The sequence below is a fragment of the Phasianus colchicus genome, chromosome 1 (assembly GCF_987193195.1).
Source record: "Phasianus colchicus chromosome 1, bPhaCol1.hap1.1, whole genome shotgun sequence".
In the NCBI taxonomy this organism is placed as follows: domain Eukaryota; kingdom Metazoa; phylum Chordata; class Aves; order Galliformes; family Phasianidae; genus Phasianus; species Phasianus colchicus.
The window spans coordinates 135,103,615-135,168,193 of NC_143436.1; the positions used below are offsets into that span (position 1 = coordinate 135,103,615).

Below are 64,579 nucleotides of genomic sequence, written 5' to 3' on the forward strand. Positions count from 1 at the left end.
TTTGGGAATTGTTCAGACCCCAAAGGGAAGCTTCTTCTTACATTGTCTGTTTATAATTCATATTAAAAAGTATGCTTAAATCATCTAGAATGTAAATGTAGTTAATGCCTATGGATCTTCAGAAGGTTTGAATAAAAGCAGAGGTGGGAATAGTCAACCACTTCAAGTACCCACCAGACATGTCTTTGAGGAGTGACCAAGAGTTAGAATCAAAATGAAGGAGGCAAAAGCAAATTCAGGGAGGAGACGGCACTGAATTGAAGAGTATGGGCAAGGAAGAAATTGCAGAGAAACTTCTCCTTCTCTGGAAAAATTTACATTTTTTTAAATGTTTGAATATGCTTAATGTCATCATCAAACCAACGAATGAGAACAGTGTGAAGTTACCAGCTAAATCCAGAAGGAAGAAACTATTGTTTGAACTGGAGAAGCTGACACCCCAATACAGTGGTAGAGACAGGTGGTCAAATGAGACAACTTATCAGACAGAAAGCAAACAAAGCTCTGAATAGCAAAGCTGAGCTACATCAGGTCACCACGTTTTAAGACAGTGGTTGCACAGAACACTCGTTCCCCGAGGAATCCCAAGCAGAAGTCCGTGTACTCAGGTGTGTTGTGCCCTTTTCACCGTGGACGCGATGCAGCTGGGTAGCTGGACCGGTGACCGGAGCAGGTCAGAAGCCTTAGCGAGATCTTCGCGGTCACGGCTTGCCAGAAGCCCTGAGGGCAGCCCGAAGGAAAACACTCAGAGCTGAAGCCAACCCCTCCAAGCCTGACGGTGTCGCGCCGGCAAAGCCACTCAGCTCCGCAGCCCGCCGCTCCCGCACCCGCCGCGGGGCTCCGCCGGCCGAGAGGCGGCCTCTGGGCGGGGCGAAGCTCCGGTGCGCAGCCGGGCGGGGCGGGGGCTGCTGCCCGCTCGCGGTGCGGCAGGGGCCGGGGCGACCGCTGGGGCTCGGGGCACGGACGGAGGTGAGGAAGGGCTGCGGCGTAGGGGGGGAGGATGCGGTGCCGCGGGCTCCACGGGGCTACGGCTGTTTGCCGCGCCGCCACGGAGGGCTGCGTGGGCAGGGAAGGCCTTTCTTTCCCGAGGGTCTCCCGTGTGCCCCGCGTTGTGCGGCGTGGGCTGGAGGCGGGGCGGGCTGATCCCGAGGCTCCTCGGTAGATAGGCTGAACGCTGGGTGCCCTTCAGGAGAGCTTTCTGCTGCTTTCAGGAGTGCTTTGGGCTGTGTTTGCCCAGTCCCACAAAATCTCTGCGCGTCCGCTGGTTTTCTAGGTTTTGTGACGCTTTCTTACGAGTTATTTTCCTTTGGCTTCTTCACTATGTATGGGAATATACAAAAGCGGGTAGAAAGTGCGGTGTATAGGGGAAAAGTGTGGGAACTCACAGCTCAGCCACGCTTCTTTTAGAAGTTCTTAGAGCAGGAAGCAGGACAAAGCTTGGTGCAAATCTTGATGTGGTAAAACACTGCAGAAACGGCTTATTGCATAACTGTGATCAAGCAAAGGCTTTTATAATTTGTTATTACTGTTAAATCGAGAGCTTCTTGCCTCCTTCACGCTTTGGTGGGTGAAAGCGGTGCCCTGGCAGAGCAGCCTGCAGAACTCTGCAGCAGAGCCCGAGAGCTGCTGCTTCACAGCCCAGACCGTTCTGTCTACAGTCACAGCTCGGTAGGACTGAGTTAGCAGTTGTCAGCTCTTGAGTTGAAGAAATGCTTATGGTTCTTTCCAGAAACAGCTCTTTAAGTTTGGGGAATTTCATCAGGGACTTCTGGAAAATGCTGTTTGTTGGCTTTGTTCTTCCTGAGCTCGGTAACTTCGGGCTTGTTTGACTTGGACCGCTTGTACGTGCTTAGACTCTCAAAAGAGACTTAGAGTTGCTAAATGAACACTCTTCTTTCATAGCAATTGTGAAATCAGAATGCATTAAAAACTGCAAAATTGACATAAGGCTTTGCACAAAAATTGTTTTATCATGTGATTCCTAATTTAGATAATTTTAAGTCAATCCCTGAAAATTACTTAAATTACTTTTTAAATAAACTTTATTTTTTTTTCCCCCTGAGAATAACGCATTAATTTTTATATTATCCTGCATCCCTTATCTTCTATATTTGTATTTTTTATCTCTATGAGCCCTTCTGGACCATTGAAATAGCTCTTAACTGTTCTCTGAAAGCGACAGTGAAAAAGTCGTAATTTACTCTGGATTTAAATATTTTCACATTGCTTTATATTGACAGGAGCTGAAATGATACAGAATACTGTTAGAAGCTTTGACTGCAAAATGAGCTCCTTCTACTTGATGCTGAAAGGAGGTACCGTTTTCAATTTCTTTGAATACTGATATAGATCGCTTCATTCAAGGTGATTTAGATGCTCTCATTGACTCTATCTTAATGTGCAGTGGAAATCTGTGCACAAGCATCTTTTGGTTGTGCTCAGATTCACTGATGGCTGGTTCCATACATCTACAGATATCCATCTTTTCTTTTTTCCCTCATTCTCTCCCCCGCATGTCGTGGTGAAAGGTGAGGCAGTATGCGCAATGGACATCTTGTTTAGAATCTAGATGTACAGTAGCTAGTGCTTTTCTCAGAGCTGAACAGGAAGTTGGCTTACAGGGATGTAACAGCTGCAAACCGCTTTGTGGGCATTCTTTGATTGGGGTGACTTCACTTGAATTAAACAAAATCTGCTGAGTACTGGTCTTATACTTACAAGCATGGGTTTTCTGTAGTACTGTAACTTGCAGAATTGTCTGAAAAGGAGGCAGTGAAGGGCTAACATTTGTGGTCATCACTATAAAGAACCAGACCACCACAGTGGCCATCCAGGTCCTCTTTCAGAGGGTGCTTGTGCATCTTTCTGAGTGAGTGTTCAGGACAAGGGAAGATTTAGGTTGGATGTCAGCTTTAATAAAAGCTTTATTTAAAAAGTTCACTCACTTAGATATGGTGCAAAATTGAGGCATTTTACACCTTCAGGCTGTTATGCTGTCTGCTGAGATGCTGATCAATTGCTGTAAATTACAATTCCAGTCTTTTTTCTTCATGACTTATTGACTGAGAGTCCCCCTGGCAGTAACAGGGTTAAGGCTACAGCCCTTCACCTAGTGTCCAAATCCATGTGTAGCTACAGTGTTTCCTCTTCTTCAAGGTGCAGCCATCCACTTTAAACTCAGAAGCACAGAAATAGCCATAAACACACCTTGCTTCTGGTCTGTGAGCCACTTATATTTTAAACTATAAGGAATGTAGGTAGTGATCAATATTGAAAGCCACTTAAAATAATAGCAAAGTGCTAATAACTGTAGGGGCTAGATGCTTCCTAAGCTGTCTTGAATGTTTTGTCATTGTATTGGCCTTTGGAAGAAAATCTTAAAATGTGGAAAATAAAGATACAGTTATGTCTTTTAAAAAGCTTCCTGCAGGACAATTTTACTAATCTTGCTACATGCAGACTTAAGAGCCCAATGTCTTTAAGAACTGTTCTTACAGCATTTAGAGTAAGGCAAGTAAAAGGGAGGCTCTGTGAAGAGAGATGTCCTGTAAAAAAAACAGTAAGTCAGTATCCTAAGCTAGGTCCACATATTTTCTGTTTTCAAGATGCTAATTTTAGAAAATTGAAAGAGAAGTAATAAGTTATATTTCAACTATGAGAAGATAGAAAAGTAACTCGGAAATCAAAACTTATCTTTTTTAGTAGATCAAACCACAAATGTGATTGGTGGGTGAGTGGGTGTTGTTTTTTCTCCTTTTTTCTTAAAGACTATGTGTACATGTTTCCTTTGAGCTCAGCAGATCTTGAACTGAAAGAGTACTTCAAACTAAGTACGCAGGCAGTAAAGCTGGTGCTCTCTCTACGTAAGTGAGACTGAGTCTCTGCAGCCCTATCACAGCAGCTTATTGCTGAGACAGTTAGAAGACAGTACAGGGTTAATCAATAGGTATGTGAACTAATGACTGTTTTCTTTAAACAAAGTTTGCTATTTCGCATGAGTGGTTTTAGATAATGTTTCACTGTATGTTCTGCTTGAGAAGGAATGTTTGTAAGAACCTTGTGTGAACCATGGTTCACTTGAAACCATGCTAGCCAGAATAGAATAGCTCTGCATATTTTCTGGTATTTCAACTACAAAAACTGTAGTTGTCTTTGCTTCTTTTCAGGATTTCAAAGATTCACTTTTGCTGTATTTGAACTGGTGGGGAGGGAGTTTGTAAAGAATAGAGCTACTTTAAAGACTTGATCTCTAGCATAGAGTAATAGTAACTTGGTTATTCTTACCCTAAATTTAGGCATCATTTCCTTTTAGTGGTCAAATTAATCTTAAATAGTGGCTGGTTATGTCTGGCTTTGCTGCTCGTGTTGACTTATGTGTAATGTCATCTTCATTTTTTGGTGTAAAAAATATTCTCCAGACGTCCTTTATAGAATTTTTGGTCAATCTTTACTGCAGGTTTTGTTGGTGCTCTTTTGTGTCTCCACTACAGATACAATGAAGTAGTTGCTTTTATATTTAGGATGTCTGTAGAAAAAGACTGGCTCTGCATGTTCATACTGTTGTCCAAATCGTGTGTTTCATACAATCCTTTTTTTCCCTTCTCATTTTTACAGGTAAACCAAAGCTGCAAGAATTATGATCAGCTCTTTGACAAGTTACAGGAAAACCACATACAAGGCAACTAAATAAAGGCTATGGTATGAGTGCTTTTTCAGATATACTGTCCAAAACAAGTAAATACTTGGAAACAGTTATATTCCAATGTTGCACTCTGCTCCATGTGTCCTATCCTACTGCCCCAGCACCTCTGTATGTGAAATGTTCTGAAAGAAGTAGCTAGCGTGGCTTATTTGCTGCTATGATGAACTACAGTGGGTATAAAAGTAATTCAGAGCAGTGTGTATTTTTCAGAGAATGTCTTCTCTTCTTCCAAGCCAGTTCTAGCTGAGTAGAAGACTGGCACCTGTGTTCATTACAGTTTGCAATATCTGTTACATGGGAAACCAGATTATTTTAATACTAGAGGGAACAGTGTGCAGTGTAGTCATGTAGGAAAGGCACGACAGCTATAAGCAGATCTTAACCTGCAGAAAGCTATGTCAGAAATGAAAGGGGTTAAATGTTTTCAAGCTGTCTGTCAGTAGATGTTTTGGGAAGGTCTCTGATGACATTTGCCAAGAAAAAAGCAAAGAGAGAACTTGGTTAAGATACAAAGGTTTCGTGGAAACCAGTTCTAGGATACAAGGGCAGTGGTTTCTATTCAGTCTTGCCACTGTTAGGGGAAGCTGCAGAGACCTGAGATGTCTTGAAAGTTTTGCTGTTTTTAGTAACCACAGCAATTCATGTTAGCCACAGTTTACACATTTGGTAACGTTGTCACCCTTAGACACAAATTTAAATTTTTGCTTGCCTTGGAGTTACAGTGTGTTCGTTCTCCAGCAAAAGACTACAAGTTCACCTACTGTCAAAAGTAGTGCTGTCTCAACTGCACAAGCACAGTTTGAAGAATGAAACCTTATGTATCTGCAGTTGTGTGTTTTGTAAATGTGTGGAGAGAGGAAGAGCTTAGTTAATCTTGTTATCTAAATTATACGTTAATATTGCTGTATGCAAGCATAATTTCATTTATGTGAAATGTTTTTGGGGGGCTTTAACCTGCTGGCAATGAAAAATACACTTTTATACAAGAGTTTTTCCAGTAGAAAATTGGAAGCTGTAGTGTAAAGCTGGAAACTCAGCAGCCTTTTGCAGGCACCGACTATTCCAGCAGCTGAAATTTTCCAAGGCTGGGGTTAAATGGCCAAACCCATTTTACCCTCTCCAAGATGACTAATGCTTGTCCTCAATTTTTAAGGAGTAATGTGGGGGGCAGATGACAGTGCAGCTTGGAACGCTCTCACCGTACTAACGGAAAATAATTTTGCCTTACAGCATAAGATGACATCTACATTTTTGCTTATTGGTCATCTAATTCTAGTCATACCTTTGTTCAGTGCTGGTAAGTCAGATGTGTTTTTGAAATTACTATTTTAAAAAGAAAGCCTAAAAGACACAAGTTGACTATGTGTAGTAGAGAAGAGTTACTGAGGGAAAATACTGTATTTAGTATTTGTTTTTGTTTTAGCATACTGAAAATATTCCAAATGTTTCTTCTTGGATTGAAGTTGTGCTGGGGGTGGTTAGAACAGGCTGGCATAAATTCAGAGTACTGAGGCTTTGAGTAGCTTCTCCCTAATTCCTTTAAAGAAAGTGTGAAGAAACTAGCTTCCTTGAATTCGCATTAGCTTTTAAATGCCTTCTTTAAGAGTTGTGTTGTATCTCTTGCCCTGAGAATAGACTGGTGGAGGTCAATTAATTGGTAATTTGCAATTACTATTATAATATTTTAATGGTAGTTTTAAGTTCTCAGTAGGGTTTAGACTACATAAATGAATGGTGTTTATCTTGCTGTTCTTGGCATAAGCAGGCTAATATTAAGGGAAACAGCTCTCTAGGAAACTATTTGAATTAGGTGGCAAGATGTTGTTAAGGTAGGAAAATTACTGAAGACTTTTTTTAAAAAAAAATCATTAGATGAGCTTTGGATTTACATCATCATTCAGCAAGATTTGCAAAATAAATTGCAAATTTATTGAAATCCCCCCAGTGGGTTTTTGTATTGTTATTGTTATTGTTTTTTTTTCTTCCACCCCCTCCCCCTAGGAATTCAGTGTTGCATATATATGCAGATATTCAGAAGCTTTTAAAATGTGCTTCATGGCCAACTGGCTGACTCTGAGAAATGGGTATTTTCTAAAAAAAAAAAAAAAAATTAAGCATATAGACTTCTTGATGACTTCTTGCAGTATTTGTCGTTCTTTCCTCCTGTATTGTATTTTTAAACTGATGTTTAGAAACTCCTTATTAAGACACACAATTGTGTAATGTCAACTTGTTACACAGCCATAATTATAAAGGATGGTGCTCTGGACAGAGATGAGAGAAATTGCAAATACAGTAAGGAAATAATGTATCACAGTCAAGATTTCCTAATCTAAAAACCTCATCTCTTCAAATTTAGTTTGTATTACGTGTTGGTTCACAGACTTAATTTTATTTATGTGGAGATCTTGACCTAATTCCATATAGTCTTGTGCTTGTGCTTCAGGTCAGACTCTTTTCTTTTTTTTTCTCCTTCCCCCCCCCCCCTCCCCTTCCCCCTTATTTGTTTTTGGCTTTACAGTCGTAATGGCCAGAGTAGTGTGTAGAGTTCCATGCTGCTACCATTTGCACTGTCTTTTGTAGGCAGTATCTATAAGAGTCTGGTAATTCTACACAAGTGCTATCATGCTGAAATAGGAAGGATGTGGAGGATGTGAAGCTTGTATTGCCTGGCAAATTCCACGTATCTTCATATATCATAGTTTGCTTTGTGACTATTGCTGACTATGGTAACTAAGAGAAGTTTTGACCTAAGCTTTGTAAAGTATGTGCTTGTTCAACCAGAAGGTACTGAGGAGATAAAAACAGTAGCCTTCCAACATTTTAATGGTAAATAATTATGGAAAATTTAATTATTTTAAATTGAAATGGGTGTATGGATATTAATACTTCTTAAAAATATAAGATTAAAGGCATTAGTAAGTTTTCTTTCTTTCTCTCTCTCTCTCTCTCTTTTTTTTTTTTTTTTTTTTTTTTTTTAATAGAAGAATGTGTTATTTGTAATTACTTTGTTCTTGTTGGAGAACCTACAGCTATCAGTTGCCCAGTAATTACATTACCAATGCTTCACTCTGATTACAATCTGACCTGGTATAAAAATGGTAGTAATACACCGATAACCACGGAGAGACATGCCAGGATCCATCAGAGGAAAGGCTTGCTTTGGTTTATTCCTGCAACACTTGAAGATTCTGGACTTTATGAATGTGAAGTAAGGTAAGGAGTGAAACAAATGGATTACTAATGCTTACAGTGTAGTAATATCAGTGGGACTTCAAAGTACAGATGATGATTCTTTTTTTTTTTTTAGGAAAGTGATCTTAGATTAGTTAAAAGCAATGTCTTGACCACGCTTTTTGGTGTGCTGTCTTTTTTCTTCCAAATGTGTTGAATTTGGCATTGCAGAAGTGTTTTGTACAGGAAACTTCTGATGTTAAAGGACAATAATATTGACCATGGTGTGGATTTTTTTTTTTCCCTATTTGTTTTCATTGTTTGTCTTGGCAGAAGTGTAAGGTCACTGTAAAAAGTCTTAACTCCTTCAGCTCTTCCTGTGTTCATATGGCTGTTTGATAGAGGCAGATCAGAATAACATTTTAATTTTGTCATTGAACGTGATTAAACGGAAGAAGGAGCTATGAATAGCAAACTCTGTATGTTACAGACTATCAACGCATACAGACTACCTGGATAGCTTTGCAATTCTGGGGACATCCTTTGGGGAATTTACAAATTGAGAAGCAGAAAACCATCCTTACGTCTTATTATAAAAAATTACAAACGCTATTTGTCAAAAATGAGAATGCATATGAAGAGCAAAGCAGTGTACTAGACATCTTTAAAGATAGTGAGAATATTGTGTCCCCAGCATTGTTAAAAAAGATTTAAGTGCATAGAGAAGAAAGAAAAGAAATAGATTCCTTTCAATTAGCGCACTGGAAATTTCCGCTTCAGGTGGTCAAATCTTACGGGGGCTGAAATCCACTGTGTGCTGAACAGGAAATTAATGCCAACAAGGCACACAGAAATTGGATTTTTTTTGTTCATGGTCTTGCCACATCACACCAAGAACAACAAATGCAAATCTTTTCAGGTGACCCAAATCTTGTCTTACTAGTTTGTTGTTACATGTACTGCTGTGCATACAGCACACCAGTTATGTTGAAGGGATTTAGGATGTCAGTGTAGTAACGCTGATAAAGAAGAACTTTCAGTGTAGGCACAGGTCACAGGCTATTGCAACTTCTTGCTTTAGATTCAGAAATGAATCCAAAATTGAAATAGGGAAGAAATCAACCATTTCAAAGCTAACTAGATATATGATAAACATAGATTTAATTTAGCCATGCTTGCTTTGTGTTTTCTTGGGCATTTTACCTCCTAAGTTTGGCTTGTGTAATAGCAGCATGCCAAAAAACATATAGTAAAGCTCACTTGTATTAACTGTAGGCTATGTTTTGTGCATCATGCATTTAAGATTTAATCTTAAAACTCATCAAGGTGCAGCATACCAAAGTTGTAGCCAAGTCTGTGAAAATATGTATGTTTCTTCTGAAAACATCTCACTTAGCATGCCATGAAGAAATGAAAAATGAGCAGAAATTAATAATGGCTATTTCTTTATTTCTGTCTCAGATTCCTGTCTTGTAGTACCACATCTTCTGCAGAGCTTTGATACCACAAATTCCTGTCAGTGTTCTGTGAGCTCTCAGTCAGAAGTGGTTTCATGTTGGTATTGTACCTTGGTGTACGTCGTATTCAAATGCTTTGTCTCTCTTGTGCTGGAAGTTATCCTTTGCCCCTTCAAAGATTATCATCAGTGAGATCAACCCATTTTCTTCTTCTGTTTGCTTTGAGTTCAGCTGAGACTGAAAGTGTTCCAGAGCAGTTATGGTTTGGGTGACCCTGCATTAATGTGTATGGGCAAAGATAGAGCTGAAAACAAAAATGCTAGGTTGCTGCTCGGGGCTCCACAGTGTCAGCTGTGAGAAGTTCTGAATTCTCTTCTGGTGAAACTTCTAGAGCAGATTTCACTTCAGTTCACTACACAGCATAAGAGGTTATTCCCATCTCTCTTGACCTGGAACAGAAAGTGAGGGAGGAACTGAGGGTAATGTCCAAGAGCTGGAGAGACTGTAGCAATAGTGATAGAGGCAAAGCTGGTGAAGACACTTAAGTCCCTTTAAGTCCTAAAATCTCTTCTCTATAAATTTCTTGACTTGCTGGAAACAGAAGCTGTGCTGTTAATGACCTGACTTGTTTGCTCTTCTCATTACAGGAGTCTTAACCGCTCTAAACAAAAAATTATAAATTTAAAAGTCTTTAAGAATGATAATGGTTTGTGTTTTAATGGAGAAATGAAGTATGACCAAATAGTGAAGAGTGCAAATGCTGGAAAGATTATATGTCCTGATCTAGAAAACTTTAAAGATGAAGACAATATTAATCCTGAAATACACTGGTATAAGGTATTGTACATATCTATTTAAGATATAGAAGGAAATATTCTTTTTAGAGTGTGCTATGAAGTAACTGTGAATTGAAGCTTTAGAAAGAAAAAGTTTACAGTTTCAATATGGCATCTATTTTGCCACAGTTAAAAAGAGATACATATTTAAAAAGACAATATATCAACATTTAGGCTGTAAGTTCTATCAGAGTCCCATATGTGTGTTGCTTTTGTTTGTTGATTTGTGAAATTTGCAGTTGATGTAACTAATAAGTTGGTAGGTAAGGTATGGAGGTGATGAGTTTAAAAACTTGTGTTTCTTTAAATACTGGGCTTTGCATAGCTATTTCAGTTTCTCTGAATATTAGGCTACTATCATAGGCCACTATCATAGAATCATAGAATGGCCTAGGTTGAAAAGGACCATAATGATGATCTAGTTTCAACCCCCCCTGTTATGTGCAGGGTCATCAATATATTGATTATGGCATAGTATTCTTATGCCTCTTGCTCTAAATCCAGCAAAATATTCTGTAGACTATGCAGACTCGGAAAGGTGTAGCTTTTTTTCATGTTGAGGTAAATTTCTAGAGCAGTTCAACTCTTAATTTTGATGCTGGCTTTCAAGTATGTATATGGGCCTGTGTATTATATTTGAAATAAAATGAACACGTGCAGCATCAAGGCTTTTTTGAGATGAAGCGATTCTAAAGTGTTTATAGGTCGTGGAAAAGAAAGGAATTTCTCACCGCATTTGCCATTGCCACAGAAGTAACAATACACCCAACATCATGAGTCATTGCTACAAAAGCTCAATTTCATCTCAGTGAAGTAGAAATGTAGGCACGCATTCTCTAAATTCTGCTACAAATGTAATGACTTTTAGTCCATTTGCGTGATAAGTCCTCCTAAATCACAGGTATTTTTGATACTTTTAGGAGTGTAAGTCTGGATTTCTTGAAGACAAGCGACTTGTTTTGGCAGAGCGTGAAAATGCCATATTGATCCTCAATGTTACTCTACAAGACAAAGGAAACTACACATGTCGTATGGTATATACATTCATGGGAAAACAATATAATGTTTCACGCACCATGAATCTGGAGGTTAAAGGTAACTACACAGAAGTTTTATTCTCTCTTTTTTTTTTTTTTTCTATTTATTTGTAAGTTATTTGTATACAGGCATAAGCAATTTGGCATGACTTTTCAGCTCTGTGGGATTAGGGCTGCAAATTTTCTTTAAATCAGTTTTTCCTTGAATGCAGCGATTAAAGTGCAATAATGCATATTGCTACCCTTGAAACATGGCTTTTGAGAAAGAATTGTCATAGGGAAATGAGAAATCGGGGGTTAGGAATAGAAAGAAACAGTGGTTACTGGGATGGTGGTTTTGTTCTGCAAAAAAAAAAAAACACAAAACAAACAAACAAACAAAAAAAAAACCAACCATGTAAACAACCATTAAACCAAAACCAAACGAGTAATTTTTATTGAGATCAGGACAGCAGAACTGACCTGCTGGTCCGTTTGTTTTTGTAGACAGCTTTAATGGTGACATGATCTCTACCATGACAGTCCTTTCAGAAAAGTTGGCTAGAGCTATATTGTCCATCTTCTAAGAGTACTGACTCAATGTAAGGTTAGATAGAGAATACAAGAGCAGTAGCTTGATAACAATGAGTCTCTGTATTATTGCAAAACAATACAATTCTATCCCAGTTTAAGTGTGTGCTTGTTAACTCTTACTTAAACAAATACTCATCCAACCTAGAAGATTGAGTCATTGTGATAATTCCTCTTTCTCTTCCTTATCTATCTCTCTAACAAAGTTCATTGCATTATTTTTGATCTTGTTTCTGTTATGTGATTTTGTATTACATCTATATAAATTTCCACTGAATTTAAGGCTTAAAAAAAAAAATTGTAAGGTAAACTGAAATATTCTGTCTTGGAAGCTAAAAGAATAATATAGTTGGAGTGTAGCAAATCTCATTAGAGATTTTCTACTGGAAATTTGAAACTGGCAGTAGATATGGTGCTACAATAGAACCACACAATAAAACAAAAACATTGCAAAACTTTCAGTTAGAGTAAGTTGTGAAACTTGTATTACCCAGAGATTTTATTTATTTATTTATTTTCTTTCAGAAAGTCCACTGAAAATGAGACCAGAGTTTATTTATCCAAACAACAATACAATTGAAGTGGAACTTGGTAAGTAGTAAATATTTAAGAAATCGTTAAAACTTAGTTAACAGATAAACTCCCTACCTTTCTGAAATAATATATTAATAGTTCAGCTGATTTCTGCAAGACTGGTATGTAGACATGTGCATTGAGGAGGGTAGATGACTGAATGTGATTTCCTGCAAGTAGTTTGCAGATAGAATAACAGAGTGCACTTAAGATTGGAGTCTCTTGACCAGCAATGTCAGGTTGGATGTGTCTACATTTGATTATGGCAATCTATCCTTTGTACTGCTTCTCACTGCCTCTGTCTTGGCATATCTTCAATATCATTGAAAATATGGTGATGTGTGTGCAACATGTTAGGATATTTACCAGTTGACCATTTTCAGTAGCTTTTCTCATCCTGTATGTTTCCTATCTCTCTACTCTCTCTGGAAAATAGATTTTCCAGATGATTTTCCTGATGCCCATCTAGGGAATTAAAAGATTTTGGATACTGATCTTTTGTGAAGTATTGAAATCTTAGTTCATGGACATCCCAGATACTGTTAATCTTAGAAATTTCTTAAACAAAAGAGATTCTGACTGGATACAAGGGCTAACTTTTTCCCAATGAAGACAGCCAGGCAGTGGATTTGCCCAGAGAAGCTGTGCATTCTCTGTCCTTGGAGATTTCAAAACCTGTTTGGATAAAGCACTCGAGTAGCCTGGGCTGATTTCATAGCTGCCCCTGCTTTGAACAGGAAACTAGACTAGAAACATACTGAGGTCCTGCCCAACATCAGTTACTCTGTGAGTCAATGAGCTAAGAGTGTAGTAGGCGAGTCTTTTCCTAAGAAGACCTATACATGTTTAGATTGCACCATATATAATAAATGTGTTGTACTGGTCTAGCCTAGAAGAATGAGTTTTGAAACTGTATGAACTGTGAATTTTTTAAAAATCATTTTGTACCAAGAAGAACTGTTTCCAATAAAAATCTTTGATTAAAAAGGGCTTTAACTGATCTTGGAGAAATGTGAGTGGCTGTTGCAATTTCCTAGTGCAGAGGTCTAACGTGTCTGGCACTGTTTTGAGGAAGCAATTATAACTGCTAATAAAAATATTAGCAGTTAGTTCATTAAAGGAGCCCAGAGGAAAGGTGGTGCTGGGGCTCTAGCACCATGTGGGAACCAAGGCCAGAGAATTATGGATTAATCTTAGATACATCACACTGATGGCAGTCAAACCACTATTAGGGATCTGATCAGCACAGGCCCTTAAAAGGCATTTTAGTTTACTGAATGCACAAAGGATTTTTTTAATCCTTTGATAGTACTGAGAAAATGGAAGATCAAGTAACTGTCATTCCAGGGGCTGCCTGTTATTCTTGGCTTATATTAAGATTCGTTATGGGTCACCTGTGACTTTTTGTTTAGACGACTACGTTTCAGATGAGCATTTGGGTCCAAATTTGGCAAAGCTTGAACATTGTTGATTAAAACTTGCTGTTACATTATTGTTCATCTGAACTGATCTAAGGCATCCAGACCCAGCTTTAATTACTTCATAGACACTGAGAAAGCAGCCATGCATGGGACTAAAGGGAAACACAAGGCCTTCACCCACAAAGTGGGTTTATTGTGGCTGAAGAATTAACACAAAATAAATGTTTCTTGATGACAGGAGACCTTTAAAGGAAGGGGTTTCTTTGGGCAAACTCTATTCTGGAGGGAGATGATTGAAGAGAATCTGTGAATTTTATGTAAACCCTGTTCTAGTAATTACTTTGGAATAAACCTTTAGTTCACATGCATGCTTTCGATAGAGGCTGTCCTTTGATGGAAGCGTCTAGATCTGTGGTTCTAGGAAATGAAACCCTGAGATCATTACGTAACTTCTGTTGGTAAAATAAAGAAGGAAAGGACTCCATGAGAGATGCTTCCGTTCTTGTAAATGGAACTGTTTGAGGTACATTGGCAATATATACATTCTGCAACTTGACTTGCTTTCTTAATGTTACTGTATGATACTCATATTGTAAGATCTGGATTCTTGATGGCAAAGGAACTTACAGATGGGTGAACTCTGCTCTGAAAGCAGAGTGTGAGTGTAATCAGAAACTGTTCCAGTGGACAGTGTTGGCCAAAATACTCTGATCTGATGTAGATATGCATGGTCACTAAGAATAGGATGCAGCTCCAGGTCATAGGTACCTACCCATGGGTACCACATACGACTTAAGGACTTCAGCTTGTGCTGTTATTAATAAGGACTTAATTCAGTTGCCTATACATAGATGTCTAGTGCTGTTTTGGATGAACTGACTACTCCAGCTGTGCACGTTTCCTGAAGATCTGGAGTATTATCTACCAGCACTGTAAAGATGCTCTTGAAATGTTATCACACTGTATACAGGCAACTGATTTGAGCCTGAGAGATCTTTGAGTGTAGTCAGAGGAGTCTGGAGAGCCATTCAGATGGAAAGGCTCAGGTATCCATTCCAATAGCAGACTCCAGTGGAGGTGAACTCCTTTACTAGATTAGATATTTAGTTCACATGTAGACATGAACATTCAGATACCTACATTTAGGGTGGAATTCACATCCAGATTGGAGACACTCAACAGTGGAGTAGAAATGGATGAGTTTTATGGACTCTGCTTTTTGTAAGGTAAGTGGGTTTTTCCTTACCCCTCTTTTTCCAGCTGTTCCCTTAACACTTGAATCTGCTTTTGTTACAAGACTTTCAATTGCTGTATTTAATTTTTTGTTTTGCTTTGTAGGCTCTCATGTAGTCATGGAATGCAATGTGTCAAGTGGTGTGTATGGCTTGCTTCCATACTGGCAAGTTAATGATGAAGATGTTGATAGCTTTGACAGCACCTACAGGGAACAGTTTTATGAGTAAGTTCTTATACATTGAACTTAAGTGTATTTCTGGGTGATGCAATTGGTAATAATTTGTGGTAAGTTCGCTGTAAAGTTGACTAGTAGTTAATGGCAGTAGTCATTCAAAGAATGATTAGAAAACTGCATCAGGTACATTATATCCTTAATGCTTGATTTGAAAAATATAAGCAATTTCTTAAAAACACAAATGGAATGAAGCAACTATATGCAGGTCTTTAGAAAGTTGTTATGAAATATATCATTTTGTAAGGCTTATTTATGTATTTGTTTTTATGCAGCCCTTCTACTAATAGATTACATCTTGTCCTCTATCATTAATGTGAGAATGAAAGATATTTTAAGGCCAAAAAAATAAATCACTCTGTTTATTTTTATTTGTTAAGTTGATCTGTTTTCAAGTACAGATATAGCTGTTGATTTTGAAATGCACAGAGAAGACCTTGTTGGAGAATATTTAGGGTTATATATTTTTTTTCATTTAAGTAAATTAAGAACAAATTAAACCAGAAAAACATAGTGATTTCTTCCAAAAGAGAAGGATCTTTGTTTCTGAGTGACTAATCTATACTGTAGCAAATTGTGGGTATGCTGTGTGTCTTATCATCACATCAACCACTGCCACTAACCATAATTCTTATAACTAAGTGTAGAGAAGGATGGAGGGGTTTTTTCTACTGTCCATTTCAGACTCATGCAGAAGCCCTGCTGTCTCCATCATCAGTGCAAAAACTGGATAGTGTCATGTTGAATACTGTTTTTAAAATGTTTTTTTTATTTGATTCCAGTTTCTGTTGATGCTTCTTTTCTAATTCTTATTTTTTTTCCCCCCAACAAAAGAGAGGGAATGCCTCATGGGATTGCTGTGTCTGGAACAAAATTTAACATTTCAGAAGTGAAATTAAAGGATTATACTTATAAATTTTTCTGCCACTTCTTTTATGATTCTCAAGAATTTACATCATACATCAAATTGGAACACCCAGGTAAGCTGCCCCATCTTGATAAAATTATCGTCATTGATGATTACTTCCCAATTAGTTTGACACCACATTACTTGTAGCTAAAACTGTACCTTTGTGCTAAGCAAGCAGTACAATTCAGTATCTTTCTTTGTGGCATCTTTCTCTCATATTCCTTTTCACAATAAGTTTAAAGAAATATCACTTGGAATGTGCTTTGCTTTCTCTTGTTTGGTGTTTGGGAAAAATCACTGAAATATTTAAATTACATTGAAGCAAATGTGAGTCCTTGGCAGAATATTGTGCTTCATTTTGCACACTGGCACGTGGATCAGAGGAGATAGTGTGTGCAGAAGAGCAGTGAAAATGGCCAATTCTCTTAGAGAACCAAGAGGAGACATAAATAAGAATGGAACTATGCCTTAAAATAAAACAAATACATCTGTGGATCTGGTTGTTCTAACTTTCTCTAACAACGAATGGGCTCAGATTGCCAGGATAAGAAAAAGTTGTTTAGATAATAGGAAAAAATCTTAATGATGATAGTGGAGCTATGAAATAGTTTGTTTGGAAAGATTATGGGGTTACTGATGCATGTGCTTTGTTACCACCTTCTAGACTCATGCATGTTGACTGGGAGCATCCAGCTGTTTGTTGGATAAGTTGTAGTCGGCTCAGAGACAGGATACGATTGATCTGTTGCTGACTAGTCTGAAATCTTTCTTTTTAGTATATAAACCTTATGCTAAAGATTAAATGAGCTTGTAAAACCACAGATTCAACGCTCAAGAATTTTATTCTTTGTAGTTGAGAACAGATGCACAGAAAAGCAAACTACCAGATTTAATAAGCGACCACTTATTTTTTGATTTAGCTATGGAAAATTATCTGGTCTGCTGAGTGGCAAAGCTGACTTGGTCAACTGTGAGCCAATCCTTTGACAGAGGTTATTTTCAAACTGGCAACACTGTAAACAATAGTTGACTGATAATGGATCAGAGCACTAGCTTGCTACAGAAGTATAAACAAATTATTTGCTTACTGTAAACTAAGATTGTCAGGGTAGCAATTAACCTCAGAATTTTTCAAATGTGCATCAACTAGAAATTGTAGTTTGTGGAATTGTTTGTGGGTGTGATTTTTTTTTTTCTTACTTCTTGTTTTTTGATCTATTGAAGACGGCAAAGTAGGATGCTCAGTGGTGGATCTTTGGGTGCTCAGTCTGGAGAAAGCAGCATAGTCAGGAAGCCATCTCTGACTTCCTTGCTTTCTGACTGATCAAATTTTGTACTAGAACTCTCACTGTAGTATAACACTGAGATATACATTAGTATTTTGGTGTATTGGCTGAGAGAAGCTTCTTTTGTCCCACTCTTAATGTACCTTTTCTCTGAAAGATAAAATCTGACACATCAAATGACAGTATTTGTAAAAAGCATGCATGAAAATATTTCAGTTTTGTCATTCATTGTATTTTCTACTTTTTCAGTCCCTTATTGACTAAACAATATTTGAAAAAAGACAGTTTTTAATATTTCTTTTCTTTTTCTGTTTCTCATCTATAACTCTATTTTCTTTCTTTTTTTTTTTTTCTCCTTTTATTCCATGTTTTACTGCAGTTCAGAACATTCGGGGTTACTTGATTGGAGGAGGAATTTCTTCGGTATTTTTATTATTTCTTATACTCATTATCTACAAGATCTTTAAAATCGATATTGTGCTTTGGTATCGGAGCTCCTGCCATCCTTTTCTGGGTAAAAAAGGTATGTTTATGTAGCAGTCCAGGTGTACTTTTAGAGTGCTGTGTGTTGCATGGAGCAGATTGTGTCCGTGGAGTGTGACTGGTAATTTCTCATGATTTTGCTCTCTGTCGTGTCTTAGCATTCAGAATAACATTGAATGGTGTGCTGTCTGTAAGAGCAGTGTGCTGAAATATGGGCCATTTCCAAACACCTGAGAACAACTACATCAGTAGGGAAACAGAAAATACTACTAGATATATTGATGTTCATTGGGACTTCTGTGAAGTCTTTTATGTCTGGTCTTTATGAAGTTGCATTTTCTGACATACTAAATGTGCTTCTGCTCTTGAAATTTGCCCAGTATTTTGTTTTTGCATCTATGTGGTTGTGTTTTGGTTACAAGAATGATCTAATACTTATATGGCTGCTGGAATTCTAAAGCACTCAATTGTCCGATTGCAACAGCTATTTTCTAGATAATTCAGTGGTAATGATTTTTTTTTTTTTAATTTAGGGTTGAATAAGAATACTCAAATATATTTAATTTACAGATCTCTTGCCTGTTTAGATCCAGCATAGTGAATTCTTGAGTCCCATTTCTACAAATGTATCAGGCTCAATATAATTATGCATGCTTAGATAATAGTAAGATTAGAACCCAGAGTAATGTGTCAAGTGGGGGAGGAAACAGAACTTAGCAATATTTTTTTTGTTTATGTCTTTGGAATCCTTTTTTAAAAGTATATTATTCTTATTGCTCATTCTCTAGTTTCAGATGGAAAGATCTATGATGCTTATGTTCTATATCCAAAGAACAGAGAGAGCTGCTTGTACTCATCAGATATTTTTGCTCTGAAGATACTGCCAGAAGTCTTAGAAAGACAGTGTGGATATAACCTCTTTATATTTGGGAGGAATGATTTAGCAGGAGAAGGTGAGCTGTCTGAAAACAAATAATACTGAAGTTTTCTCATAGGTGGCTGAAGTAAGCTGCAAATATAACTCAGGAACAGGGGTCTTTCAACGTCTTTCCGTGGACCATTATCTTCTTTGTCTTCCATTTGCATGTAACAAAAATTTGCATATCAGAACAAGCTATTAATGTGAAAAGGTCATAGCTTTATCTAGGTCTATGGTTTTGGTTGCTCTTTTTATGCAGAACTTCTGAACATCTATTCTCATGTGGTCAGATTGTGTTGTTTTGGCCAAATCTACTCTTGACAGCTAATGCACCTTGCACACACTTATCCTGTCCCTATTTATGATTTAAAGTGTTTTGGCTCAAATATCAAACAGTAAACAAAGCAGTTGGAATGTATGGGCACCATCTTAATAGCTGGAGCTTCTATGAAAAAAGATTGAGGGAACTGGGCTTGTTTAGCTTGGAAAAGAGAAGGCTCCGAGAAGACCTCATTGTGGCCTTCCACTATATGAAGAGAGCAATATGAACAGGAGGGGCAACAGCTGTTTTTACGGATGGATAGTGATAGGACAATGGGGAATGGTTTTAAACTGAGACAGGGGAGGTTTAGGTTAGTTATTAGAAGGTAGCTTTTCACACAGAGGGTAGTGTCACAGTGGGACAGGTTGCCCAAGGAGGTTGTGGATGCCCCATCCCTGGAGGCATTCAAGGCCAGGCTGGATGTGGCTCTGGGCAGCCTGGTCTGGTGGTTGGTGACCCTGCACATAGCAGGGGGGTTGAAACTAGATGGGTTGAAACAGGCCATTCTATGATTCAATTCTATAATTAATTTTGCTCAACTTTTTTTCTCTCTGCAGCTGTGATCAGTATTACTGATGAAAAAATCCATCAAAGTAGAAGAGTAATAATTATCTTAGTACCAGAACCATCATGTTATGGTATTCTAGAAGATGCATCTGAAAAACATCTTGCTGTGTATAATGCTCTTATCCAGGATGGCATAAAAATAATTCTGATTGAACTTGAAAAAATAGAAGATTATGCAAACATGCCAGAATCCATCAAATATGTTAAGCAAAAGTATGGAGCTATCCGATGGAACGGGGACTTCTCGGAAAGGTCACACTCAGCAAGTACAAGGTTCTGGAAAAAAGTGCGTTACCACATGCCCTCCAGAAAACATGGATCTTCATCAGGATTTCATTTGTCACCATAAGACTTGAATTCTTCCCAAGCAACAACAGAAAAATGACAGTGACTGACAAAGTTTATGTAATTGGTGATGGACTGATAGAAGGTCATATTTATCTGTTTTGCACAAACAATTTCACCCAAACTTTCTGGATTGAAGGTACTACAACTTTATCTACAGACGTGAATCATATTTTCTTCTGACCACAACATTAGAATGTCTTGAAGTGTCATCAACAGCACAGTGATGGCATGGAAACCTTTAGGAAGTACTTAAGAACTCTTCCAAGAATTGCACTGTGATTTTCTAAAACATTTTAACATTTTCTTAAACATTAAGAAAACCCCAGAAAAATACTTTCTACAATTAAAGGATGAGTATGAAGGAAACTGTATAAATTAATTGTAATTGTGATGTTATATAATGGACTTGGTTGATGCTGGTAAGTGATTTTTATTTTTGTTGTTTTATGAAATGACATGAATTTTAAAACATGAAGTTTATTTGCTACTTTGTTCATTTTGCTCAAAGATAATTCCATCATTGTTAGTGCATCTGTGTGCTGTCACCCAAGAGAAAAGGTAAGAGACAATCCCAACTTCCCCAGAATGCTATTCAACTTGACAAAGAGTAAATTCTCTTTCCTGATCTATCTTACATTTAAAGAACTGCATGGTTTTCGGCCCCTTATGCTATTCAGACATCATTAAAATTATCACTGTATTGTTGTTCCTAATCTTAAAATGTTTAATGTCCAGAGGACTTTTATCTTGTTAAGTGCCTTAGTATATTTGTCCTTTATTACCATGTGGAGCTACAAGCTCATGACAGATTCTCTCATGCAGACTAGAGAATTGTTGGCTTTGTCCCTGACATCTCAGGGACCAAAGGTGCTTCAGGACACAGACTACAAAGCTGGGTTGTCCCCATGTGTTGCTGATGCTGGAAGTGAGCATGTTTCCCCTCCAGTTCCCAGCCAGGGCGCTGGCTCCAGCATTTGTCAGCTCTGAAAGCTTAAGCTACCTGAACAGACTAATGTGGCAGAGATGCTTTTCTGTTCTCCCACATCAGTGAGTTTATAATTCCTGGAAGGGTCACTGTGCAGTGGAAAAGGAAAAACGATAGAGTGGTCATGCTTGGTAGCTCTATGTGCATTTAGAAAATAGAGCTGAAATAACACTGTTGCCCAGAGAGAGAAGGCTGGAGTCCAGTGGTTTTACACTGGAGTCACAGCTTTCAGACGGTTGTTTGGGAATGGAAGTTGTTAAAACTTATTGTGGATGCTGAATGCTTTTTCTTTCCCTATTTCTTACTTCTGCATTTTTTGGCAACTTTATGTACAACATGGATTTATTAACTTCGAAGCTGACACTTGTGTGGACGGTGATGCAGTTTTTAATGATAGATTCTCTTGAAGGGGGATTGTTTGTTTTTAGAGAAATCATCAAATCTCTTTAGTGTCATGTTTGTAGAAAGAAGATTTACAGGAATAAGAGATGTGAGAGTTAAACTACCTGTGCTTTTCATTTTCTGCTCAAGTTTCCACTTTTAAGTTAGAGATTTAGTTTTGTATGGAAGCTTCAGTGTTTATCTCTTACAAGTGAACTGTGTAGTCTAAGTATAAGCATAGCTGGTCCTTGTGAACAAACTTAGAAAATTTCAGAGTTTGAACTGTATGCTATCTGGAAACTAACCTGTGGTTCAAGTTATCATACACAGGCATTGCTTCATTTTGCTGCTAGTGGCTTTCAACTATTAGTTCCTTTTTAAAAACAAACAAACAAAAATGTTCTGGGAAGATAAGTATTGAACTGTTCTTGTGATTTTTAAAATGTAGGTATAATGACCAATTGCCAGTGTTCTTGAGGAAACAATATGACAGATCTGCTAATGGTGTGTGGGTATGGAAAAGGCACAAAGCTGGTTAATAAACTTAAAGTGAAGTTCTGGCTTATGTAACAGTTGCAAAATAGGTAGGTAGTTATACCTAAGGCAGAGAGATTGAGAGAGAATGGAAAGAATGAAGGAAGCAAAAAAAAAAAAAAAAAAAGAAAGCTCTGCAGTTGTGTACACTAACTCCTTTGTGATTGTTTGCTCTAGTGTTAATAATTGTCCTAGTACAGAATTGCAAGAGAAGGCATCTGATCAGACAGTGATGATTGATTTCCAACATGACTTTCAGATCTGACTTTAATTTCTGCTTGTGATTCTGAATTTCTATTTGTGTTCATGTCCTATTAACTTCTGTTTTGCAGAACCTTTTTCTCCCCAACTCAAATTTCAGTAAATCTTATTGCATACTGCAGAACAATCAGCTTACTACTGTGTAAAATTCCTTTGCTTTCCAAGCTGTTCTCAAAGGCTGCTGCTAATATGGTATTAGGCAAAAATTTTCCTTTTAATTCATCCTTTGATATCTCTGATACCACTTTATCTGAAAAACTTATGTTCTGCTTCCCTCAGAATTATTTTGGTCTTTGAATACTGCTTCCTTCGTTTTGACACTGTAGTGTTATTTTTTGTTTGTTTGTTTTTCTGTCATGGCTCTTTTCTTCCTTCTGTCCTCAATCAAAAGAAACTGAATGATCTGAGGTGCCATCCCTCAGAACTGCCCAGTGGCCATAGGATGGTGTGACCTTTCTGTTGTGCCTCACAGGTGACAAAGCCAATGGAAATAATTTCCTTTCCCACTTTAATTTATTTGATTACCTTGGTATATACTGGAAATTTGATACTCTCTGCCTTCTTAGCTTTGTGAGCTGAGTGTGTATCTGACCAGAATGAAATGAGATTCTATTTCAGGACAAGGGGGGGGGGGGGGAAGTACATGGGAAATGTCAGGGTATTTCCAACTGTTTTGGTACTGGAATATTTTATCAAATAATGTCATGTATGTATAAACCAATTCACGTGCTTATCTTCTGTTCTCATTCTATGTTTTATTCAAGACAGAATTGTCTTGGGAGAAAAGCTTCTAGTCATGAGGTGTGACATTCACTTAGCTGTTGGACTAGATCTGCTTTTCAATATAGTGTTTGTTTGGTGATAGTCCATCATGGTAAAAGAGCATTGAGATCCATCTCAAGTTACTGAAATTCATCTGGACAAGGTGAATGTGCTAATTGGTGTGGTTCACATTGATAAAAGAATTTAGTGGGACAGAAGCTGTATGGTTTGGTCTTTTGTCAGAATATCCCAATATCAAATGTGAAGACTAGACACTGGAAGTATCATATTTTTACTTGGAGGACTAATATTGACTTTGCATTTCCACCTTGACAGTTTGCAAGCCAGCCAACAGAGTTCCACCAACTTCTGGCCTCTTCAGTTTTCTTGTTTATGAAAAACTGCTACTTGTTATGCCTTCCTTTGGTGGAAAGTTATTTTACTGAGCCAAAATACTGTTGTTTGTTCTGATATATTTGTATGACTGAAGTTTTCATGTGTGTTATGTAAAGACACTTTGAAGAAAGGTTGTTTTTAATTCAATAAAACACTACCTAATTTTTTCTTACAGCGTTGCTTTTTTCTCCTCATTTCTCCACTAAAGCACGCTGAAAAAGAACAATAGCAAACAGCTGTCTTAATTTGAAGTGACTTGGACGTACTGCTTTATTTGTATCACATGATCATAGAATCATAGAATGGCCTGGGTTGAAAAGGACCACAATGATCATCCAGTTTCAACCCCCTGCTATGTGCAGGGTCGCCAGCCACCAGACCAGGCTGCCCAGAGCCACATCCAGCCTGGCCTTGAATACCTCCAGGGATGGGGCATCCACAGCCTCCTTGGGCAACCTGTTCCAGTGTGACACCACCCTCTGTGTGAAAAACTTCCTCATAATATCTAACCTAAACTTCCCCTGTCTCAGTTTAACCATTCCCCTCTTCCCTTCCCATTTGCACTGCATTCAATCTGCTATTCTCAGAACTGGGCAATGGGGGGAGAGAGAGAGTCTCAGTAACCACGGGGCTAATCTAGGTTGTCTCAGTACAACATATTAGCACTAACCACTTCACTCTGTTTGGGTAGCCAGGAGCTGAGAGCTTGGCTTTGCCCTGTCCTGTGCTTTCCTTGCAGGGAATTGAGGCTAGATCAACTCCAAGCCTGCAGCATCACACACTGGGAGCAGCGCAGTGATTTAACATGTTGAATCCTGATTGGAACAGTTAAGTTTCTCATTCTGTTTAGGAATCTCTTATTATTATTATTATTATTATTTTTAACTCAGAAATTTCTAGCATTAACATATTAATTGCTTGCTGAGACTTTTCATTTTCCCTAGTATGCTAGTAGTCCTCTTCCCATGCAAAGTCTTCTCAAAGTGGTTTTCATATTGGCTGGGACAGCACACAGTAAAGAAATGTGCGTGTGTGTGATGGAGTTGGTGATCCCCATAATAGCTGGTGGGAATAAGTACAGGGCTGAGCTCTGCTGCTTGTACCATTCAGCTGTTGGATGTACTACAAGGATCTCATGGCTGTAGAATAATCCTAGTGCACTAATTGCAATGGAGAAGCCTTCAGGCAGCTCCCACAAGTCTCAGGTTACTTGGGAGAGAAACAGTTTTTTGTCATATACCACTCTTCCTCTTAATAGTAGGAATGATGAACAATGCTATCTGTTTTAAGGACATTGGATAAAAGCTGTAAAGTCTTCAGCGCTGGCAGACCTTACCAGTTGGAGATCTGTCTGATGTGGCAGAGCTCAGGGCTTCCAGCATCTGAAGAGATATAAAATTATCTGTGATATCTCTTACTACCTTTTCAGATTATCTCCAGTTAACAGCATTTTAATCAGCAACCTGATTAAGCCAGAATGCCTTTCTTACTGGGATTTATGAATGCTTGCATCAGTGCACTGCAGAGTGCAATAGATACATCCCCAACTCTGTTGGAAATAGTTCACCTGATTTAAGACAGCATTTTATTTTGTTTTGTTAATCAACTGGTGACTCAGATTTTCTCCTTAATCTGTGTTTCTGGATTGCAAGTACTTATTTTTGTATAAGAAACTAATGGTGTCACTTCTGCATGTATGAGGAGCATAAGCAAACACTGTTATGAGCCAGGCCTCACACAATTCTCTTTCAGCTTTTGTGACATAGGTAAATCACGCAGAAAACTTCTGTGTATTGTGCTAAGAGCACTAATGAAAACATTGATGTGAAAGCAATGGCTGATCCCATGGCAAGATCCCTGTGAAACTACCACCAGACATTGGTTGTTCCCTTTGGTAGCATCTGCTCCCAGCTTTCCATGAGCTTGCTTCCCAGCCAGCCTTGCAGTCAGGTTTTGCAGTGTAACTCAGCTTTTCCTGCTCTACCTTGATAATTGATTTCCAAGATGAAAGTGATAAGGATATCAAAGATAAATAAAAAACAGAATAACCTGATTTGACTGAACACTGTCACAGTCTGTTCCTGTTATTGGATTCCTATTTTAAACTTTCTAAATCATATATGTTTTCTTGCATCTTACAAATTAATTTTGAATATTTATTTGGTCAGATGTTTTTCTGTTCTCCAATTGTATTGTGTGTACTTTTTTAATGCTGAAAAGCTTGTCTGCTCCTACAACTATTTTAGATGGTCCACAGAAAGATGCTGTTTCTTGAAGCAGATCTTGCTGTCTTTAAAGATTACTATCTGCTGGATCTGTAATTCCATATGTCAGTTACTCTAGAATTTGGCATAGAAATAGTTTTGCCTCCCTGAGTGAAATATGCAGAAAACTTAGCATTTTGCTTTCTTCTTAGTTATCATAATTTCTGGGATTGTGTCTTCATTTCTATTAGCTCTGCTGCCTTCTCCCATAGTTGCCAATACTCTTCTCAAAGCAAGTGGAAAGTTTAAATTGTTTTGGGGGCTAAATGTAATTCTTTTTTTTTTTTTCATTCTGATTGCACTGAAGACCTATTTAACTGGGCATTTTTGAGCTAAATAACATCTTATTCAATGTTTTAATTTATCTTAAATCTGAGCTCTGCCTTACTTTTGTCATTTCTCATGGTTATGAACTTGAAAATGGGTCTTGTTAGTTTCATGTCTCAATTCTGAAATATTTTTTGCCAAAAGAGATTCCTCAAGGTGAATTTTAAGCTTCACACATGTGCAGATAAAGAGAGAGGATGTAGATTTGTTGAAGGGGTGAAAATCAATAAATTGTTTTCTGTGAGAGGGAAGAAAAGGACAAATTTGGCTATAAAAAGAGGCCCTGGCTCCTTTGTTAGAAACTGGATATGTACTTACCAGAAGTACAAATAACTTTCTATGCTCTACTAGTGAATAAATTGTAACTGCAAGATGTTTAATTGCTACACCGTGAGTGCAGAAATATTCCTGCAAAATGGATGTAAATGCTTTCTTAGTAAGCTGAGTTTGGGTGAACGATATTAAGAAAGCCTGTTTCCTGCAGTTATAATGGTATCTAGGTAACTAATTGCAATGACATTTTGTGATATATTTTCCTGTAGGCTCAACAAGTTTTATGGTATCATATGTGTAAGGATATTCTGAATGTCTTTAGCAAAGGTTAAAGTTGCAGAAAAATATACATAAAGGGCATTACAATTCTGCTAACTTTAGATTTACTCTGCTCAGTGTCTTTTGAGAAAGAGATAGTTGACTATGATTGGCTACAAACTATATAGCTTTGCCCTAAAAACTCTTCTGGGTGCTTTAGAGATATTATGTGACTATAGTCTCTGTTCATGTGGAAGCGATGATTTACCAGCAACAGGTAACATGCAAGTCTATAGAATTCTGTAATTTCCTTTTAAAAAATAGCATTTACATTTGCTTGCCAAGTCCCAAAAGCAAACAAACAAAAAGAAATCTTCCTCCACCCCCCAAAAAACCCCAAAGATCAAGAGTGTCCACCTTGATTTTTGCAGGGTAAATCAGCTGGTGTTCAGAATATGGTGTCCACCCAATGTTATTGCCAGGCAGCTTCCTTCCCACCCATATGTAAGTGAATATTCTCCCTCTAATTTGCAGAATGCAAAAGGACTGAATTATTTATTGCAGGTACTTTCAGTGCTTTTTACAATAGTATCAACTAAATAATGCAGTGCATGCAGCCATCCAATGGGGAAAAGGGGGATTTCACAGAGATATCTTCCTCAGCAAATACATCACTTCAAAAAACTTCAGCACACGGAATGCTACTTCTACGGCCAGCATCCTCATTAGGAGAGAAGTAGCCTCCTTTGGCTACCTCTTCCGCCACAGAAAGATAAGCTCTGCCATGATTCTTGTTCTGCTGCAATCCACTTTCAAAGGCAGCACTGATGAGGTATGCTAGAACCCTCCCTGCGCCAATTATAGCAGCTCATTCTACCTTAGAGCTTTGTAAGACAAATTAATAAACAAGAAGTCATTGCAGAGATCTGATCAGGAACACAGTTGCAGAGCTAGCTCTCTGCTTGGCACCAACTTCATTGCTGGAGCTGGAGTTGCTCTTGGTCTGCTTGGAAGTGCTCCTGGTGACTACAACCAGTGTGCATGTCAACCAGTGTCAGATAATGGACTTCTCTGATCTTCCCTGCCATTTTTACCTTTTAACAGCTGTGTTCTATATTCCAGGAACTACATATGCCCAGACTTTGTTGTCTCATGAAACTCAGTCAGTTCAGTTGATAGTCCCCCAGCTCTACAACAATGAAGTTTAGCAGAATTCTGATTCATATCAATCCTTGAAAAGTTGAATGACTGAATATTTCTCATTTTAGCTATTATTCTGATAACTTCAACAACATCTTTTTTACCAAAAACTTCTTTTAGTGGTATTACAATGAAGATACAAGAAAAAGGAATACCTCATACAGGAGAACCTCTAATGTGTATCATAGAATTGTTAAGGTTGGAAAAGACTTATGAGATCATCTTGTCCAACTGTCAGCCCATTCCTACCCTGCCTACTAATCATGTCTCTCAGTGCCACATTCTTGAGCATCTCTAGGGACAGTGATGCTACTACCTCCTTGGGCAGCCTGTGTCAGTGCCTCACTGCTCTTTCTGAGAAGGAAATTTTCCTAACATCCAGCCAACTTGAGTCCATTCCTTCTCATCCTATCACTGTTAAGTGGGAGAAGAAGCCAACCTCCTCTGCACTGCAGCCTCCTTCCAGGTCATTTTAGAGAGTCTCCCCTGAGTCCTCTTTTCTTCAGACTGAATGATCTCAGTTCCCTCAGCCACTCTCTGTAAGACTTGTGCTCCAGATCCCTCACAGCTCCACTGTCCTTCTCTGGACATGCTCCAGGGCCTTGATGTCTTATAGTGAGGGGCCCAGAACTGAACACAGCACTTGAAATGCAACCTCACCAGTACAGGGGGATGATCACATCCTTGCTCCAGCTGAATGCACTATTTCTGATACAAACCACAACACCATAGCCCTTCTGGGCCACCTGGGCACACTACTGACTCATGTTTAGCTGGCTGTCAACCAGCACACCCAAGTCCTTTTCCTCCATACAACCTTTCAGCCACTGTGCCCTATGCCTGCAGTGTTGCCTAGGGTTGCTGGGACCAAAGAGAAGGACCTGGCTCTTGATCTTGCTGAACCTCATACGGTTGGCCTCAGCCCATGTATGTCACAGCATGCCTCCATCTATCACCACATCCCTTGCTTTGGTGGAGGACAACATGTGTAGGCATAGCAGGGCGTAAACTCTTATCTGTGGTTATCATGCGGTGAGCAGGCTGGCAGATTAGATTATGTTTCTATTTGGTAAATGCAACTTAGAAATAGTACCTGAAAAAGCACAGAGGGAGGAGTAGGAGAGGATTATTCTCCGTGGAGAACTTTGTAGCTGGCGTAGCAAACGTGCTTACACAGTACTTTCAGCAGGGATGAGAACCTGTCTTAGCAGTTCCACCGAGCCCAGATTTTTGCTTGCTTTGGGAGGAACCTTTGCTTTGACTTGCTGTGCGTTTTTGGGTCGGTCAGTCAGTGGCAACACAGCGTTAGAATGCCCCTGTGTGATTTGGTTCACACTTCTTATTCCAGCAGCGGTACGTGAGTGAAGCAGAGAACTGAGGAACACTGGTGCTGTGCTCCCAGGGCAGCAACAAGCTCAGTAAGCTATAAATAAATAAATAAATAAATAAACAAATGGGAAAAAAAAAAAAATCACAAGCAAAACAACGAGTGACAGCCTGTTGCGATCGCAGCTGAGGCAATCACACGCCAGGCGGGGAGGGGAGGGAAACTCAGAGCTGACGCAGGGCTGCCTCACCAGCACAGCCAGTGTGCGGGAGGCTTCTCCGGCTATTGCTGCCACGACACGGGGCCTCTCCGCCTCTATTAGCTCCGTACGGCCGGGCCGGGAGCCCAGCGGAAGGTAGGCAGCCGTGGGGCTTCCCCTAGCAAGGCCGGCCCGAGGCTGAAGGGCTTTTTCGTGGTGGGAGTTCGTCACCGCGCTGGGCGGGAGGAAGGCTGCCATCCCGCGCTGGGTTGTTTTGGATCCATGTGTGGTAATGGGGTGTCGGTGGTTCATGGACGGCTAAAAATAGATGGTGGAGAGAACCCTCAGTTCTGTAACTGGCTCCGTGTAGGTGTGCTGACACAGCTCTTGTGCGTGTGTGTGTAACAGCGGGGAAGGAACGCAGGGGTTTGTCACAACCATTTTTCCTGTATCAGAGGGGAGAGGCTTGATAAGCTCTCGTGAAGACTCATAGCATGCCTTGCAGTCAAGAGAAGCGGTTAAGGTACACGTATTGAATGATTTATGTAAAAGAAATGTCTGTTAATTCTCTACTCTGCCCTGATGAGGCCTCACCTGGAGGCACTGTATTCAGTTCTGGGCTCTCCGGTACAAAAGAGACATGGATCTCCTGGAGACACTCCAGCAGAGCACCATAAAAATGATACAGGGCTTGGAGCATCTCCCAAATGAGAAAAGGCTGAATGGCCTGGGTCTGTTCAGCCTTGAGAAAAGAAAACTCAGAGGGGGTCTGATCAATGTCTATAAATATCTAAGGTGAGGGAGGCAAAGGGACATAGCCAACCTCTTTTCAGTGGTGTGTGGCAATAGGAAAAGGGGAAATGGCCACGAACTGAAGCATTGGAAGTTCCACACAAATGTGTGTAAGAACTTCTTCATGGTAAAGGTGACAGAGCACTGGAACAGGCTGCCCAGGGGAGTTGTGGACTGTTGCACATTTTAATCCATCCATGTGTTTGAATAAGGCGGTCAAAGTAACTTAAGTGTGCAGCAATTCCTGTGAGCCAAAGTTCTGATGAAAGTAGGTGTCTTGCTTCTTTTATTTTTTATTTTTTCCTTTCTTTTTTTAATTGAGCAGATCAACTTTGAAAGGACTAAATAGCAGAGGAACAGGTGGCTGTACTGACTTAGTCTCAGATTTTTATGAAAATTTTGCTTTACGTGTGCTGTCATGGATGCTGTCATTGTAATTCAGTTGCATATATCAACAGAGACCTTTCCTTCTCTTTCTTTCCTTCTCTTTCTTTCCCTTTCTTTCTTTCCCTCTCTTCACTTCAATTGATGAGATTATTTTCTTCCAGGCTGAAACTCTGTGGGCATGGCCTCGGATACAAGGAGTTTTTTCTCCTCTGGAAAATTTGGGCAAAGGTAGCACCAACTGGTTGCTATCCTGAGTGGTAAAGCTCTACAGGTCAATTGCAGGAAGAAATTTCTCTCTTTGTCATGGCAGAATGTGGTAGGTAAAACATTTGCACCTGACTCTGCAGTCATATTTTATTATTTTCATCATGAGTTATGCAAAGAGATGTACAGAACAGAGCCTACTTTTCTTGTCATTTGTAACTTCCATATATGTGATTTTTTTTTTCTTTATGAAAAGTCACATACAAATATGGGTCTCCTCAGAGGAGTTCATGTGACTGGTACATAGTGCTATGTATTTGCAGCAATTCTATGTTGGCAACAAGATAAGTTAAAAATTGATCTGTTTAGAAAGAAACAGAACTCATAGAGAAGTAGGATTCTGAAAAACAGTTCTTCTGAACATGGAAAAATATTACTTTTGGATAGTTTCCATATTCACTCCTAGGGGCAAAAAACTGCTTGGGAAAGAATTTGAGAAAGAACGATAAAGTAAGGTAACGCAGTGATAAACAGAATTTTTGAAGAGTTGATCATGAAAAAGTTATAAATACAATACCTGGTCATTACTGAAATCCATTCAGTCCTATTTTCTCTTTAAACTGTTTCTATTAAAGTATTGTCATCTTCTTTAAAATTTAAGTGTAGAAAATTTAAGAACTGCTGTCTGTCCATTACAATTTGTGAAGAAAGTTGAAGCTTTTGTACAAACACACGCAAACTCCCTGTAGTGATTTGGAGCCTAGTGTGTTTCTTGTTTTGTTCAGCATTCTTTTGTGGGAAGACACCCCTCCTTATGAGCTAAGCAAGAAATGACGTGCCTGGTAATTAGAGCAGAAATTTGCAATGAGGAGGTAGGGAAAAGAAGGGGAAGGAGGAAAGCAGGCACTGCAAGAAGCAGTGAGTATGACTCAATGTGTGGCATGCTCTTGAGTCAGTTTGGTGAAGAAAGACACAGCAGCTGGAAGTGTCATCTTTAGCTGGTGATAGGCTAAAGTTTTTTAACAGGACGGGATTATCCAGATTGTTCTTCAATTTGAATGACTGCATTTCTGCTTTTATAGTTGTGTAAAAAAATAGGTATCTGCAGCAGGTAGCTGTGTGGAAACTTGTGAAAATGGAACTAGCAAAAGTGTTGTTAAATTACTAAGAAGTAGTATAGAATACATCATAGATTCACTTTATTGATCTGTACTGCGCAAATATTTTAAAGACTGGATGCCATTTCTGGTCTCCCTTCCTCCTCTCAGACAAGTTGTGGTGTTCTTGGAGAACTGGAAATAGTTGAGGTGGGGAGGGAGTTCTGGAGATCACCTCATCCACCCTCTGCTTCAGCCAGGCCATCCACATTAGGGTGCCCAAGCCCACGTCCAGGTGGCTTCTGGAGATCTCCAGGGAGATACAGGAGAGAGTGATAAAGATGATTGGAAGTGTGAAATCAGGTCCTATCTAAGGGTCAGTTAAAGAGACTGAGATGAGTCCAGGGAAACAAGAACTGGGGATGAGTGTACTGGAGACGTACAAAATCCCAAGTGTGTGACATGCGCAATAGGAGATGTTCACTCGTTTTTTTTTCTTCATTCTTCTAGTACAGTAAATGGGAGCTGTTAGTGAGATGAGCAGGTACATACTCAAAATAAGCAAAGGCTATTCCTGTGTTTTCTGTGTCAGTATATGAACTTCAGGGCTCTTTGCCAAAGGATGTTTCTGAGTTCAGAGGGTGTTGTACTACATTCTTGGGAAAGAATCTACTGAGGGCTACCAGCTATTGAGAAACTAATTGTAATGTCATACACTGATGAAGTGAGGGAGACTGAGAGGAATGTCTGTATATTCTCATTCTTTTGCAGTTTCAATTGCACTGCAAATTCAATTGCACTGCTATTGACCACAACTTGAGACAGAATGCTGCTTTAAGAGGCAGCACTGATCTTGTTGGCACAGATGTTCTTAAATATTCTTCCCTTTTATGTTCAGTCAGAAGTTAGCTTTCCAGTTCTAAGAAAATACATGTTTTGTAGTGGGATGGCTCTGTAAGTGCTTTTTAATCCTGGAGGTGGCAGTGTTTTCCCATAAGGCAGATAGTTCCTATTGCTGTGTTACAACCATGTAACTCATGTTGAAAACCTAGTATAAGAAAAGTACAGTTTATAAAAGACACGAATTGGTAGTAGAAACTGTAATGCACATGTTGATTTTCAGCTGTAGAAGTTTTTCTTGGAAACCACTAATTTAAGGATTTCTTTCCTTTTCTGTAGGGAAACATGTCAGCAAAGATACTTTCCTGTAAGATCACAGCAGCATTTCTGTCTTTAATTATTGCAGGTGAGTTAATTGGTGACTGTCATATTCTGAAATTTAATTTTTCACACAAATAATACTGTTCTGTTTTTTTGTTTTTTTGTTTTTTTTTTTTCTTGTACAAATGGTTGTGAAAATCAGATTTATGTGCGTGTCAGTGAGGTATTTTTTTAAACAGTTCTGAAAACAGAAGCCTATAAAACATATGAAATGTGACATTTCATGTAGCAACTACACCACTTAAGTTGGAAGACACCTCTTGAGAACATTTAATTCAACCAACTTGCTCAAGGAACAGTGACCCACAACAGCCTGTCCCAGGCCATGAACATCTCCACAGTATTTGATCAACCTCTCCATTAAAAAAAAAGGAAAAAAAAAAGGAAAAAAATATGTTTTTTTTGTGTTCAGATGGAATCTCACAATGTAAGCCCCTTGTATCTTGACCTGTCAGGGGGCACTGTTGTGAAGGATCTGGCTCCCTCTTCTTCATTCTCTTTCATCAGAGGTATACATTTGCACATTGATAAGATCTGCCCCACTACTGATCGTCTTTTCCAGGCTGAACAGTTCCAGCTCTCTCATTCTGCTTTTGTCTGAGAGAGTTCCACTCTCCTAATAATCTTAGTGGCTCTGAGCTGGATTCACTCCAGTAATCTGGAGTGAATGTCTCTCTTATGCTAGGAAGTCCCATTCCAGATTTGTCTCATCGCTGCTGAATAAAGGAAGATTCATCTCCCTCATCCTATGGATGATGCTCTTCCTAATGCAGCTCAGTACACCTTTAAGCCATCTTTTTTGTGATGGAGTGTTGCTGGCTTATGATCAGCATGTTGTCCACCAGGACCCCGAAATCCTTCTCTCAGAGCTGCTTTCGTGGGTATCCTCCAGTATGTGCTAGTGCCTGGGGGATTTCTCCCCATATGCAAGATTTCACATTTCCCTGTGTTGAACTTCCACGAGGTTTCTGTTACCCCATTTCTGCAGCCTGTTGAGATTCCTCTGAATGGCAATGTGACCTTCTGGTGTATGAACTGATTAAAGGAATTATAGTTCTAATTTTCTTAGAATCATAGAATCGTAGAATGGTTTGGGTTGGAAGGGACCTTTAAGATAATCTAGTTTCAACCCCCTGCTATAGGCAAGGACACCTCCCTATAGACCAGGCTTAAAGCCCCATCCAGCCTGGCCTTGAATAGATCCAGGGAGGGGGCATCCACAACCTCACTGGAAAACCTGTTCCACTGTCTCACCACCCTCACAATAAAGAATTCCTTCCTAATATCTAGTTTAAATCTACTCTCTTCCAATTTAAAACCATTTCCATTCATCCTGTTGCTACATGTCATTCTAAAAAGTCCCTCCCAAGCTTTCCTGACAGCCCCCTTCAGGTACTGATAGAAGTACTTGTAGAGAATGGTACTTTGATATGTATGAACACTCTCTGGAAGCATTAGCTCTATCTTCACTGATGGTGAAAAGAAAAAGAAAATCAGAATTCTTGGGAAAGAGTAGAAAGTGAAGTTTTTTAATGCTACAGGATAACACCATAGTTAATGTGCAGCAATCAGACTACAATTATGATTATTCCATCTCAGAAAGGTTATGTTAGAAAAGGTAAAGAGATGAGTGATGATAGTCTTTGAAATGGATGGCCTCTGTATGAGATGTCATTAAATAAATGGGGAGTCTGAGATAAAGAAAAGATGTGATATCTGATAGAGGTCTGCAAAATAACGAATAGTATAGAGAAGGCAAATAAGGAAATGTTTACGTTGCCATTTCTCATAAGAAGAAATGCATTATCCCCAGTGAAATGTTAGAAGGCAAGAGTTTTGGGCTGCACAAAAACTTCGATGGCCATGTGTGGTTGTTCTTCTATTGTAATGAAATGAGAGTACTGACTCTGGAATGTGGCCAGTATATCCAGAATTTGTGCCAATTTTCATTGTACTGACAAAATCTCTCGGTGTTGCTTTTTCCCATGTGAATCTTCCTGGATTCAGGGAAAGAAAATGAGTTCATCGCTAAGCATTTTAATAATTTCTCATGAAGTAAGGGGTGAGTTGAAATTTTCTTTGCAAGTTTAATATTTGTGCAACTAGAACTTTAACTTTCTGTGTCCCCTTAGGATTTCCAAGTATTGCAGGATTTACTTTGACTATAGATAAGTGAAAGTAATAAATAGCCACTGAATATGAAATTTGTGCATCCACATGTGTGTGTGCTTGGAACAACCTGGAGAAATACAAGTACTCTAATCATTTGAGTCTGAAATAAAGCAGACAAATGATAGCAAAATGATTTGCTACTGCAAACAAAGAGATCCTGTTGAGTGTAAAGTTTTTATTCAGAAAAAGGCATTTCATTTCAATGGCATAACTATATCAGTATATTATTGAATAATGCTTTGAACTCCAAAGACACTAAGTTGAGACAGCATTGTTAGATGACTTAAAAATGATGGTGGAAACTCAATAAACTTTGTAAGTATCATCAAGAAGCAAGTTCAGAGTTTTGTTTCACATTGTTTGAGATTTTTTTTAATGTTTATCTCTTTCCTTTAGAGAAATGTGGAGCCTATGATGTGATGTTCAAGCATAGTCTTGTGCCTCATGGGCAGCCTCTTGTTATTAAATGTTCACTGGAAAAGAGCTTCAATTTTGAAAGTGGAGACTGCAACTTAACATGGTATAAAGTTGGTAACCAAACTGCAGTGCCTAGAGACAAACTTTCTAGAATTCATCAGCAGAAGAGTTTAATTTGGTTTCTCCCTGCAATATTAGAAGATTCTGGAAATTATGAATGTGTCATAAGGTGAAGGTTAAAAAAATTACATTGCTATAGAAATGTGTTGCAAAGAGAATAACTTTTAGAAAGAAAGTAGGATTTGGGGGGCAAGAGAAATGCTGTTTGAGAGAGTATGTTCCAACTTTATGTTGGGAAGTGGAAGTCTTTTTTTTTTTTTTTTTTTTTTTTTGCCTTCTCTAGTTGGTAAAACTTGTAAGAGGATTTGTAAAGTTCTGGTCCTCTCTTTCTTCTCCAAAAAGAATACTATGTATTTTTGAGCTGAAAAATATGTCAAGTATCTAAATGTAATTGTGTTATATTAGTTGCAGGAATTTGACAAGCTGCAGCAAAATGTCTACAGAAGTAACAGTTTTTGAGAGGACTGATGGCTTATGCTTAAATGAAAAATTTGCTGTAGAGGAGGTGGTATTCACTTCATCATCTGCAAAGGTTGTATGTCCACACTTGGACCACTTCAGGAATGAGGAAAATATTCTACCTATTCATTGGTATAAGGTAAAAAAAGCCCGTTTTATCATAGAATCATAGAATGTCCTGGATTGAAAAGGACTACAATGATCATCTAGTTTCAACCCCCTGCTATGTGCAGGGTCACCAACCACCAGATCAGGCTGCCCAGAGCCACATCCAGCCTGGCCTTGAATGCCTCCAGGGATGGGCATCCACAGCCTCCTTGGGCAGCCTGTTCCAGTGTTTGGAACTGTCACAATGGTCAGTTATTTAAAATACAAGTAACTGATGTTTATGAATTGTAGTAGAAAAATTACAGATTTATTATAAATGTAAAAAAAAAAAAAAAAATTGGAGGAGGGAATTAAGGCATTTCACCTTGTAAAGGTGTATACAGTTTTTTTTTTGAGTAACAAAAAAAGAGTAGAAATTCAGTTTAAATGTAGGAAATGTTGACCCGTATATCCACTAGATGGCACCTTTATACATGCTAGCAAAACATCCATTTCTTTTGTTTGGAAACAGATTTAGTATGTAATTTGTGAGATACAGCATATCCACTGTGCATTCAGTATTGCTCCATCAAATAAATGTTATTTTGTGTGGTTCGTAAGTATTTAAAGTCTTGTTCTGTTAAGAATGTATTGCTGCCTTTGGCATTTTTGCCTTGTGCTTGTGCAGTCCATAAGGTACTGTATTTAAGTACTTGAAAAAGTGAAGTCTAATTATTCAGTAATTCTTCATTAATTAATACTTCTACAAATCCTGCCCCATGCATCACGCTTCCTTATTTCTCTCCTTATTATTGTAAGGTTTTTTTTTTTTTTTTTTTTTTTCTTTTTTCTGTAGGAAATGAATTGGTATATCTTTGAATTAAAAACTCAAGAGCCAAAACAAAGAGTGTTTTCCTTTTGATTCCAGCTTTCTTCCTCACACTCCACAAGGAAACCCATCCCTATGTTGTGGTCTGCTGAAAATTTGATGTGTTAAAGAGAGACAAATCATTGAAAGAGATAGTGACATGAATTAACAGAGTTCTTTTGTATGTTTAGGACTGTCAGCTACTGGAAGGGAAAAGATTTGCCTTTTTAAACAGTGACCTTATGATTTTCAATGTGACTGTGCAAGATCAAGGAAACTATACATGCAAAACAACATATACCTATAATGGAAAGCAATATGACATTGCACGAGACATAAGTCTGATTGTAGAAGGTAAGTAGATAAATTCACTGTTTATAACAGTGACTCTCCAAAATTTTGTCCAGGTTTCTAATTGCAGCTGAAAACTCAATTTGTGTATAGGTAAGCTATAGGCTATTACTTTGCATCTAAGGAGGAAAGAAATGCTTGCTGAAGTTTTTCTGTTGTTGTCACTGTGTTGGTGATTGAACAGTGGGATCAGAATTGCAGTACATCAATGCTTTGGTTAATAGGCCAGCTGCTGAGATCCCTAAATGAGTCCTGTTACACATGCTCTATTCTGCCCATCTTACTTCTCTCTCTTTTACATCATCCCCTTACCACAAGAACAACCAGTTAAACCAAGACAAACTGTAGTGGTATCTTGGTTTAATGTGTTCTACTTCCTTCATTTTTTGTATAGTTTTTTACATTCCCATCGAAACACATTTTCAGGTCTACTCATCTATTGCATTCCCATCTAATGTTCTGGTTTTTGTGTGTGCATGTTTTCTCTATATGTATATGTATATATATGTATATATATAATATGTGATATGAATGTCATATTTATATGATGTGAATAAACAAAATATGAAGAATATATAGCCAGAAATGACCGGCTTATGGCTGGCTGTTTTTAAAACCTGGCCTTTAGACTTCTCCCTCAGTGTAGTTTCAGCTTCAGCAACTCACTAAAGCAGTCATATAACTCAAACATATAATTTTGCTGTTAATGGCTGAAATCAGCTCAGTTGCTCAAAGACTTCAGCTGAGTTTGCACTAAAATGGGTGATTTGGAGTCCAACCAATAACACAGACACAGTTATAAGAGGAGGAAGGGAGGAATGTATCTGTGGCAGGGAAGGATGTATCTGCAACAAACTGTGTTTCACATCAGGATGCTTTATGACTTCCTTGTTGATGTGTGCTCATAGAGAAATTTCCTTGAACTTTCAATATATGATAAGAAATATTCCAGAATGTTCTATAGATATCTGACAGAGCTTCTACTCAGAAGTAACAAGACTATCTTCAAAACTCTTGATTTGAGTACTGAATAATGTCTGTAGTAAAATTGCTGACAACCCTGTCTGTAGGGCATGATGTGTTTAGGTTGCCCTTGGATTATGCAGCATTAACAGGCTGCAATCACTTCTGCTTTTCTGAAAATAACTTTCCTTCTTTTGGTTAGTGAGCCCACCAAAAATGCCCCCAGAAATTTCTTATCCGCAAAACAACTCAATTGAAGTGGAACTTGGTAAGTACTTTTCACTATAAGAAAATATTATTTTGTGTCCTAGTGAAAATTCTTGTCCAAGAAGAGTGCCACATTGTGTGTTTGTTTTCTTTGGGCTAAAACTATTTCAGTGACCAGCCCAGTTTCTCCTTCACATTACTTTCTCGAAGGAAAATTGTTTTGTGGTGGGAAGGAAGGAGGCAAGGGGTATTCCTTCCAAAGATGCAGAGAAACTGCAGGGAAAGTGACACTGTAGAGGGAGAGGGAGGTGCTGTGTCCCTGATTTGGCTTCTGTAATATCAGTCTCTTTGAACATGCACCTTACTGAATGGATAAGACACTCTTTTAGAGGAACTTTTCTGAAAGGCTGTGGAACCGGCCTGTGGTCTGAGTGGGGTTCTATAAACAGAATTGCATAGCTTTTAAGTAGAACATAAAAATTAACTTTTCACTTTGTAACACAATTTTATAGGCTCACAGGTCACAGTGGATTGCAATACAACAGGTGCTGATGGGTTTGAGGTGTTTTGGACAGGCAACGGTGTGTATATTGATGTGTTTTATGTGAGCAGAATTTTTGCAAAGCCCAATAAGTAAGTATATTTTCAGATTAGAAAATACTGGCTTGGCAACAACCAAAGTGGAACTTTCTCCCTCTGACTCATGTCAATGCTTGCCTTTACAAATTCATTTTCTTTCTGAAGTAGAAACTGCTTGCCTTTACGAATTCGTTTTCTTTCTGGAGTAGAAACTTGAAATAGTAAATGCATGGATGCATGAAATTGGGCTCCTTAGAGTCATTATTAAAATCTGTCTAAATTTCCAGCCATGGAAAAAGGTGTTCTGTAGAGGCTTACAGTCTCATAACTATACTGTTTCTACTGAGCAAGCTTTGGACTGGCAGAGACTTCTTTCAAGTGAGACAGAACATGTGAGGTTCAGACTGTCTCCTGTGTCTCCTTTTCCTTCCCATCTGCCTGTCTGGGAGGCTGTAAGAGGTTCTCTTTGCAGGAAAACTTTAGACTTCTAGTTTTAAGAGCCTTGAGATAGGGAAGTGTAACTGAGATTAGAGAGCTAATAGAAGACTTTGTTGAGGACATTTGTACTGAAGCTTAGTGGATTGAGAGAAGAAAAGGAAGAGATATTTCCAGTGATGGGTTGGGGTTTAGGAAGAAGACTTGGAGGACATGAACTGCACAAAGCAACTGGGAGATAATGTGAGGATGAAAGATAGTTTAAGCAGAGCCGGGAGGGAAAGAAATTAGACTTGACTTGGAAAAGACAATTACAATTGCAGCAGAAGGCAATCTGAAACTGTATCTTCGATATCATAGGTTGGGAACCAAAGAACTGAAAACTATAGGGTTTTTGTCAGCCCTTGTCTCCTGGTGATACTATGAAGGAAAAATGTGAGCACTTTTATAAGTTATCAAGCAGCATCTTTGAGGGAGAAAGTGATGAAGAAATGTGAATGGTATCTTCAATGTAAGATCATGGTTCTTAGAAATAAGTAAGTCGTCATCATAAAACAAAAGGGGAAATAAAATGCTGAATTCTATACAAAAGTCATATATTGTAATGTTATAAACAATTGGGCTATAATGCAGAGGCATGCAGTCACTAACAGTATCATAAAAACTATGTTATTTTTTTATATTTCCTAGCACTTAAATTATTGTCTTACTATATTTGCAGCCATAATATTTTCTAGGTCTAGTCATTTGTATTAATGATATTGATTCATTTACTCTTTATTCTAGTGTTTAAACTACTATGACCTAGAATCTTAGAATCATAGAATCACAAGGTTGGACAGGATGTACAAGATCATCTAGTCCAATCATCCTCCCATTACCTTTGCTACCACAAGCCACTAAATCATATCTTGTAGTTCCTTGTGACACAACAGGTCACATGGGACCTGTTGCTCACATGTTGTTTTTGTGTGCTCTTTATGATTTATTTCAAACTTTTACTTTGCATTATTAATGGTAGTTAGAGTACATTTTCGGAGAAGAAAAGCATTTGGCTAAGTAGACTAGTTAGTTAATTTTACATATGAGCTGTACTGTTAATGAGGTAGTAACATCCCTCGTTTGGTGCTGATTAAAAAGTTGTATATTTTGCACATCAGACATGAGACACAGTGCAGATTACTCAGTGAATGTGCAGCAAAATTAGCTTTTTTTGTTCCTCTGTAAGATGTACAATGAATAACATGTATCTTAAAAGTGCAGCCTGATACTGTATCTGTTCCAAATCTGTTCTGATCCATGATATGAAGCAACAGTTTAGACTCCATTCCCTCCAGCTAGAATTGCACCAAGAGTTGGTGTTACATGCTTCAGTTGACACCTTCAGTGTCTTTGCTGTCCCAAAGATCTGCACTGTAAGATGACATCCCTGTACTGGGGCTTCTTTTTTTAGGCATTTCAGATTGTAGAACTTCTCTTCCACCAAGCACTGGGATGCTCCATCTACTTTTACAGATGCTGAGAACCCCCTCCAACATGGGTTTGCATATGTTTGTAAGATACATTTTTTTGTACTGTAGCTAGAGATGTTATATTCCACTAGGAAACAGCTCTTGATAGGATTTGCTGATGATATTTTCTGATGTCTACACTAAATGTCAGGAAGAGGCCCAGCTATTGTTTGGGTTTCCCTCACATAATGCAATTATTCATCTGTTCTGAAGTGTGATTGGTGTTTGCAGATGGAAATGACCATTGTCATATTGCTGTTTCATCACCTGTTAGTGATGAAGCCTTTATAAAAAGGAGTGGTTTTATGGCTCTGTTTGTCACTTTTTGGATAGTGAGGAAACTGCTTATGATGGACGCCCTATGTATTCTGTGAAGCTGATAATTTCAGAAGTGTATAGTGAAGATTATGAACAACCATTCATCTGTCAAGCTTCAAATGCCTTTGGACAGGTTGCATCCTATATTATATTAAAACACAGAGGTAAGGAATACTGCTGTTTTATCTGGCTTGTGGTTGACTTTGCTTTTGTAAAAGTATTGTGGTCTTGGTTCCAAATGCTTGTGTATCACATCAATAGAAGATGCATGAATTACACTTTCCTGCATTTAAGCAGGTAGATGTGTGGAGGGGAAGAGTCACTGTAGTAGTGCATTTATCTATTAAAATAATAGTGAGATGGAAGTGAAAAATGTGATACTCAAATGCATATTACATTTGTGTGAAAGATCAGATTTGAACAAACCCAACATTTTCTTTCTACTCTTACCATATTTTGTGCAGTTCCTGATGTACAAAGATGGCTGACTGGAGTGTTTGTCTCTTTCTTACTGTTAATGTTTATTATTCTGATCGCCTATAAGATTTTCAAGATAGACTTGGTGCTTTGGTATCGTAATTCTGGATGTGCCTTTGTAAGTAAGGAAGGTATGTGCACTTGATCAATGTATGTCAGTGTAACTAGCCTATTGCTTTTTATTTTTCTTTTCCATTTGCTATTACTCCCAAAGGGTTATATGATTGTTTAATAGAATGCATTTGGAATTTCTTTGAGAATTTTCAGATATGTATGGAAAGATCTTTTCATTCACATAGGTGAAATATGTAATCCTAATTGAGGTAATAAAGACTGCATAATATTTAAGGCAGTTAAGGTGAGACAGGTCAGAAAGAACCCCATATTTCTTCCAAAGAAAGTTGTTTCTTTGCGTGTGGATTTATGACCACACTGATGGTGGTCAATAGGTGTCAGCAGAGCCACATCCTGTAGACTAGCTGTAGAAAAATGCACATTAGATATTTATATTGAAAATGAAACTTTCATTTGCCAAGGTGTTTTTTTTCTCTTCCAAATTTTCTCTTTTACACATATCTTTACTTATAAATCCAGCAACTTATGATGGTTACATTCTACTAGTTTTCTATTCTGTGATACTTCTAATATATTTCTACTACCACAGTGTAGACAGATACATTGGTTAGATGTGAATAATGGAAATAAGTGCGACATAATATGTATTGTGCTTGGGCAGCCCTCAGAATTAGACTGTCTCAAATTCCCAAGAGCTCAAAAGTAAATGGATTACGTGCATTAAGATAGTTAACATTTATTCATGGCTGTTCGAAATATTTTCACATGAAAGTCATTTCAACTTTTAACAAAAGACAAGTTTTCCTAGAAAACTTACTCTATTTTTCTAATGAAAAGTAGATCAAAGAAACAATGTTTTATAGTTTGTCCCAAACTTAACTTACTAAGTTTGGCTCTGGGCAGCCTGGTCTAGTGGTTGGTGACCCTGCCAACAGCAGGTGGGTTGAAACTAGATAGTCTTTGAGGTCCTTTTCAACCCAAGCCATTCTGTGACTTTGTGTTGGTTCCTCTGAGTCTGGGGGCTCCTTTCTGCAGCCCCCAGGGTCTTGCATCCAGCTCACTTGCTGGCACATTACTCCCCATGATGGGAAAAGAGATCAGGTTCTGTGGCTCATCTTCTTTCTTTTAATCTGCAGAGCATTTTAGTGCTTTGCTGTTGCTCTGTCAGACAGCTATGAATCAACCCCTTATAACTATTATAACATCAGAAGAGGAGTGGCCAGCAGGGACAGGGAGGTGATTGTTCCCCTCCACTCTGCTTTTGTGAGGCCCCATCTGGAGTACTGTGTCCAGGTCTGGAGCCACCAGTACAAGAAAGACAGCTGTTGGAGAGGGTCCAGAGAAGAGCCACAAAGATGATCAGGGGATTGGAGCACCTCCCCTACAAAGACAGGCTGAGGGAGCTGGGCTTGTTCAGCCTGGAGAAAAGAAGGCTCTGGGGTGACCTCATTGCAGCCTTTCAGTACCTAAAGGGAGCCTACAAACAGGAGGGGAATCAACTCTTTGAAAGGGTAGATAACTGCAGGACAAGGGGAAATGGTTTTAAGTTGAGGGAGGGAAGATTTAGGTTGGATGTCAGAGGGAAATTCTTTACAGAGAAAGTGATGAGGTGCTGGAACAGGCTGCCCAGAGAGGTTGTGGATGCCCCATCCCTGGAGGTGTTCAAGGCCAGATTGGATGGGGCCCTGGGCAGCCTGGTCCAGTGTTAAATGTGGAGGTTGGTGGCCCTGCATGTGGCAGTTGGGTTGGAGATTCATGATCCTTGAGGTCCCTTCCAACCTGGCCATTCTGTGATTCTGTGGTATTTTAAGCAATCCAAAATGAAACTTTGCAATATAGGATGGTTTTTAGTTTTTAACATAAATATTTTTGTTTGTATTAGATGGAAAAATCTATGATGCATGTGTCCTGTACACAAAAGGCTGTGGAGGCAGCGACTTCTATCGATTGGAAACCTTTGTTCTTAGAATACTCCCCAACGTTTTAGAACAACAATGTGGATATAATCTCTTTATATTAGGAAGGGATGACCTACCAGGAGAAGGTATGGTTTAATTAGCAGAGTTGATACATTGCTTTTTTACATATTGTTCTAGGGTTAGAAGATTATATTTACTACAGAGAAAATGTTTATTATTATAAACTAAATTTAAACTGTAGGTTTTTTTGTTTGTTTGTTTTTAATGGAAAATTAGACCTCTTATCTGATGGCCAATTTATTTCTAGTTTTCTTGTTATTCTTGAATCAAATTTCTGTTCTGATGTTATAATGATAGGGTCTGCTCTTTCTTTCTAAGGTAAACAAATCAGTACTCTGTAGAACTATTATTATTAATAATAATAATAATAATACTGTTGAGGTCTTTTGAATAATAACTCTCTCCGGGAAGTGCAGGAAACATTTTTGGTCAGTAATTTTGTGCAATGGATTATGGCAGTTGGAGATCTTAGACCTACCAGTTCTTTGAGCTAGTCACTCTTTTATACATATGCAATTTAAAGATGGTGCAATACTTTGTGTTAATGATAAACTTTCTATACAAACTTTGATTGTTGCTTCATTACTTCCAGCTATGGTCAGTATTGCTGATGAAACTTTCAAGCAAAGCAGAAGACTGATGATCATTTTGGGATCTGAAACATTTAGTTGCACCCAGTTGGAAGATGCCCCTGAACAACAATTAGCTTTGTATAGTGCTCTTATCCGTGATGACACTCAGGTGATTCTTATAGAAATGGATGGAATGCAGGACTACGCAAGCATGCCAGAATCAATCAGATATATTAAGCAAAAGCATGGGGCTGTCCAATGGAAAGGAGACTTCTCGGAGAAATCTTGTTCAGCAAATACAAGATTCTGGAAAAGTGTGCGCTATCAAATGCCAGCCAAGAAAAAAGAGTCTTTTTCTGAAGTTTATTTATCACCTCAAACTTTGGACAATTCTGCAGCAAAGCGAAATTAAGATTTATTTACTAAAATAGTACTGAGAAGGTAATTTGGAAATATGTTTTCTACACAAATTCTTTGTATTATGAACAGAGGGGTTTTTTTGGTCAAGGAGTAAAAACTGCTCATCCCTTCCCAAAATTATACCTTACAAGGAAAACTGTGCAACTGTGTTTGTTTCAGCTACAGATATTGACACAATTTGTTCAGGCTTATGCCTGAATTAAGCATTGTGGATGTTGATAGACTGTTCAGGAGTGGTGATCCACATTAGTTTAATGTCCACTGAAGAACTGACTTCAACTGTGCAGTCTGTTTGTTTTCTAATTGAAACTGCTGTAGATGTTTACGTAGACTGCATTTTCCTACCGATTCTGTTCCTCTTGTTTTTGCCCCACCAGAATTATCTGACCTCCTCATTACCATAAAAATCTGTACTGTGCAAGTTTTGGAGTCCACTCTTGAGTAACAAGCCTTATCCTTGTTTCTTGGAGGGGATAAGGAAATACTGGGTAGATTTGAAACGTCTCACAGTACTGCATGCATTTCAGTTGAACCATTGATTACCAAATATGCTAAACAAATGGAGTGGAATTCATGACTTCTCACACATTTATCAAATAATTCTGTAATTCCCGGTTCATGGAGCATTTCTAAACTTTGTTCCTTGAAATGGTCAGGAAACTGAAAATATTTATGACTTCTTTCAAACTGGAAGCTTTCTAGACTTTGTTGCTACTCAGGAAAACATGTTCTCATTATGTTTCTCACCTGTATTAAGTGCAAACCCAGAAATTTCACTCAGTCTGTCAATGGAGTGTAGTTGGGCAGGGCATTCTTGGGAGTGGAAAGTGGCCAGTTCTGAAACCTGATCAGGAGTTGATGGCAAGAGATGATAATATCTTGTGTACTTGTGAAATTAAAAAAAAGGTAGAGGTGTGTGGCTATCTCTGTTTGCTTGGAAGTACTTCTGTATTTTTGGACACCAACCCATGTTCTGTGTGCATTGCTGAGTAAAAGGGGAGTCAGGATGGTCTGAGATTGCAGCTGTTTTCACTCACCATCTTTGAAGAGTGTCATCTGAATGCAGACATGAATTCTGCTTGCTTTGTAAGTGTTCTTATCTAAAATTGAGCAGGTTCTTAAATTATCTTTATTACCAACATGGCATCTGTCACAGAATCCTTTCAGCTGATTCTCAGAAGTGTGCATGCTTTGGAATATGCACATGGTTAGGCTTTATTTATAAAGATGAGAGAAAGAATGGCCCAGGAGTGTAACATGTATTAAAGGAAATATTTGCAGTAGTACTTCGTACTAGCTATTTCTTTGTGAAAGTTTAATGGTGCTCCTTATGTGCAGTATCCTGCTCTCCTGACCACAAGTTTCACAGCTGTTTTCCAAACCTCTAGAAGCTTTTTCTAAGATGTTGCTATGGAAACTGAGTTCAGAATAGGTCCATCAGGTGAGATGCTGTTACTCTAGTAGATTTTGAGTTGGTCTTTTTTAAAAATGCATAGTCTTTAGATTGGAACCTTTAAAATAAATTTAGGAGCCTGAGAATTTAGATAATCATTAATGTCAATTTTTATGTTGTGTTTAGGCTTAGATTTGTTCAGAAAGGCATTGAAAACTACAATTTGCTTCCAAGATTTCAGATTTCTTTTGACTTTTTGACTTTTGTTTAGAAACAGAATCATCTTATTTCTGTAGGATGAAGTAAGGGAGATAATAGAAAAATGATGTTGAAAAAAAGCTAATTTTTTTTTTCAACTATCTATTTTCATGTGCTTTGAAATAAAATTGAAAAAAAAACCCAGTGTAGCATTTGCAGTACTACTGATAAGTACACTGATTTGCATGAAGGTGTGCTGGTATTTTCTGTGTTTTCTGCTCTTTTAAATAACCACATTTTGTGAGCATTTTAGGTTTGTACGTGTGTGAAAGAGAGTGTGGGAGAATATTTTTGGTTATTATGCTTAACTGTTAACTACTTGAGTGCAGCATGACACAATGGCTTACCCTTTTATCACAGGAGTTAATTATGAAGTATGAACTTTTTTTTTTTGCAAGTCACAAAGGAAAATAGACATTTTATCTTTTTTTTTTTTTTGTAGTACAACAAAAGAACTCCTGTAGAGAGAGATGTACTGATTGTTCTTGATTAAAAACACACAACAAAAAAAGATTAGTTGGCAAAAGTTTGATTCTGGAAACTTGATAGCTTCAAAAGATAAAAAACGAATATGATATAATCTGTGAGGTATTTGTTCACTACCATGTGGTTAATATACTTCAGTATGTTGTCTGTGCTGACAGAGTAAATAATCTGAATGGTGTATGGTAGAAGATACATTGAACGTATTCTCTTCATCAATTTTTATTTCAAGCCATAACTATACAATATTTCTTTTGCTGGTTTGTGCTTTCTTTTCTTGCTTTCTGGTATACTTTCATCCTTTTGTGATTTTCCTGCCTTTCTTGCCTTTGTAAGCTAGCACAGTGAATATGGCATGCTTTACATTTTAATGTATGTATGCATCTTTATGTGAAATGTTAGATCATGGCCTGAGCCAGCCTGATTAAGCACCTGGTGAAGGGGCATAGGTGGAGCACAGGTGGAAGCAATTCATCTGTGTGACCAGAAGGGGTGGACTCTGGCTCTACTCCTCCCTGACCTCTGGCAGCCACGAGGGAAGTATCTCTACTTGGAAATCACCTCCTTTGAAGTGCTCAGTGAGCCCTGATGCTCAGAAAGGAGTGAGTGATTCCTTTTTTATTATTGGACTGTGACCATAACTTTTCTTAGGTGATCTAAGGTCACTGTGTCATTAGAGGTGGTGTTATAGTTCTCCTTGATGATTACCATGGCTGTGTGGAGTCAGCATTTCATGCAGAAGGAGGGTAGAAATCTCACAAAATCATTTAGGTGAATTTTCTACTCCAGAAAGGTTGGCGTTCAATTGCTGCTCCAGATTGGGTGACTTAGATGTGTAGGTTCTTTTTGTTTGTGTTTGCCCTCAGCCAATCATACGATCTTGCCCTGAATGTTTTTGAACAAAGTGGCTGTAGTTGAAGGGGTTATTTCAAAAAACTGTCTCATTCTATTCTTTTGTTGTTGTTGTTGTTGGTTTTTTTCCACCAGGTTTCCCTGATGGGTGTTATTTCTGTTTGCAGTTATTAAAATCCACGTGTTCTCTTTCCCATATCTAGCTAGTGATGTGTCAGTGGAGTGCTTCCTTGGTCTGCATCATTCATGGCAGCGAACCCCAGTGCTGCCTTGGCTCTCTTCCATTTTTTAGTGCTATTCTTCGATCTTTTCTTGCTCATTTTCTATACTGTGAATATATACACTTATACACGTGAAAGTTTGGAAGGGCCATATTCAAGTCCATAAGAATATATATATGTATTTGTCTCTGAGGATGTTGTTCCTGGTACCCATGCTTTTTGTATTTCCCCCTTCCTCCCAGTTTTTTCAGATATGCCTAGCTCTCTTCTGTGCAATGGAAGTGGGTGATTTAGAAAGTAATTTAGCCTGTCTACACTTATTATATTTCTCACTTGTAGGGAAGCATGCCCACACTGTATCAGTGAGGTCTTTACTTTTGGGGTAAGGTGCATCACAATCACATAATTAAAAATGGAGCACAGGAGAAACAGAAGAATAAGTGCATCCTTGCAAGAGCGAAGAACTTAGAGATAGGCAAAGGATGTTGGAGACTTCCCCCACTTCTGAAATGGTGAGTAAGCCAGGATGCTTGGGGGTTACATCTGATTCTACTTGATATCTGGCTCTAATTTCAGTATTTTTAGAGAAAATGAGACTATTTCCCTAGAGACTGAAGAGAATAGAACACATGCTGACTACTGCAAGAAGGACAAGCATACCATAGAAGTGCATCACCTCATCCTAAATCTGAATGGCTTGATATGCATATATATTTAAACGAGCAAAGGATGTGCTGGTGCTGTCTGATGTCACTTTTTAAAACAACTCATAGTGTTGATGTGTTTGGCATTTTTTGAGTGTCATATAGCTGGTTGGGCACCTCTAAGAGATGAACTAACTTATTTTTTATAATAAAGTCACATCCAAAACGCCAACAACAAATGATGGGAAAGGATCAGGGGATGGCAGAATGAGGGCTGGTGGCAGTAACACCCTGCCCTGTCAAACAACTGTAGAAATCAGTGGGAAAGTTCCCTCCTCCCCAGATACCAGGGAAGTGAGCAGCAGCCTTGTGCTGTGAAATGTTCCCACCCAGTGATGCTGGGGAGGGAGGCAGGAGTTCAGCTCTTGCAATTTACAAAAGCCATTTTACATCAGATGATAACAAAATGCTGTTAACTATAGTGGCATGCCACCATGTTGGATATAATATAAACAAAGAGTAAAATATATATATGTATATATGTGTGTGTATATATATATATATATATATATATATATTCTGACTGCTGCTCTGAATTACACTAATTACTATTTTTAGTGTTTTTCTCATCCTTTGTAGGAACTAGCAGGGAACATAATAGAAAATGACATTTTTGACCTTTGTGTCTGTACATCTGTTAATTCTGTACCTCCAAATTATTAGAGAAGAACTATCCTCTGTAGAGTTGTGGTTTTTTTTTATCAGTACCCAGCATAGACAAATTGAGACTTACTGCTTAATGTTGAGCAGTGCTCCCCATTGATTATTCAAGGCTAAGGCCACAAAATGTATGGCATTTTATTTCAGAGAGGCATTTCAACAAATCAACCACACATGATGGCCGGAGGACCATTACCAACCATGTGCTTCCTAGGCAATCCACAGAGCACTTGATATGTTGAATTTGTGCCTAATTAACTGCCTAGACTACTGAGTTGATCCCAAATGGATCCAATGAACGCAGATAAAAGGAAGGAGCTCTTGATGTCTGGGCTGTTGAAGAGTTTGTAAAAGCCCTGTTCTGCAGATAGGTGGTAGGCAAAATTCAGCAATCCTGAAGTTCTCTAAGAGGGATTGTTTCAGGATTGACTCCCAGTTTGTAAACTGAAGACAGTTTGCAAAATGAAAGTGATTAGGAATTTCAAATGCTAGCTAGAAAATTTTGCAAAAGTTTTGCAGACTCTTGTACTTCAGTTAATGCAGTCCAATCAAAAGATACTGCCTTGTCTCAGGCAAAATGTAGACTGAGTTCCAGAACTAAATGTGAAGATGAACCTTAGGAGAAAGTGATTAAATGAAATAACACAGGTGTGTGGGACAGAACAATCAGTAATGCTATTTTCTATTTGAGGAGCTCTCACTAATGGATGTTTGTAGCAAGCACTCAGATGGCAATTCTTAACCTGTTATGGCAAAGGTCCTTCAGACATCCTAATGTATACACTGGTGAGTGAAGGGTGGAAGAGCTCCAGACAGGCCTTGTGTGGCTCTAAATGTACAGTGCTGCCAAAGCTGAAAATTTCTGCTCCAGCTGTGGATTCATCTCTGGATTCAGCTGTGTGGTTCATCTCAAACTTAGTTGCATGCAGCTGCTTCTCAACCCCCCAGAAGAACAAAGAAACCAAAATCCAAACTTATTTGTTCCCCTGCACTGTGAATTACAGCTGATCCTAGCTGGAAGTGAGCTAGGACCCTTCAGAAGGGACTACATACTTTTCTCACAAGGGTGTGAATAATGCAGGATAACGGCTGTTTCCACTTACTGAGAAGTGGTGTGCTGTGTTAAGTGGTCTTTCACACAAAATAAAATGAAAATGCTTGTCAATAGTGTAATGGGACAGAGGGTTTTAAATGAAAATGAATATTTTACAAAAAAACCATGCCTTAAAAACTAGCCTTTTTTGAAAATAAGCATAAGGCTTCCTCTTTGGCAGCTAAATAACATCTTAACTGAGAAAGAAGCTTATTGAAAGCAACCACACCCTTGTAATGTTTTAAAAGTTTTTATCCAATTTGACCTGGACCTTGCAGCCTTATAAAATCTTTGTGGCCTGGCCACTATTGAGGGAGAAGAAGAGAAGCAGAGAAGAACAATAAAGCTAGATGCGTCTTGTTTAATTACTGATTAGGATCACATGTACCCTTTGAGCTGCCTACAGTAAATGTGAAGCAGCAAAGTGCAGTTTTATCTGTGTATGCACCTCTCTCTAACCACAGCTGTACTTAAAATGGGCATGTTTCACTGATCTTCTGATTTACCAAGCAAGGCCACCTCCTGCCTCACAGCGTTCCTCTCATAAGACCCAGTTTTGTGGAAATTCCCTTTACTTAGATGCAGAGCAGATTCTTGCTTCCCCTAAATGGTGTGGGTTTGCTATCGACAAAGCCTATTCAAGCAGTGAGAATAGAGTACTTGTGAGCAGGAAGAGAAGGGGAATAGGATTTTTACAGACTACACAGGTTTGGCTGCGGAAACAGTGACCTACACTGAAAATCTTCAACTTGGAACAGTGTGGTTTGTATCCATTGACATATGATCCCAAATGGCTTGAAGATGGGGAGGAAAAAAAAAAAAAGACTTTTGATGTAATCAAGTTTGGTCACAGATGGTGCAAGCCTATGTGCTCCTTGGGACAAGGCCTTGTAGCAGCTGGAGGGAACTTACTGCAATAGCTCCAGCTGATGTTCTTCAGGACAAGGACAGGTTCCCTTTGCTGGGAAGAAAAGACAGAAAACAGGTGCTGGAGAAGAGCATGAGTAATGCTCTGCAGAGTCAGGCCAACAGTTGACTAAGCATCTCACTTTCTCTTCGACAGTAGAAAGAGGAACTGCTGAAAATCTGTTACCTCTACAGCAACCCTTCATCAGGCCTCTGGGCTGGCTCTATTACTGTTGGAAGTGGAAGAAAGAAAAGAGAAGGAAAAGGAAACAAGGAAAGGAAAGAAGATTTGATAATTTGATTTTCTGTCTCATCAACAACATCAGCACAAAGCGTGCATATTTGTAGCTGATGGACTATGGTTAATTCAGATTACAAGGTTTTTATCTCCAGCTCCATTGAAGTTCTGGAAACAAAACAATTGTCTGGTGTGTAAACCCTGAAATTTGGTTAATATTTTGCTTCTCCTTTCTGGCAACAACAACAACAAAAAACCTCTATGTAATACTCACCAGGATTTGTGCAGCTTGTTTGGCAAGCATTACTACATTATTTCATGGCTTTTTCCACTGCCTGTAACATTAGGCAGTATTGAAGTTGTGCACGTATAGTGAGATGCTTTATTCATGTTTATTTAGGAAGGATTTAGACTTGAGCATCTTGCTGACCTTCTTAAGAGAGAAAAAGAGGTTTTCTGTTTCCTACAAAGTCTCTTGCCATTAGTAGGAAAGAAATTCCCAAAACCTAAAAGAAAGAAGTATCAGAACCCAGAACTGTTCTTTGAGCCTTGAAAGCTGCATGGAGCAGAGCTTATTTCCATTCAGATATAATAATGCTGAGTTGGTCTGTTATTGCACAATGAACCTGGAGTACTGTATCGTGTTCTGGGCTCCCTGGTACAAAAGAAGACAGGGATCTCCTGGAGAGACTCCAGTAGGGGGCCACAGTGATGATAAAGGGCTTGGAGCATTTCCCCTATGAGGAAGGTCTGAGTAACCTGGGTCTGTTCGGCCTTGAGAAAAGAGAGGTGATCTTATTAATGTTTATAAATATCTTAAGTGTGAGAATCAAAGGGACATGGCCAGCCTCTTTTCAGCAGTCTGTATGCACAGGACAAGTGAAAACGACCATAAACTTGAGTATAGGAAGTTCTGCATCAATATGCAAAGGAACTTCTTTGCAGTGAGAGTAATGGAGCACTGGAACAGGTTGCCCAGGGAGATTATGGATTCTCCTCTGGAGATATTCAAGATCCACCTTGACACCTACCTTTGCAGCCTGCTGCAAGGAGACTGCTTTGCAGGGGGCTGGACTCAATGATCTCTGGAGGTCCCTCCCAGCCCCTACAATTCTGTGATTCTGTATCTACATCCTCATCCTGAAGGGAGGTGGAGCCATTTTTCCACTGTTAAAGTGACTTTGGAACTTGAGATTACTTGAACTATTAAAACAGTCATATTTACTCTTGAAGGAAACTGTACTCTGTAGGTTCTTGATTAACACTCGTGCATCGTACTCCAACAAAGGCAGGCTGAAGGAGCTAGGCTTGTTCAGTCTGGAGAAGAGAAAGTGACGGGACGCCTCATGGTGGCCTTCCAATACATAAAAGAAGTTTATAATTAGGAGAGAGACTGACTTTTTACACAGTGTGGTAGTGAAGGGACAAGGGGAAATTCTTCACTGAGAGGGCAGTGAGGTGCTGGCACAGCTGCCCAGAGAAGCTGTGGTGCCCATACCTGGAGGCATTCCAACCCAAGGACAGGTTGGATGGGGCCCTCGGCAGCCTGAGCTGGTGTGGGGCAGTTGTGGGGACTGGGTAGGCTTTGAGGTCCCTTCCAACCCAAGCCATTCTATGATTCTACGAATATGAAGTCACCAGGGAAAATGTCTGCAGGCATCTTGTTAGCATAATCTTCCAATGTAATTTAGTATCAGGAGGGATATGATGCTTTTTCCCTGTTCTAGCATGGTCTAACAGGTGTTTATGTCATGGCCTTAATTGTTTGCACTGTCCTGCTCCCTCTGTCTGCTCACACTTACTCCAAGGCTGCCCTTTCTGTTGTACCAGCACTGTGGAGAAGCTGTTTCAAGAATCAAACCTGTTGAAAAAAAAGGTATTCTTTTTCTGTTTCTTTTGGCCAGTTTTACTTAGGCAGATCTGTTTTCTGAAAACGATCTACCTATCCATCCATTTATCTGTCCATTTGTCTATTTATCCTGTTCATTTATTTACTTATGGTACTGAAATGCAAGGGAAGCGAGAGTGGTTGGTTAGGATGGCATGAGAAGCTTTGGTCCTGATGCGTGGGTTTGTCAGGGTTTAACAGATGGGTGATGATCTGTGCTCCTGTGATTGAGCTGTCTGTAGCACTCAAGTTCTGCACAGTAAAACACTGTGCCAGGAAGATATAATCTGAGATGTCTCTTATCTGGCCACATGCTTGGGTTTGGGGTATTTTTCCAAGTATTGCATCTGATAGACTTTTACTTGCCTGAGTCAACAGGTTGAATGAAAAAGGTCATATTCCACAGCGTTGTTCTAAGACACCAGCTTTTGGTGAGAGGTATTTACTGCAAACACCACTGACTTGTCTTACTACCCACAAGCCTTCAGTACAAATGCAGCGTTGGTCAACCAGTCCATTAAAGAGAAATAAAAGATGGATTTCATGAAAAAGATAACACCCCTTGCCAGAGGATGCTGCAGCAGTAGGAGGTTTATATGAGTTCCTTGGAAGGCCGGAGGAGAAAACCAATAGAAGGTAAATAAAGAGAAGAAAATTAATTGGCTCAGGAAATCTCTGGTGCAGAGAGCATCTGTGGGCTAGGAGAGTCCTGTGGAAGAGTCATGGTATATGCTGGCCCTCGTGTTACTCTTCATTTTTCCTAATAGTCATCACTACAGACAAATACTGAGCTGGATGGTATGAACCAACATAGCTGTTCTCATATTCCTGTGAATGAAGGTACATGACAATGATGAAACTTGCTTGGACATACCATCAGAATTTGCTGACACCACTGTTGATGAGCATTCTTTCATGTCTTTTTAAAAAAATGTTATTTATTAATTATTTAATTCCACGAATGGTAGTTCTTGAAAGGAAGTGTTTTATATGACTCTCCAAAATTTGTCCATTTCTTTCCATTCTGTCAACAAAGTTTGTTGAGGTTGTCTATTACACTGCATCAACAGACTCCACAGTTGCTTTTAATCCTCATAAGAATTTGTCCTTTTGCCTTGGTTTTATTCACCCAAACTAGCTATTCGTTTGTTCGATATGTGAGCTTTCTAGTTGTAGTAGCAGTAATATTTTTCTTTTCAACCTTTAATGGACCATCAAATGGAATCCTGTTGGTGAAAGCCATTCAGAAATATTTGGCTAGAGCAGGTTCTTTTGTCACCACTATTCTGTTGTCTTAGTCTTGGGAATATAAATTTTTTATAAATATTTATTTTCTCTTTTTGCAAGTGATGCTTTACCTGCTTTCTATTGGGTATTTTGCTCTGACTGAATCTTCTGGGTGCTTCTTCCCATTACTTTTCCTTTATTTCAATTACAAGATTTTGGTTCTTTCCAGACTTTTTTTTTTTTTTCTTTTTTGTCTCAAGTGATCAAAATAGAAAAATAAGAGACAATAACATTTGAATTCAAATGAGCACGTTGTCCTACAATGAATTCAGTTATCTCTTATATATATATATATATATACACATATATATATAAAGAAAGGGGAGAAAAAAAAACGATTTGGGGCCTTAGACTTTTCTGATGTATGGGCTAGATATAAATGAAATTATAACACTGTATTTGGAATTAAACTTCTCTGAACAGTTATGACAAATTTAACCTTTTAACCTTAAATTCCACCTTTTTAGCTGTGAAGGTAGGTGAAATTGACTGTAACAAAATACGCAGATGTCATTTTATGGTAGGATTTCCATTCTAGGCTTTCTCTTCTCCAACTCAAGAAGGTGCCTACCTCCTTCTCACCCTCCCACCTCCACTGCAAAAAAAGAAAGAAAAAAAGATAATCAGAATTAGTTGTTTCTATTTGCAGGCAAATGGAATTTCCAATGAGAAATTAAAGATGAAGTTAATGGAAAATAAGAGGGGGGTAGAGATGGGCTGCTGATTAACTGACTGATTGAAAGGAAACAGAACTGAAAGATATGGCCACCCTGAAGTGCGCAGTCTCAGGTTCTTTTATGCATGCTTTTATTCCTCTTCATGCTTGCTATGAAAGAATAAGAACATCTCTTAAACAATAGTGCATTTCAGAAGCTTCTTCTGAAATCTGAAGATCAGAGATATGGCCCTGCTTTCCGTATGACTGTTTCTTGAAAGTGTACTTCAGGTTTAAGTTTAGGTATGATTAGTATATGGAGTATCTTCTATCTGATTTGGTGTATTAACCTTCTGTTGTCACTACCTTTTTGCGTACTATTTCTATTGCTAAGTGTATGTAGTTTCCATCTAGATTTAAAATATTTATAAAACGGGTTAATTTTCTTCTGATTTAGATTTTCTCATCAGTCTTACTTACGATTCTCATCGTCCTGTAAAGTAATTTAGTATTTTCTGTAGCTTCATAAATACCTTCTTCAGAAAGACACTGCAAATGGAACAGAATATTTTTAATGAGAGTAATTGCTCAAGTACTTCAGTACCTCTGAGCTATTCTTCAAAGAATATACAATATCATAATTGATTTTCAGATAGTTTTCCTTTGTAGAATAACAGAACAGTTTAGGTTGGAAGGGACCTCAAAGTCCACCCAGCCCCACCCCCTGCCATGGGCAGGGCTGCCCCCCACCAGCTCAGGCTGCCCAGGGCCCCATCCAACCTGGCCTTGAGTGCCTCCAGGGATGGGGCACCACAGCTTCTCTGGGCAGCTATGCCAAGGCCTCGCTGCCCTCTGATTAAATAATTTCTTCCTAGTGTCTAATCTAAACCTACCCCTTTTTAGTTTTAAATAATTCCCTCTTGTCCTGTTATAACAGTTTCTGATAAAGAATCGTCCCATCTTTCCTGTAGGCTACAACCCATGTGCAGGACCTTGCTCTTTGCCATGCTGAATTCCACGATGTTTTCATGGGCCTTCACTGATATATCAACCACAGAATTGTTCTATTTATGACTATATATTACTGTTGTATTTATGACTACTAGCTGTGTCTTTCCATCCTTTAGCATATGAATTAATAGGAAAAAAGACTACTTTGCTGGTGGTGAAGATAGATTAAAGAGATCTTCTGGTTACAATTTGAATGATAAAATGCCATTTCCGCTGAACTATTAAAAGTTCATACTCTGTGGCTATCCAGAAGTAAGATCTGACATTGAGGTTTTGCTGGGGTACAAAGCCAACCTGATAAAAACTTTATGCTGACTTCAATGTGTAGATAAACTTTGTGATGGTAGTAGGAAGGAAGGCTGTGGAGAGAGCTCATCACAGAAGATGGTGGATTTTCTGAACTAATTAAGATAAATTAATTTGTGTGAATGTAGAACTACTTCTGTGATATGAGTTAGAAATGTGAATGCCTATAGCCAACATCTTTGCTGGAATTTATGGGCAGAGACACCAAAGGGAATGGGATGGTTTAACATGTGTATCTGGTCGGTAGCAGATGAAGACCCCTAAGACATTCAGAGGGAGCTCTCCTTCCTAAAAGGGCCACTGTTGGCTGAATAGGGAAATGTGTAGGATGCTCTGAAAGTAATACCTCCTATTTTTTTTTCCCATGGAAATTACAACAGTTGCAAAGAATACATAACCACTGTTCGATAGAGCAAATTCTCAGCTAAAAAACAGGTTTTCAACAGAATCACTACTATTAGTTATGCGTTTTCACCAGTGTTGAACAAGAAACTGCATGCTCTGCCCATAAAAATCTGCACTAGCGGAGGTGAACCACTGTCATTATTGCTGAAATGCACCACATACCGCCTCACTGTGCTCACATCCACTGTTTGGTTTCCATAAACATTCAACAAGTGTTGATGAATGTCAATGGGTACCACATGTTCTGCATGGAGGAATTCAACACCTTTGGTTGATCTGCACTTCCGTGTCGGATGTCATTGTGTCAGACTGCCCCTCTGCTGCCATCTGTGCATGGCAACAACATGTAATGGGTACTGTTGGGAATGCTCAGCCTCTTCTGCCTTACCACAAACCTCCACCTTTGGCATTTTGGGCCAATAAAATAACATAGGAGGCATTTGGAGTACTATATCCAGTTCTGGGCTCCCAGATACAAAAAAGACATGTATCTCTTGGTGAGAATCCAGCAGAGGCCCACTAAGATGATAATGGGCCTGGAACATCTCCCCAAAAAGGAAAGGTTGAGTGACCTGGGTCTGTTCAGCCTTGAGAAAAGAAGACTGAGAGTTATGATCTAGTTAATGTCTATAAATATCTTAAGTGTGGGGATCAAATGGACATGGCCAACCTCCTTTCAGAGGTGTGTGGCAATAGGACACAAACTCAGGAGTGGTGAGGCAGTGGCACAGGCTGCCCAGGGAGGAGAAATGGCCACAAACTGAAGCATAGAACAAAGAAAACGTGCATAAGGACTTCTCCATGGTAAGTATAGAGACATACTTGGTTAGTGGAGGACATGACTACGCGAGTCTAGGCTAAGGCCTACATTCTGTAGTGCATGTTATACTGACAATGGTCAGTCACATTCCTTGACAGAGTCAGCAAGAATAGGGAGATGTATAAGCAGAAAAAGAGCTGCATTAGCAGAAGAGCAACAAGTTACACTTTAGGGTAAGGTAAGAAGTTGCTTGTTGCCAACAAATCAGAGTAAAAACTTAGGTGCATGATTGCCTCATGCCATCCACATACTAACCAGTTGGCTATGAAGGTGTTACATGTGATTCACGCCTGCATCCAATCAGAAGCATGCTTTATATTATTTAAGAGTTGTATTTCTTCCAATAAAGTGTCTCTGTTATCTCTTTCATAAAGTGCTAGAGTCTGTTTCTTTTCTCCCAACAGGTCAGGGTGATGGAGCACTGGAACAGGCTGCCCAGGGGGGTTGTGGATTCTCCTTCTCTGGAGATATTCAAGACCTGCCTGGATGCCTACCTATGCAGCCTGCTGTAGGGAGCCTGTTTTGCAGAGGGATTGGATCAGATGATCTCTAGAGATCCTTTCTAGTCCCTACAATTCTGTGATTACTTTTGAAGCAGTCCTTATAATAGAAAATGCCTGCTTCCACCTCAGGTCATTTTGTAAGTTGACTATATATTTTCTGAGAACAGGTGTTGACACTGCACCCTTACTCAATTCATCATTCTCATTCTAGAGCTGTCATTGGATTACTCAGTAGAAAAAAAAAAGAAAAAAAGACAAAAACTGTTGCCTTGTAGGAGGATGATCTCTCTCAAAAGCTCTTGGGATGCTTTTTACTTCTCCTGAAGTAGTTAGGCTATTCTCTATCTAGTAGTACAGTTTTTCTTGTTGAAAGCAAATGGGGGAGTTAGAAGCCTCTACAGAAGTTGAGAGCTTTGATGTAGTTTCTAGATAAGTATTTTGAATGAAAGTCTTGTCTGGACATTGAGGATTGTTCTCAGTCTGAGCTGTAAATGATTTTATGTCAGAGAGAAATCGTCCAGTCCACAGGATGGGATTCAGAGAGTGTAGGGTGCCTCTCTTAAGCACAGAAGAGACAATGAATGAGCTTAGGTGATGCTGAACATATGATGTATGGGATTTTTTCCTGAGGTGTAGGTCAGTCTTATTTTCCAAATCTGAGTTCAGGCACTATTCACATAGAAAGAAATATATGACAGCTGGAGTCTGAATAGTAGACAAGTTGTGGCAGTGTCTATATTATCAGGACTTGAAATCTGGGGACGGCAGATTGACTCAATCCTTTACAATGCACCAGAAAGGTTGGATATTAGGAAACGTTTCTTCTCAGAAGGAGTGGTGAGGCAGTGGCACAGGCTGCCCAGGGAGGTGGTGCAGTCACCATCCCTGGAGGTGTTCAAGAACTGTGTGGATGTGGCACTGAGGGATGTGGTCAGTGGGCATGGTGGGGGTGGGCTGATGGTTAGATTAGATGATCTTAGTGGTCTCTTCCAACCTTAATTGTTCTATGATTCTATGAAAGAATATTAATAATAATAATTAAAAAGTCCTTTTCATGGCTAACGGAAATGAATATCAGGAATGAAATGCCTCCTACTGGTTTGCAACTTATTTTAAATAAGAAAACAACAAGTCTTCCTAATATCTGGTTGTGTGGTGTCTGACCCAGCTACCTCCATACATCCCATCTGTCCGACAGCACATCCATAGTGGTGCAGACACGTCTACACCAAGGCTGCTGAGGCCATGAGTCAGCTAGAGAGCACCCTCAGCTCAGTGTCCTAATCTCTGATCACTGTATTATGTACTGCACGTATATGTAATGTCACCTGAGGATATCAGACAAGTTATCAGAGCCGCTCACAAGAGCTTTAGGATCACTACTGAGCTAACCATTAATGCAGGGACAAGCTGTACCCATCACCCATGTACACCTATCAGAAGGAACCATGCAGGGTGGCTGATGGTTGCTAGTGGGGCCGGTTATGTGTTACGCACTGCCTCAGCAGAAGAGTTCATGAGGGCTTTAAACGCCTTGGTTTGTCATTCTTTGCAGGACAGATTTTTGCTGAACAACATATGAAAATTTTTAATCTTTTTTTAAATCATTTTTGTTCCCTATGACTCTGCATTAGGGATCTTCATATGCCCTAACAAATGGCAATGTGTGTTCAATAGGAAATTAAAAAAGCATACTTGAATTTTCCCTATTTTAGGCCAACTTGTTTCAATTGCCCATCTATAACGATAAGGATGTTGGAATATTGTTTATGTTGGACAAGAGGTCATTTTCTCAAAGACAGAAAGGTCCAGAAGTACCCAAAGCAGCTGATTATGAATGTATCTTTTTTTTTCCAAATGCCCTGCTTTAAAGCAAATGGAGTTTGCAGCTGACAAGCTGCATCATTTGTCTACAGTCCAGGTGTTTCCTCTGCAAAACAGCATTTTTTTCCCACGTTTCAACAGCAGTTTGAACACAAGGCAGGTTTGATTTCCTATTACTCACACACAATGCTGAGGGATCAGTTAAAAAAAAAAAAAAAAGAAAAATGGAATTATGGTCATGATGGTCAACAAGGCAATGCCTGTAATGGGCGAGCATGGCTCCATAAGAGTAGCTGACCTACTACTGAGTAGGACACCCACAGCCCTGAGTACCTGTGGGTTGATGGTTGATGAGTTTGGCAGCTGGACTAGATGATTTTAGTAGTCCTTTTCAACCTTATTGATTCTATGGTTCTATACCCAGCACACGTGTAGCTTCAACATAACTCAGTGCTATGCTACTTAATGGGATAGCAGGAAACACCAAAGAAGACTGCTGGAAATTCTGTTTCCTGAAAAGCCTTTGACACTTCAGGGAAACAGATTTGGAACGGAAAACCATCTGTTGGCTTAAAAAAATAGCTTCTTTTCCTTAGAAAGACAAAAACTTGCTGTCTTGCATTTATTATCAATACTCAAAATAGATCTTTACTCAAGCAGGTTTTCTGCTTCAAGGCAAAAACAAAGAGGAAAGAAATGAGCTTTTTCAAAAAGCACAGCTTGAGTTCTTACAAGAAAAGATCTCAAGGCTCTGTAGGACCTCCGGATCTCGGGGAAGGGAAATTGCTGGGGATTTAAATTGCTTCCATTTTGTGTTTCTTCTGTTTCCCTATATAAGGAAATAAGAACTGTCATATGAGATCATACTGACAAAACATACCTAGGTCTTTATCCTGCTGCTCTTCAAAACCACAGTCTGTCAAACAAGCTAAGGAGAGGATGATGTATCCTGGTGGTCTTTACCAGTGTCAGTCAGGTGGGATGGACAGCCTCAGTTTAAAGTAATTTCTTCAACAGCATCTTAAGTAGTGATCAATGCATCTTTCCTTCCTAAATTCATGTCATACCTCCTGAATCCATTCCATCATCTTTTTAGATTATTTAATCTGGCAACTAACTTCATTTTCTATTTGTGTGAAAGAGTGTTCACTGCTTTAGTGATGTGCCTGATCTTTTCCCTATTTCCTTTATCATGTGATGTACTGGAAAATCATTCCCCATGTAATTTTGCCTCATATTAAAAGTCCTCCCTTTTCATACCTAGAGAGTGCCAGTCAATTTGTTTTACTCTTGCAGCAGAAGTGCTCTGTGCCTCTGACATCCTTACTGCTCTTTTTGGGAACTTATTTGCTGTTATATCCTTTCAGTCACTGGTGACTAAAATTACATCCAGTGCACGAGATAAGGACATGTTGCATCAGTATAATAATATTTCCTGTTTTGTTCTCTATTCTTTTTCTAATAACTCATCACAATGTTTGCTCTCTTGGCAGCTGCTGAACATTATACTGTTCTCAGAATAAATCCAAAACTACACCAAGATATCCTTCCCAGTTACTGAAAACTGATCAGTTTCTGTGTGTTTTTCCAAGAATAGTGGTTTATCTACATCAATAGCCAACAACACCAACACTATAAGGTTAGGAACACATATTTTAATAGTGAAATTTCCCAAATATCTTGCAAACCATGTACACTCACTTCTACAATAACGAGCCAAATCACTGATGTATTCTAAGCTAATTTCCATGTAAGTAGCTGTTGGGGGCCAGAGAAGATTTTACCACTTGGAACCCTTTCTATGTTGATAGGTGGTCTAAGGAGTAGAGCTGAATTTCTGAACTGTAGCTGAGGATATTCACCCAACTGCTTCATTTCTAAAAAAAAAAAAATAAATAATTGAATAATAAAAAATATTGTTGTTGTTTTTTTTTAATTCCAGAAGAAAAGGAGTTCTGTGACGTTTCTTTTTTCACAAGAAATGCTCAGAACTTTTTGTTTTCTTTTAAATTGATTTCTTTCCAAAAATATTTAGAAATTTTAGAGACTGCAAACTCCAGGTTGTTGCCAGATCTGGTGGTAAATTCAGTGAGCTAATTCTCTTGAAAAATGTTCTTCCGAAAACTCAGTTCAACCCATAGACAAAACGTTTTGTTAAAAAATGATATAATAAATAATATAACTAATTACTAAGGGTAAACCTCTGCTCCTACATGCTGTCAATATGTCACGACCCTCTTTTATCAGTGAGGAATTCACTTCCAGTAATTCATATATATTGAAGAACTAACAAGGCTGTTTAGTACAAAGTCACTGCAAACTATATCCTCTGTCAGCAAATTATCTTGAATGGCTTTTCAAAGAATCTCATTTTGTCTTAGTCCTGTAAATAAGCAAGAATTGTGTCTTTTCCATCCAAGTTATGATTTCAAGAATGTTTGGTATTTATAGAAGTTTATTCCTAAGAAATATTAGAAAAACTTATTGTTCTCAGTGAAGTAGTCAGACGTAAACAACAATATATGAATAATGTTTGATTTCAGTAATGCAAAATAGAATGAGTGCCACACAGGAGGTTAGCTTTGCTGTTGTACCAAGCAATGACCTCTTGCATGTAAAGATCTTTAACTTAAAATTGGAAACTTTCGCTTGGGCATGTGTAGTCTTTGCTTTGGACATGTTTTCTGAAATTATTTGGACACAGGATGGAGGATCTATTCCACTTTTCTTTTGTAGATAAGCTTTAGATATGTTTCTTGCCCAAAGATGTTTGTCTGCTCAGTCTCACTTTTTATCTCTGTCCTGTCTGGCATCCAAGGCAGCTTGACAGGATTGCTAGAGGGAATGAAAGATTCCAGGGGCTCAGTGAAGTGTTTTTATTTCCATAAAAGCAACAAATATACTGGAACAGCACTCTGTCCAGTTTGTGATCATGCTACAGCAATTCTGCTGGTGGCCTGGTCACATTCAGAAATTCTGCTGCTACTTTCATTCTGACTTTGCTGTATTCAGCCTCCTTAGGATGGCAGCTCGACTGCTTTCCTTTTAGGGCAAAGCACACAGCAGAGGAATTGAGTACTTTGCTGGAAAGGGAATCTGTTTTCAAGGTGCTGAGATTTTGGTGTTGGTGTTAAGATTTTTGTTTGAATAATGTCATCATGGCCTGACAAGTATATCTTGACTATCATAGTCAAGATAATCTAGAAACTATAGGTGATGAAAGAACTTTCCAAGTAACTTATCATCATGCAACCCAATAGCAAATACATGTCAGTATTACAGCGGGTAAAATTATTGGAAAATTGCCTCCTTCAAAATACTCTCACCTGCATTTTGTATCCTTTGAATTTTAATACACAATCTAGGCCCCAGGAGAGAAGAGCCAGTGGGGCAGGAGGGCTGGGAGAGCTGCTGCACACACAGGCCCATGTGGAGCAGTGCTAGGGTTGGTCCTGCTGTATGGAGCCATGGTGGGGTGGTTCTGGGAGAACTGTAGCCTGTGGGAAGCCCATAGAATTCAGTTCAGGAAAGACAGCATTGTGAAGGGACCCACATAGAGCAAGGGCAGAGAGTGTTGATGGAGGAGCAGCAGAACAAAGCATTGTAGTCTCATTGCAGATCCCATTCTCCTGTGCTATTCAGGGGGAGGACACAGAGGAGGATGGATGAGCAGAAGGTATATTTAGTTTGATTTTAGTTTTTCTCTGCTCTAGTCTGTTAGTAATAGGCAATAAATTACATTAATATCCCTATACTGAGTCTGTTTAGCTTGTGACACTAACTGATGAGCAATCTTCCTGTCCTTAACTCAATCCATGGTCCTTTTTCCATTTTATTTCCCCCCACTCTGTTCTTTTGGCAAGAGGGAGTGCGAAAGCAATGTGGCAGAGTCCAACTGCCCAGCAGAGTAGAACACCCACATGCACATTCTAGCTCCAACACACAGGCGCAGGAAGGATGCTGCACCCTCCGTAAGGTGTATTCCCACCAGCTAAGAGACATTAGAGACATTGTGGGCATGGTCAAACCTGTCACTGGTTTCCCTTGCTGTTCAGTCATTTATTGACTCCACTAGAACTTCCTGGGTTGGCCTCAAGAACTGCGTGTAGTGTAACTTTCTC

The 64,579-nt window shown here is 38.8% G+C and overlaps 2 protein-coding genes across 6 annotated transcripts; both read left to right on the plus strand.

The window, feature by feature from the left end:
* Positions 1–892: 892 nt before the first annotated feature.
* LOC116236528 (interleukin-1 receptor type 1-like) lies at positions 893–22,120 on the plus strand. Its single transcript, XM_031605189.2, has 13 exons — positions 893–969; positions 2,241–2,315; positions 4,615–4,698; positions 5,933–5,999; positions 7,687–7,918; positions 9,981–10,170; positions 11,090–11,264; positions 12,302–12,367; positions 15,109–15,229; positions 16,073–16,218; positions 17,814–17,957; positions 18,706–18,870; positions 19,716–22,120. Exons 3-13 carry the CDS (start codon positions 4,696–4,698, stop codon positions 20,072–20,074), a joined length of 1,668 nt encoding a protein of 555 aa, XP_031461049.2. The 5' UTR covers positions 893–969; positions 2,241–2,315; positions 4,615–4,695; the 3' UTR covers positions 20,075–22,120.
* Positions 22,121–22,249: 129 nt separating this feature from the next.
* On the plus strand, positions 22,250–47,013 carry LOC116236527 (interleukin-1 receptor type 1-like). Of its 5 annotated transcripts, none has more exons than XM_090127717.1 (12): positions 22,250–23,159; positions 30,581–30,735; positions 32,900–32,966; positions 35,510–35,759; positions 36,056–36,248; positions 37,256–37,418; positions 38,581–38,646; positions 39,098–39,218; positions 41,444–41,592; positions 41,893–42,036; positions 43,863–44,024; positions 44,552–47,013. In XM_090127717.1, exons 3-12 carry the CDS (start codon positions 32,906–32,908, stop codon positions 44,941–44,943), a joined length of 1,701 nt encoding a protein of 566 aa, XP_089983843.1. In that variant the 5' UTR covers positions 22,250–23,159; positions 30,581–30,735; positions 32,900–32,905; the 3' UTR covers positions 44,944–47,013. The 5 variants fall into 5 exon arrangements, with proteins under 5 accessions (XP_089983843.1, XP_089983870.1, XP_089983850.1 ...); XM_090127744.1 differs by having other exon boundaries at positions 35,510–35,633; XM_090127724.1 differs by lacking the exon at positions 22,250–23,159 and adding an exon at positions 27,780–29,396.
* The last annotated feature ends 17,566 nt before the right edge of the window (positions 47,014–64,579 follow it).

Bases quoted from the DNA above. Each gene is read 5' to 3' on its own strand.
- LOC116236527 (XM_090127717.1), top strand. From the start codon at position 32,906: ATGTCAGCAAAGATACTTTCCTGTAAGATCACAGCAGCATTTCTGTCT. The intron at 36,249-37,255 runs GTAAAAAAAGCC...TTGTATGTTTAG, and splicing joins TACCTATTCATTGGTATAAG to GACTGTCAGCTACTGGAAGG. The intron at 38,647-39,097 runs GTAAGTACTTTT...ACAATTTTATAG, and splicing joins CTCAATTGAAGTGGAACTTG to GCTCACAGGTCACAGTGGAT.
- LOC116236528 (XM_031605189.2), top strand. The intron at 15,230-16,072 runs GTAAGTTCTTAT...CCCCAACAAAAG, and splicing joins TACAGGGAACAGTTTTATGA to AGAGGGAATGCCTCATGGGA. The intron at 16,219-17,813 runs GTAAGCTGCCCC...GTTTTACTGCAG, and splicing joins CATCAAATTGGAACACCCAG to TTCAGAACATTCGGGGTTAC.